At 41.5% G+C, this 61,426-nt stretch overlaps 2 protein-coding genes across 5 annotated transcripts in view; both read left to right on the plus strand.

Annotated features, from left to right (window-relative positions):
- The first annotated feature begins 2,519 nt into the window (after positions 1-2,519).
- ccdc15 (coiled-coil domain containing 15) lies at positions 2,520-42,590 on the plus strand. 3 transcript variants are annotated; one of them, XM_078531383.1, is made up of 11 exons: positions 2,520-2,744; positions 14,086-14,235; positions 16,203-16,400; positions 19,208-19,324; positions 22,030-22,185; positions 22,999-23,154; positions 25,196-25,315; positions 29,818-29,921; positions 30,718-30,888; positions 34,308-34,456; positions 41,436-42,590. In XM_078531383.1, the coding sequence occupies exons 1-11, from the start codon at positions 2,580-2,582 to the stop codon at positions 41,549-41,551; spliced, it is 1,602 nt and encodes a 533-aa protein (XP_078387509.1). In that variant the 5' UTR covers positions 2,520-2,579; the 3' UTR covers positions 41,552-42,590. The 3 variants fall into 3 exon arrangements, with proteins under 3 accessions (XP_078387509.1, XP_078387517.1, XP_078387526.1); XM_078531400.1 differs by lacking the exon at positions 2,520-2,744 and adding an exon at positions 10,086-10,199; XM_078531391.1 differs by lacking the exon at positions 30,718-30,888.
- A 4,265-nt stretch (positions 42,591-46,855) lies between these two features.
- Positions 46,856-61,426, plus strand: part of slc37a2 (solute carrier family 37 member 2) — a 55,049-nt gene continuing 40,478 nt past the window's right edge. The window contains exons 1-2 of one of the 2 annotated variants that reach the window (XM_078531412.1): positions 46,856-47,333; positions 61,303-61,384. In XM_078531412.1, coding sequence (XP_078387538.1) covers positions 47,272-47,333; positions 61,303-61,384 — 144 coding nt within the window. In that variant the 5' untranslated portion in view covers positions 46,856-47,271. The remainder of the gene's footprint in view (positions 47,334-61,302; positions 61,385-61,426) is intronic. The other variant, XM_078531423.1, reaches the window with a different exon arrangement.

Raw genomic sequence — 61,426 nt, forward strand, 5'->3', positions numbered from 1 at the left:
CCAAACTCACTCTGAAGAAAATTTCTTCACACAAATAATAATATTTTGATCCACCAAACATCTCAGGGCTCTATTAGTTATGTTCCAATTATGTTCAAACCCACATTGGCCTTTACACTAATTTCTGAGCATTTTACATTCATGTGTATACTAATGAGATAGACATAAAATGTTGAAGTAACATATCGAATGAATGAATGCAGGATTGGCCATAATTTGGGATGCAGCTCCAAAGTTATACCATTGCAAAAACTTTTGATTCTGATGTTAGATCAGAGAATTAAGGAGAGTGGTGTGCGAGAGCAGTGCAATAGCACTGGAACTTGGGCCGAACACAGCAAGCTCTCCAGTATGGAGAGTGCAGCAATAGAGTCATAGAGTTATACAGCACAGAAACAGGCCCTTCGGCCCTTCATGTCTGTGCCAACCAACAAGCATCTATCTATTCTAATCCAATTTTCCAGCACTTGGCCCGTAGCCCAGTATGCTATGGCGCTTCAAGTGCTCATCTAAATACTTCTTAAATGTTGTGAGGGTTCCTGCCTCTACCACCCCCTCAGGCAGTGTGTTCCAGATTCCAACCACCCTCTAGGTGAAAACAAATTTCTTCAAATCCCCTCTAAACCTCCTGTCCCTTACCTTAAATCTATGCCCCCTGGTTATTGACACCTCTGCTAAGGGGAAAAGTTTCTTCCTATCTACTCTATCTATGCCCCTCATAATTTTGTAAACCTCTATCAGGCCCCCCCTCAGCCTTCTCTGCTCTAAGGAAAACAACCCTAGCCTATCCAGTCTCTCTTCATAGCTGAAACGCTCCAGCCCAGGCAACATCCTAGTGAATCTCCTCTACACCCTCTCCACTGCAATCACATCCCTCCTACAGAGTGGCGACCAGAACTGCACACAGTACTCCAGCTGTGGCCTAACTAGCATTACTCATTCTACTTATTCATTTCAAATAAAAAATGACATACAGCTGAATCTAACAGCAGGGACAAAACAGTTTGCAAAAGAAAGTCTATAGGTACATGCAAACCTTACTTCCTATGACTTTTCTCACAACAGTGTCCAAAAGATTCATCTTCCATTTCAAGGTATAAGCAAATAATCTAGGTGGGTTGACAATCCTAGTTAGGTATTAGAGGTGAAAAATGTTAGGGAATGCTATCGCTTCAAGTACTTTCCCACTTTATAAATGGTCTTCCAGAATTTTCAATTTAAAAAACCTTCCATTTTCCTGCTCCCGTGTAGAAGCTTAAAGGGTGTCCCTTCTTGCTTCACTGCTCCAACTGTGCAAAAGTCTGGAGTAGCTCCACTGAAGGAAGAAGCAGAATAAATAACCTGAGATCTGGTAGATCCAAGGCATCCATTCTGCAGATTAGGAAGTGGAAGTAGGTGGGTTAAAAACAGAAAATGCTGGACATACTCAGCCGGTTAGGCAGCATCTGTGGGGAGAAACAGATTTAAAGTCTCAGGTCAATGATCATTCATTATGGCTGATTGGAATAGAAAGTGCTCCTTCCTGACCATTCAATAACCTGCAGAGACTCACTGCCTGGGCTCACACATAGAAACATAACATTTATGGCATAGAAGTAGGCCATTCAGCCAATCATGTCTGTTCCAGCTGAAAAAAGAGTAATACAGCCTTTGTCACTTTCTGACACTTGGTCAGTGGCCCTGTAGGTCAGGGTGACCAACTGTCCCAGTGATTGACCCTTATTTTGACTGTTTGTGCCGTCTGGGTGTTCAGCACTTGGGTCAAATGTTGTCAGGACACAATTTTCCCCATAATTTGGCCCTTTAAATTTCCCCATAATTTGGCCCTTTAAGTCTCCCCCAAGCGTGGTACCCGCTCTCCTCCTGTCTGCGCGTGCCAACAGCCTCAGCGATCCCACCAACTCCCTCAGCTCTCACCACTGGCAGCATACCCTCCCTGCTCTAACAGCTCCCATCCAGCCCACCATCCCCAGTCGCTCTGAAGAACCGCCATGGCAGAGTCTCCCTTAATTTTCCCTGTGAGAGTTGGTCACCCCGTGTCCAATATCTCAAAATGCCTTTTGTCCCTTATTTTTAGGGCAGCTTGTGGGATGCTGAGCCTGGGAGTCTTAGTTGAGAGATTCGATTGCAATCTGGGAATCTGCTAGCAGAAAGATGAAGGTAAGTTGTCGTTTTAGTGGCTTTAACCACCCACCCACACTCCCTCCTTCAATGGTCACCAGAAACCCATCCCCCGCCCCCCAATGCTCACCACGACAAACCCCATCTCACAGACGAATTGTCCCTTTTTTATTGTTGGTCACCCTACTGCAGATTGTAGCAGGGAATGAGGCTAGGCGAGAAGTTTATGCAGAGAGCCGGCACAAACTGAAGGGGCCGAGTGGCCTCCATTTTTATGAGCATTTGCTTTCCTTTACCAAGATGGCCGCCACAGCCATCGGAATGCTGTCTTCCTATTGGTCAGAGGGATTTAAGATGCTATCGCGAGAGTTGGGGGACAGCTCGCGATAGTTGAGTTAGTGGCGGTTGGTCTGAATTGGGGGGCGCGCGGGCGGCTGTTCTGTTTCCCCCTCAGCCTGATGCCCCTCAGAGCGGAGTGCAGCTGGCCGGACAGAGCCCCGGGTCCCGACTACTCGCGCTGCCGGACGGCCCGGGTGCTGGCCGAGAGGAACCAGGCCGTGGTGCCGGTGGGAGCCTGGGTGGAATGTGCCAGAGACTGGCCCAGAGAGCAGAACCCGGCCTTTGTAAGTACCGGGTGCGGGGGTGGGGGAAACCTGTGCTGGCTGGATGGCCATGGAGAGGGGCCCGGTGGGGTGGAGGAGGGGGAGATACACAGCAACCAGGGCAGGGGAAGGTGACTTTATTCCGGAGGTTTCCATGGAAACTGCTGTCAACAGTGAAATTTAAATTGACTGTTATCCTATCACCAACTGTAAATATTGGCCCAGATTCTCCGGATGGTTGTTCCCCGGAGTTACTCCCCCTCCCCCCCCCCCCGACAGAACCGCTGGAGGGAGGACCCCCCCCCAACCCCCCCTCGGAGGCACTGACTGTGTAGGAATTGCCCAGAAAGTGTCGATTTCCAATGGGCAATGACCCTGAGTCTGGAACCTCCTGAAGAGCCGGAGACGTTAAATGGTCCGGACTTAACAGAATGGTTACCCCCCCCACCCCGGCCAGGAAAAGTTAGGATTAAAACCACTTCTAACTCCTGGGATACTAACCCAGGATAATATTACCCGCCCCGCTCTGCTCACCCCCCCTCTGCCCCGCTCACCCCCTCCGCCCCGCTCACACCGCCCCACTCACACACCCCCCCCCCCCCTCCGCCCCGTTCACACTGCCCCACTCACACACCCCCCCCCGACCCGCTCACCCCTCCTCTGCCCCGCTCACCCCCTCCGCCCCGCTCACCGCCCCACTCACACACCCACCCCCCCCTCCGCCCCGTTCACACTGCCCCACTCACACACCCCCCCCGACCCGCTCACACCCCCTCCGCCCCGCTCACACCCCCTCCGCCCCGCTCACCCCCCCCTCCGACCCGCTCACACCGCCCCACTCACACCCCCCCCGACCCGCTCACACCCCCTCCGACCCGCTCAAAACCCCCCCCCCACCCCGACCCGCTCACACCCCCCCCCCCCCCCCACTTTTGTTCTAGACTGCCCCAGCCAGGGGAAACATCACCCCTGCATCCAGTCAGTCCAGCCCTGTCAGAATTTTATATGTTTCAATGAGATCCCCTCTCATTCTTCTAAACTCCAGTGAATACAGGCCTAGTCTGTCCAATCTCTCCCCCTGCGACAATGCTGCCATCCAAGGAATCGGTCCGGTAAACCTTCGCTGCACTCGCTCTGTGGCAAGTATATCCTTTCTTGGGTAAGGAGACCAAAGTTGCACATTATTCCAGGTGTGGTCTCACCAAGGCCCTGTACAGCTGCAGTAAGACATCCTTGCCCCAGTACTCAAATCCTCTTGCAATTAAGGCCAACATACCAGTTGCCTTCCTGAATCCTTGCTTTCAGTGATTGGTGTACAAGGACACCCAGGTCCCTTTGTACACCATCATTTCCCAATCTATCACCATTTAAATAATACTCTCCCATTCTGTTTTTCCTACCAAAGTGGATAACTTCACACTCATACACGTCATACTGCATCTGCCATGTATTTGCCCACTCACTCAACTTGTCTAAATCGCCTTGAAGCCCCTTTACACCCTCCTCATCACTCACAATACCACCAAGTTTTGTGTCTCAGCAAACTTGGAAATATTACATTTTGTTCCCTCATCCAAATCATTGGTATATATTGTGAATAGTTGGGGCCCAAGCACTGATCCCTACTGTGTCCCACTAGTCACCGCCTGCCATTCTGAAAAAGACCCATTTATTCCCTATTTTCTGTTTCCTGTCTGCTAACCAATTCTCATGCCAGTATATTATCCCCAATTCCAAGTGATTTAATTTTTTAATTTTAATTTTTTTGGTGGGTGGTGCTGCTTGATTAAGGATTGGAGTGCAGACTGATGAGTGCCGCCTCTCTCGTAATAATGCACAGCATGTTTGTGGGGAACCTGATGCTAAGTTATTTCCAACCATCTTGATTCTGGCTCGGGGTTTCATACATAGCAAGCACCTATCTTGTTGAGATCTATTGAAAGTTGTTGAAATGATTTGCTATTCTGCAGCATTGTATTAGTTATGTAGCAAAGATTTCAGTCATTCCATGAAATAGTCTGTGATTGTGCTTTGCTTTCCACTCACGATACATTTGGCCACAAGATTTAGAGAGGAGCTAAGTTCCATTGAGACTACGAACTTAGTTGGAATTCTTCTCTAACTGGGCGAAATTGTGTTCAAACTGATGTGCTTCTATCCGAGCTTCCAGAAGACCATTTTAATTGGCTAAAAAACAACAATGTTATTATATCAGATAATTATCCTTTAACATGAATATATACTAAGTCAGTCAGAAATGTTAGCAAAGGTGGCTAGTTGGCTGTTCTAGCTCATCCTTCCATTGAAGATTCACCACCACCTCCTTGGGGAACTAGGAGTGGGCAATAAATGCCAGCCTTCTCAGCAACGCCTATATCCCAGGAATGCATACAAAGATATTGCAGGAACGGTACCGTAGATGAATGGAAATCTGGCATCTCAGTCCTCCTTGGATTCCCATAGCTTCCCCACTTTGAAAAGCTGAGAGTTTGCGTTTTGCATTGGAAATTTTGTTTTAATGTTGTTTTGCGCTGGGTCTGATGTAGCATTGTGTGACCCGATTGATGTCGTTTTGGAGCAACTTCTCCCACTCCCTGACCCTCCTGGTTGCTGCTGAGCTTTCCTCTTGCTGACCCTCCCTCTCGCCACATTTCCAGCTTGCGGCTTACCTCTGCAACCCTGCAACTTGAAGCTACCCTTGCTGCCTCTCACCTCTCATCTCACGAGCCCTTTCTCACAGCAAGGGAGCGGGAGGGTCAGCGAGCCAGAGGGTCCGGGAGCAGCAGAGGCAGTAAGTAGAAAACAGTCACCATATTTCTTTTATATTTTTTAATTTATCCTTTAAGTTATTTCATTTGTAGGTATAAGAATTTAGCAATGTAAATAATTTCAACTTACAGGGTATAATGTTTTAATGGTTTTTCTGATGAGAAAAGTCTTGCAGAACCTAACTATGCCTTTTACATTGGTTGTAATGGGAAAATCTGGTTCGATTAACGTTGTTTCACTCAAAGTTGCACTTTTCAGCAATGCACTATTAAGCGAGGACTTACTGTATTGTATTTCTTGGTGGCTTTCTTATATTGATGGCCTCTAGTTATGCTCTTCCCCACAAGAGGAAACATTCTCTTTCTATCCGCTCTATCAAAATCGTTCGTTATTTTAAAGACTTCTATCAGGTCACCCTTCAGCTGCCTTTTTTCAAGAGAAAAGAGAACCAGTGTCATGAAAATGTAATAATTTTTATAATATTATTGTGATTTATTGTAAAAGTGGGTTAATAGTGGGGTTTGGATTAGTTTCTCTATGTGTGTGTGTGTGTGCGCGCCCGTGTGTGTAGGGGATTTAATTGAATTGAAGACAGCTAGCCTGGAGCTTTTGAGTTATCAAAAGGGAAGCTAGATTTGAAGTTTTAGAATGTGAGGTGTGAGGAACATTTGAGTTTTTAGATAAACTAGAGTAGTTTGTATTTCAAAGAAATGATGAGATGTTACACCTAGCCATTAGAGGCTAAGCCAAACAGTGTGTTTATTTTTCTCAAAGGTTACTGATAATGAGTACTATGAAAGATTTATATTATGAGAAAAGTAAAGTTGCAAAGACATATTGGAACAATGGAATTTACATTAAAAAGGGAGAAACGTGTATAAAGGAGCTGAGGTAATGTGTAAGGAGAAGGCACTCTAAGATCTAACACAAGTGTGAAAAGCCTCCAGCCTATGTGCGTCAAGTTGCTGTCTACAGGAACCGAAGCTAAGAGAACTCACTTTGAATATCACTGTCCAGGGTATTGTGTGCTTTGCCTGGGTCTTTTTACTTATATTTTGCTTTACTGTTGCCTTAACGGAGGTGTAACTGGGAGCCAGATTAATTAGGGGAGCTAGGAGTTATCATAGTAGTTATTTGTAGACCTATGTACGTATTTAAAATCTTTTCTTTTATTAATAAATGTTTAATTTAGTTTTGTAAAAAACCTCTAATACTGGGTGGGCTTATCACTATGGATTCAATACACACATCTCGAAATAAAATACAAATTGCAAAACAGTTGTGGCAACTATTTCAAGTTTCCCTCGGATTTGAGCAGCTCGGCATTTACCATCAGCTATGCCACAGCAAGTCTGTAAATCTATTCCTAATACGTACAGCCCCACATTTCTGGTATCATCCTTGTAAATCTTCTCTCCAGTATTTATATCCTTTCCATAGTATGGCAACCAGATTGCACGCAGTACAGTGAGGCCTAACCAATATTTGATACAGGTCTAGCATAACTTCCCTACTTTTCAATTCTATCCCTCTAGAAATAAAGCCAAGGGTTTGGTTTGCTTTTTATGGCCTTGCTAACCTGTGGCATAACTTTTAGTGGTCGGTGTATTTGTACTCCAAGATCTCTTTGCTCCTCTACCCCACCTAGATTCATACCTTCCTAATGACTTCTCTTCTTCCTACCAAAATGTACTATCTCGCATTTATCAATGTGGAACTTAATTTTGCCAATTATTTGCCCACTCTACAAGTTTATTAATGTCCTCCTCAATACTGATTATTCTTCACAATTTGGCGTCATCTGCAAATTTAGAAATTGTACTTTTGATTCCAAAGTCCAAATCATTAATGTAAATGGTGAGCAGCAGAGGTCCCAGCGCTGATCCTTGTGGAATACCACTTCCCACCTTCTGCCACTCTGAATAATTTTTTAAAATTCATTCATGGAATGTGGGTGTTGCTGGCTAGGCCAGCATTTATTGCCCATCCCTAATTGCCCTTGAGAAGGTGGTGATGAGCTGCCTTCTTGAACCGTTGCAGTCCATTTGGTGTAGGTACAACCACAGTGCTGTAAGGGAGGGAGTCCCAGGATATTTACCCAGTGACAGTGAATGAACGGTGATACATTTCCAAGACACGATGGTGTGTGGTTTGGAGGGGAACTTCCAGGTGGTGGCGTTCCTATGTGTCCGCTGCCTTTGGCCTTCTAGGTGGTAGTGGTTGTGGGTTTTGAAGGGTCGGTCCAAGGTGCCTTGGTGAGTTGCTACAGTGCATCATGTAGATGGTACACACTGCTGCCATCGTGCGTCAGTGGTGAAGGGAGTAAATGTGGATAGGGTGCCAATCAAGCAGGCTGCTTTGTCATGGTAGGTGTCCAGCTTCTTGAATGTTGTTGGAACTGCATTCATCCAGGCAAGTGGAGAGTATTCTATCACAATTGACTTGTGCCTTGTAGATTTTGGACAGGCTTTGGGAAGTCAGGAAATGAGTTACTCGCTGCAGAATCCCTAGCCTCTGACCTGCTTTTGTAGCCACAGTATTTAGTAGCAACAGTTCAGTTTCTAGTCAGTGGTAACCCCCAGAATGTTGTGGGGGGATTCAGCGATAGCAATGCCATTGAATGTCAAGGGATGATGGTTAGATTCTCTCTTGTTGGAGATGGTCATTGCCTGGCACTTGTGTGACGCAAATATTACTTGCCACTTGTCAGCCCAAGCCTGGATATTGTCCCGGTCTTGCTGCATTTCGACATAGGATGCTTCAATATCTGAGAGGTCGCAAATGCTGCTGAACATTGTGCAATCATCAGCGAACATCCCCATTTTTGACCTTAGGATGGAAGGAAGGTCATTGATGAAGCAGCTGAAGATGGCTGGGTCTAGGACACTATCCTGAGGAGCTTCTGCAGTGATGTCCTGGAATTGAAATGATTGACCTCCAACAGTCACAACCATCTTCCTTTGTGCTAGGTATGACTCCAACCAGTGGAGAGTTTTCCCCCGATTCCCATTTACCTACATGTTCTGCTTCCTGTCTTGAAGCCAGCTAGCAATCATTCTGCCACTTGATCCCTGACTCCACATTCTCTACTCTTAGTCATTAATCTATTATGGACCAGCTCCTTAAGACTTTTGAAAATCCAAATAAATTATATCCACTGCATTATCATTATCTACTCTATTACCTCCTCAAAACATGCAATTAGGTTGGTCAAGCAAGATTTTCCTTCCTGAAATCCATGCTGACTATTCATTATTATATTTTTCATTTCTGGATGTTCTTCTGTTCTCCCCTTTAGTAAGGGTTCCATTATTTTTCCTATCACCGATGTTAAGCTGACTGGTTTATAAATTCCTGGACATGTCCTGTCCCCTTTCTTAAATATAGGAATTACATTAGCTTGATAACTTGAGCTTTATGAATTATTTGCGTTTTGAATGAAGTGTTTTTCTTGCGGACTATTTTGAATCCGCTGGGTCACAGAGGTAACTTTCATGCTAAATTTCAGGTGACTTTCCAGCGAACACTACACATATGCAACACCTTGTCCACAAAGGTTTGGAATGTGAGTTTATTTTTTTTGCGCAGGGAGCACGAGATTGGCCATGGATTGAAAGTAGATTTGATTACCTTCCTTCCATCCTTGTAACTCGCCTGGAAATTGTGCAGTTCAAAGCAGTTCTCAGATGTTTCTCTGATGAGCTGATTGTGGGGTAATTTAATTTGTTAGTTTGTTAGTCAGTTTTCACTGAGCTAATCATAGGCGTTATGTTCTTTTAACCACTACAGTATAGCCACTCTTATTTGTATCTTTCTACTACAGAGTTGGCCTTCTGCATGTTTTTTTCTGAGCTAGGGCCTTAAAGAATATTGACCTTTAACTGTGCAGGTGAAAAGCCTGAACAAAAACACAAAATGCTGGAAAAACTCAGCAGGTCCGTCCGACAGCATCTGTAGAGAGAAAGACAGAGTTAACGTTTCGAGCCCGTATGACGCTTCTTCAGAGCTCTGAAGAAGAGTCACATGGACTCGAAAACGTTAACTCTGTCTTTCTTTCCACAGGTGCTGTCAGATCTGCTGAGTTTTTCCAGCATTTTTTGTGTTTTTGTTTCAGATTTCCAGCATCCAGCAGTATTTTGCCTTTATCCAGGTGATGTGCCTTCCCTGGTTCAACTTTCTTTAACAGTATTGTTACTGATGCGGACGGCTTCTCTTTCCTCTTGATCTTTCGCTCTCTGATACCAGAATTCCTTTGGATTATTGTAGGCACATAGAAAAAAATACCTAACATTCTCACTTTTTCTCCCAATCATAAAATTGAAATGATCTGCTATAGTTTCAATACATAATGATAAAATGGCTTCAGAAGTGTAGCTTTTTATTTTAAAGTTTGTCTCCGTTGGGTGTGATGGTTACAAGTTGGACTATTAACTGTGGAATTTAAAATTTACAGCTTGCAAATTTTTAATGGGACATGATATCCCTCCCCATTGTCATGTAGGTAAAAGTTATATCTTAAATCTCCACTTTAGCTTTCAGACAAATAGAAGGCACATGTCTCTAAGTGCGATTGACCAGGTATCATATGAGTGATGAAGACTTTGAGCTAATACCACATGGCTGACTGTGGTATTTTTACAATAATCCAAGACTTTTTTCCTTCTCCAGCCATCTCAGTTTCTTCACAACTTTCTTGAAAATGCTGAGGTAAGGTACAGCGGAATCAGCTTATCACGCCCGATATTTAAATGTCAAAACTGCATTCCATTATAACTGCGTTTTCATAGCTGCTTATAGTGCTTAGAACAGGGTAAGTTTGTTGCTCAAAATGCAATTAGTGAAGCTCAAGAAGTAAATTTTGTGCCGCATCAAATTTATTGGAGATTGAAGTGATCCTTGCAATCCAGCAGGGAATGTTCTATAGCAATAACTTGCATTTATAGAGCACCTTTAATGTAGTAAAACATCCCATGAAAGTTCAACCGAGACTGTTTCATTCATGCATTCACTGTCGTTCCTAAGAGCTCTGGCTACTGATGGCATCTACCTTCTCTCAGGTGCATATTTACCAAAGAGGACTTTGATTTCATTTAACACAGTCTAAACTTTAAGTAGTCTATGTTTTTAACCTAAGATAAAAGCAAAAAACTGCGGATGCTGGAAATCCAAAACAAAAATAAAAATACCTGGAAAAACTCATCTGCGGAGAGGAACACAGTTAACGTTTCGAGTCCGTATGACTCTTCAACAGAACTAAGGAAAAATAGAAGAGAGGTGAAATATAAGCTGGTTTAAGGGGGGGGTGGAACAAGTGGAGCTGGATAGAGGGCCAGTGATAGGTGGAAATAGCCAAAAGATGTCATAGACAAAAGGACAGAGAGGTGTTGATGGTGATATTATCTAAGAAATGTGCTAATAGGTGACATTAAGGGTAGAAAGCAGGACGAGCAAGGTACAGATAGCCCTAGTGGGGGTGGGGTGGGGGGAAGGGATCGAAATAGGCTAAAAGGCAGAGATAAAACAATGGATGGAAATACATTTAAAAATAATGGAAATAAGTGGGAAAAGAAAAATCTATATAAATTATTGGAAAAAAGGGGGATCGGAAAGGGGGTGGGGATGGAGGAGAGAGTTCATGATCTAAAGTTGTTGAACTCAATATTCAGTCCGGAAGGCTGTAAAGTGCCTAGTCGGAAGATGAGGTGCTGTTCCTTCAGTTTGCGTCGAGCTTCACTGGAACATTGCAGCAAGCCAAGGACGGACATGTGGGCATGAAAGTAGGGTGGAGTGTTGAAATGGCAAGCGACAGGGAGGTCTGGGTCATGCTTGCGGATATACCGAAGGTGTTCCGCAAAGCGGTCACCCAGTCTGCATTTGGTCTCTCCAATGTAGAGGAAACCGCATTGGGAGCAGCGAATGCAGTAGACTAAATTGCGGGAAGTGCAAGTGAAATGCTGCTTCCCTTGAAAGGAGTGTTTGGACCCTTGGACGGTGAGGAGAGGGGATGTAAAGGGACAGGTGTTGCACCTTCTGCGGTTGCATGGGAAGGTTAATTATTTTCTTACTCAAACCAGCTCTCTTTGGCATTTTCTTCTCCATGCTGCTATTATACTCTTTCAGCAACTCAAATAAGGGTGTCTACCTGCATGCCAGAGCTGACGGCAAGCTGTTCAACTTGGCAAGACTGTGTGCCACGACCAAAGGGTGTAAAGTCCTAGCCGCAAGTTGCTGTTTGATGATGCCGCATTGGGAAGTTCAGTACGGAAGTTCACTTGCAGCAGTTTGTAGATCAGCTCTCCTGGGCCTATAAGGAGTTTGGACTGACTATCGGCATCAAGAAGACCACAGTTATGGGCTAGGACCTTCCATCAACATTGACAACCTCATTCTGGAGGTCATTGATAGCTTCACATACCTTGGGTCAACAAACACCAGTAACCTGTCCCTGAAATCAATACCAGGATTGCCGAGGCCACAATTGTGAAGTCAAAAGTTGAGTCAAAAGTCAAAAGTTGTGAACCAACAGCAAACGAGCCAAAAAGACAAAGCTCCATGTGTACAAGGTTTGTGTTCTTTGCTCCCTTGGGCAACTTATGTAAGCCAAGAAAAGAGGGTGAACAGCTTCCATCTCCAGTGCCTTAGGTGAATATTGGGCATCTCCTGGTAGGGCAGAGTGCAAAATATAGAAGTACATCAGCATACAGGGATCCCTGGCATGTTTGCCTGCTTGAGTCAGTGGCAACTCCGTTGGCTGGGTCACGTGTGCCGAATAGATGATGGCCACATTCCCAAGGACATGCTCTATGGTGAGCTTGCTATCGGCACAAGACTAATAGGTTGCCCATGTCTACGATACAAAGATGTCTCAAGTGAGACCTCAAGTTGACTGGGATCGGAGTCGATGCATGATGCTGCTGACCAGAATGCCAGACAGTTAGGAAGGGCCTGGAAAAAGAGAACAGAAGAAACAACCAGACGGCAGAAAAGAGAGCCCAGTGGAGGAGAAAAAAAATCAGTCAACACCGGGCGGAAGGGACTGCCACACCCTGGATGCAATCCATCATCTCCTGAGATAGAGGGATGCCGACTATTAATCACATTCTTATTCAAATCACCCTTTGAGGCACGACCTTAGTTATAAAACACTATTATTTTGCTTATTTTGGCTGTTTGCCAAATCAAACCTAATCCAAATACCTTCTTGTGTAAATCTGCAGCCAGGAAACTATTCAACTGTGGGGCATTGCAGTCAGATCCTGTTTTTGTTTACTGTGTTTCTCGGCAGTCAGTCACTTGTAACAATGAGGAATTGGGTTCTAGATGATTTTCCCTCCTCTCAACTAGCCCAGTTTGAGCCCAATTGTAGCATATGTACTGTTCAGATCAGCTAATATTTCAGATTACAGATCTTACAGATAGAAGCCTGAGATTATGGAGGCAGTTTCACATTAGTGGGTGCACCTTACCAGTGAGCTACAGTAGAATCAAAGTTTTTAAATCATTCATGCCAGTGTTTGCTATGTTTTAGTGATCTAGTTGCAGCATTCCTATGATGAGAAGTGTAGAAGTTAACTGGTTTACCTGTCTTTTGCAGTAATTTATTTATTGTAAGAATAACCTGGGGACCATTTTTAATGCTGTACATTTGAAAGTAAAATTTTGTGCACTTGAAATTTTATTAACTTTGATAAATTGGAACTTGCATTTATACTCAGCTTATATCTTGGAAAAATACACCATGTACTTCCTTCAAAGGACAAAACGCCGACTGTGTAGAAATGTGATCACCTAGATCTCTGAATACATATAATTCTGAAGCTTCTGTGCTGTGTGGAGCTAGGGCAGTAATAGCCTTGGGGAACTGAATGGTTGTCCATGTGAATTCTTCACTTGCTGTGCTGTTCCTATTTGTTGGCTTAAAAGGCTCTGGACTGCTTAATGTACGATGTTTTTTAAAAAAAACTCAGTAATTCTGAAGATATAATTATATTTTACCTTACATGAACAACCTTGACTTGAGTCTTGAGGAACCTTGCTCAAAAGCCTACTCGTGTATGAGGGCTAGCCCTTCACAAGCGCCAGATAGGATTATATACAAGAAAAAAATCCTAACGTTATACTTCAACCTGTTCTTGAATCCCAGCCATCAGACATCTCCCATTTAATTTAATAGCTATACATTTGTATTTGCAGTTCTTTAGCGAAACAGAGCACTGAAATCATTGATTTTGTTCCTGCATTATTTAGAGAAATGACCCTCCCCGTAGAACTTTGGAATATTAGATTCAGTATAAAAAATGCAGTCCCAGTTTATTACCAATTTTCATCAGTTTTAAGAATTTTTCACCAAGATATTATAGCTGTGAGGTGACCACCTTCTGTGTGCCTATTTAAAGAGGTGCATTTTTATGTAAATTCCCACATCACTTGCTCTGCCATCACTTTAATCTCTCATTTTCTTTTAAATATTTAAAGTTTTACAACTATCCATTGAAAGGGCTTGACTTTATATTTGTAATACAGTTGCGAAAATGACTTCTTAACTGTTTTGAATCATGCAATGTTCTGTTTAAGGCGGTTTCTTTATCCTTAGATTTCAGCTCTCGAAGTGGATGAGCAACTAAAAGAAATCCATAGAGCAAAACTGGAGAATTTGAAGCGTTTTCAAGATGAGGTGAAGCACCGTGTGAGCAAGTATGCCCGAATGCGCAAAAAGCAGCAACAGCAGCGATCTTATGAAGCAGTAAGAAACTGTAAAAAAAAACTTATTATACAGATCCACAATCTTCCTCTCAATATCCACATATTGCTAGGAATATAAGAATATGCTTTTTAGTACTCTGTCTTTTAATATTTACTGAATTGAACACAATAGCTGCCTAAATTTGACACAATTTCCAAGTTAGATTTTTGTAATTTTTAAGCTTGTATTATTTCTCTCGTTAGTCATTGAAGATATAATTTGAACATAGCCATTATCTTGCATGTCTTTTCCTGCAGCTCTTAACAGGAAGTATTAATCCTGCTTAATTCAATAATGACTTCATATTGCTCACAACTTTTATGAGGCTGTTCCTGTACAGCATTAACAACTTTGCCAAATCCCTCCAGTGATAGAGGGATAAAGTCTGGCACGGAGCAGACTGCTGCTAAATTGTTTGAAATAAAAACAAAAAATGCAGGAGATACTCAGCGGGTCAGGCAGCATCTGTGGAGAGAGAAACAGAGTCCTTTCATCAGAACTCTCAGACCTGAAACATTAGCTCTGTTTCTCTCTCCACAGATGCTGCCTGACCTGAATGTTTACAGCATTTTCTGTTTTTATTTCAGATTTCCAGTATCTGCAGTTATTTTTCTTTTGGTAGTCTATTGACTTGGTTTAATGGTAAAAATATTGGCTTTATTTTGTCATCACACTGTTTACAATTGCAGTGCATGTAGACATGGTCTGTTCTTTTGGATTCAAAGAAGTAATCGTTGTAAAGGCTGATCTGCAATGTTATATTTTCAGCATGCTTTGTAAATGTGGTTAAGTATTGTATGAATATCTAGAGACAATATTGGTGTTCCGTTAACCTTTACTGTCTATCTTAAATTCTTTTGTAGGTCTAATTGTACCTTTAGTACCTTTTACTTGACAATTTAACAGGTAGAAACACAGAATGTTGCAACACAACAACATACCAAGCCTGGTGTTTTTATTCCTGTTTTTGAGCAAGTAGTACCCTTTTTGAAAGAATTTGTGGACTCCACACCAACAGAAGTGTGTGCAGAATTCTAGATTCTAAATTCTAGATTCTGACCAGTCTGTGTAAAGATTTTTTTTCCAATGTTTTCTTTAACTAGTTGTGATTATCTCAAATTGGTGCCATCTTATTATCATGTGGATCAAATGTTTTTCCAGTAAATTATTGCAACAACAAAATTTTAATACTGAAATTGCAGTTATATGAGTGAAGCATGAGTTCTGTACTGTCGCCTTTAGTGCCTACAAGCTGAATACGTACATGTGTTCTAAATATCTGCTAGAGAATGAGAGACCATGGTAACACATAGCAACATCACTGTGCTCTAGTGCCATTCATCTTACTTTCGCTACTTACATAAACCCTATATCAATGGACTCAGCAGTGTCCAGTATCCTGGAAGTGGTGCTGAGCTCATTGTATAACTTAAACATAAACCATCCTTTAAGGTTTTTTAAACCACAAATGTAGACAAAAATAATTCAGGAGCAAAATGCTGCAGAGAATTAATTTGACTGAGAACTGCTCCTGGTTACTATGTTCAATAGATCCAATTCTGCTTTTTTACTGATGCAGTTTATTGGCATGTTTCATGTTGCTGAACTACTCGAACATTGCTCTGAGTAAAAAAGTGATGGGTGTATTATATAAATACAGTATCTTAGTATAATCATATTGAGATATCCAGGTCGCACAATGCTTTTCAATAAATGTCCCATTAGTTGGGATTTCCTTAATATGTGGTGTAAGTCAAGATTGCCACAATGCTTCATGTATTGCACGTAAAGTACTGTGCTGTTCTATGAAGATGGGATTGTCAGTTTGATCAAAAGTCGAAGTAGCAAATGTAAGATTGTAAGCTGTTCCATACTCTACTTTTAAGCAGTAAACTGTAGAGGCATAAAAGTCTACTTGTATGTAATACATGTACCACTTTACCTACTTTATTTCTGGTTCTTTTTAGGTTGAAAGGGATGATCGTGTGATAAAGCAATCTTCTGCTTCAGCTGAACATCTCACTCCAAATAAAGACACTTGCATTTTTCGTGGTAGTAATGCAGAGTTTGCTATTTTTAGCCCAAGCTCAAGGTGGGTGCATGCTCACGGGCTAGGCAGTGACAAAGAGGAAGATGAAAATATATTCAGTGATCAAGCTCGGAAGGTGAGCACATCCTAGAGATACTTTCCTTGAGGCTGTTTCAACTTTGAATCAAAGCATTAATATGAGACTAGCACTTTCAGTGACGAGGGACAATTACATATCATGAAATCCTACTATGTTACAGTGGAATTAGAATTTCAAATAAGTGCAATGAATATACAGCCTTCCTTTCCCATCAATAAAATTCCATTATTTTTAGTATAAAATGCAAAAAACATTGAGTTCTGAGTCTTGCGCAATATTTTTGTTCAGTAATCCTGACTGGAAGCCTACTCAATGTAGATGCTCCACAGAAATAGTTGGTCATGTTTCTCCATGTATCTGTGCAATAATATCTAAGTATGACTAATTTATAAAAGATTTGGTCTCTTGGGCAAAGACTAGAGGGTGTTTTGTTCCAACATGAAAGATTTATTGAGAAATTGCAATATAAATAATAAAGATCATAAAGGGCAAGAGCACAATTGTATGATATTAAATAAGTGTTAGGAAATAGAGTTAGTTTAAGCATGTTATTTTTATATTTGTGGGTGTTAGGAATGAGTTTTAGCTTTAAAGTTTAAATTTGATTTGTATTTCTATATCTGTTTTAAGAAAGGTCAAATGGAGTTTTAGTTTCACTTTAAAAGGCTGCTTGTATTTCTAACGAGGAGCTTATGACTGCTATAAAGTAAAGATGAACACGAGTAGAAAAAGTGCTGTTGCCTAGCAACAGTGGGGGCCAGATAGGCAGGCTCCTCCCACAGATATACACACACAGCTAAAGAAACAGCGGTTTTAAGTTCAGTTGAAGCCAGGACCCAGAAAGACTGGACACTGGAAGAGGGAACTGCAGATTTCCCAAAAGAACAAAAAGGTCCTAAGCGAAGAAAACCCCCAAAAATCCAAGGGAGTGGAAGAGGGGAAAGTCCAAAGAAAACCTTGTAATCAAAGGACGGACAGGAACCTGGGAAAAGGTCCAGTTAAGTGAAGTTAAGAATGAAGGGCAGAGAGAAAGGCTCCAAGCTTCAGATTTAAATTGAGAACAGCTTGCAAGAAGGTTCAAAGTGACAACTGAAGCTCTTTGTTGTAGTCTGTAGTTCTTTGCTATGGGCATATGAAGCAGTGGTGTACTGTTAAGGCTGAGTTGGTGAGAGAGAGTGCATGGAAGACAGCTTTAGTGCATGTGGTGACCCAGGGAAGAGGAACATCAGAAGGACAGTTCGAAACCTCAGAGGTGATCCTTTGTGGAAGGTTTCTGAGAAAAGACGTCAGTTTGGGAGAAGATTCCAAGGTGAGGTCTTGCAGAGTGGAAATTGGAAACCCTCGTGTAAAGGATGGAATTTGGTGAGACTGGTTGGCTCACGGTGAGACAAGAATCTGGAGGGAGTTGAGAGATCTGTAGCATCCGTTTGATGTGGCACATGTCACTTGGTTTCAGGGTGTTGTGTGTCTGACCACAGGGTGCCATAGGTTTACATGGTATTTTACTGTGTACATTAAGTATAAGATAGCTTTTGTGACTTGTGTTATCCTTACAAATCTGTATATATCTGTAACGGTTTAGTTGTAGGTGAAGGAGCATTGTAATATGGTTCACCTTTTCTTGTTGAATAAATGTTTTATTCTTTTGTTAAAAGTTCATCAGTTGATTCCTGTGCCTCTGTCCAGTAGCTCCTCTCCACGTATTTAAACAAACAAATATAAGTTAGGATCTATCACGCTGGGATCAGGCTTGTCCAGGGTAACCTCAGCGGGGATTATAACATAAGTTGTTGAGATATAACCTGGTAAAGTTTAAGATTGACAAAGTGCCATGGCAATTGCCCTTGAAGGGTCTTGTAGTAGCACTTGAATCATCTACTCTTGCTTGAAGAACGTTCTAACATACAAGTCAAATCACCCATTTCTTCCTCCTTGAGCAACCACCACCTCCCCGCCACTCCCCCCAAACCTTTTGGACTTGTAGATCAATCATTTGTTCTGTGTCATTCAAAAATAAGGCAGAAGTAGACAACTAACTGTTTCTCATGTTAGAAGCCAAGACAAGGTCTCTTGTTACTTGCGCATATCAAGGAAGTTCTATTGTAACAAGATTTAAGTAATCAAATTGACTTATAACTGAAAATACATTTGAGGAAATGAGTCTGTCCTAGAAAATCTGTGACCGTTTGATCTATATTGTAATAAATGTCAGTGACAGGCTTATATTACTGTAGTGAAATGGAAGATTCTTGTTTGTTATATTAGAGTGTGCAATAATTTAGATCACACTCCACACACACTGGCAGATTTTTTTTAAACAAATATATATTATCAGTTTTCAAAAGTGTTTATTTTTACTCACCAAATGAAAACACATACAGGTGACTTTCTCCCAGGTATTGTCAGTTCATTTGTGATGAGTAATTGCATAAGATGGGGTTGGTTAATTTTTGTCTCTGTTTTTGGACAAACTATTGCCATGTGCATCTCAGTGGATCCCCTTAATGGATCAACTGACATTGGAAATGCCCTCTGCAGAGATTTGTAGGTGCAAACCTATAGCTTGCTCACCAGTTGCACTTTATCTTATCCTGTTATGTTTAGACTTAAAAATTGATCTGAGTGTTTGTTTGCTTCTAACTAAAGTTAAAGATAATTTTGCATAAACTGGATGCATTCAGAGCATTTGTAAAATAGCATTACATGGAAAGTGAAGATAGCTCTTACAACTGAAATGTTGTTTAATATGTTGATATATTTTCTATTACTTTTTACATTTGTACACACTTCAGTGCAGAAGCCATTCTTTTGAAACTAATACTAACGACCCTGATTTGTTTTAGCTCAGCAAAGTTACAAAACAGGCTCGGCATAGGCTTGCATCGTGTCAAACAGTACCAAAGGCGGACCCGTGCACAGCACTTCCAGGAGGAATCTGGAGGGTATCTCCGACAAGAGATGTGAGTTAATTTGCAATCAGTAATGGAACTGGTCTTAAAGCCTGAGGATCATAAATCTACTGTCTTTGGGCATGCAGATATCTTGGTTTTTGAACTGATTCATGAACTTGATAGCTATGATTCCTTTCCCTATCTTCCAATTTGAGCTTTTATGCTTCCCTGTATAAGAAAAATCCAGAAAGATTTCATTCAATTTTTTTCAATCTCAAACTGCTAATTTAATGATGAATTTGTTAGTTATTTATTGTGGCCTGTGTCCACAAGGAACATTGGACCAACTCCTGTTTGAGCACTCTTGGCCCATGGAGCTCCACCCTGCCCCCACTGCAATGGTCATTCCCACGGCAACACCTGCCACCCCTTGCCAGCGTCAGTTAAAGACCCCTAACTCCACTTACCTTGGTCTGAGGGTGGTGTCCATTTTATCTGAGCTCTGTGCAGTCCTAACAATGGCGGTCTTAAGTGAAATAAGATTAGAGAAATAGACATTCAGTTCCATCAATCTTAGTTGAAACAACCAGATTTCACAGTTGAAAGAACATGTTCTTACAGTAGCGTTTCAACCTCGAGCATTCCTTTTTGTGTTTAGAAAAACTAAACAAGTGGTCAAAATCTTCCCTATATAAGTTATAAATGACTGAAAGCTGTTTTGAAAAATGTGCTCATAGGGAAGCAGTTTGAATACATTTTCTGCATTATTGTGCGTTGGAATATTTATAGTGGACTTTAACTCAGGCTTTAACTTTCAACTTTAACTCAGAATTAGTTCATCTCCATTAGTTCTCGTAATTGAATGCCAGGTAGTTCCATTAAACCAAAGCTTTAGTTGTACCTTAATTAAAGCTACCTTTACATTTCCATGATATAGAAATATCAAATCAGATGCTGGTTGATGTTGGTCTTATATGCTTTAGATCACTAAAATGCTTGAAGCTCCATTATATACACTGCAATTCTGGTTACTTTCTGAGAAAAAAAACACAGTACTTGATCAAATTGGCAATGTATTTCAGGAATATGTTGTTGAATCAAAATATAAGAGAGAGTTTTACAAGACCTGAAAGAGTTGGATAGGAGGCAATGAGATGGGGTGGGTGGTGGGGGTGCTGAAAAATCAGGGGGTATAGTGGGGGCTGGAGTGTCTATTGCCTTCTCAACGCCATGGCATTTTTTCAGGGACCTGCTGCCCAGAGGAATTGATCCACATAAATAACAATTACAGGCTTCTTTCTGCTGTCCAATAGCAGGTGGGCCCTCTGCCACATGGAGAAGTGAGGAAGCCACCAGGTGTGGTTGGGGGGTGGGTGGGGGGGTGGGTTGTTGGGGGTGGGTGGCGGGGGTGCCTCCTGACCGGGCATTCTCGGCCTCCATTACAACACCTGCTACCCCTCACCAGGGCCTTAACTAGCCCTGGTGACCCCTGACGCCACTTACCCTGGTCTGAGGGTGGCATTAATTTTATCTGGGTTGTATGCAGTATTAACTATGGTCACCACTACCATTGATGCTGCAGGGACTGAGAGCCAACAGCTTTTGGAGGCGGGATCTCGTTCCTTAAAGGGACAGGAACCGCAACAGCAGCTCATTATCTGCCTGATGGACATAAGATCCTGTCAGGACGCCCCAGAATGGCCATGGCAGATTTGCCCCTGGCTTAGCGGCCATCATTGGGATCTACCACCATCCCGAAAAGATCTCAATCCTAGCGTGTGAAGATTTCCATCCTTAATCCCTGAAAGTAAAATGATGAAATAACAAGAGAACCCATTACAGTGACATTACAAGAAAACTTTTTGAAGTCAATGTTTTATAAAATTTAGTTAATTTACTTCGGAATCAAAATTTTAAGCCATTTAATTTTTAAATGTAATGTTATTTTAACCTTGAAATGGAAATAAAATCAGTATTTATTAGCATTACAGCAAAATCTATCAGTTACTTATGACTCATTACTACATCATCTGGTTGAACTAACAGACTTTTATGAGATTGCAGGGTTGTCTTACTTTTAAACAGGGTTTAATTGGAAGCCTGAAATCAGTGGTTGAAATTCTGTCTGCATTCAAATAGAAATGGTGTTTCGGGACCAGATTTTATTAATCAATTTTTTTTTCCCACCTCCCCTGACGGCATTGGTTCAAATCGTCCCAATAATATGTCCATGTGACTCCTCAAGTCTGAGTGAGTGCTAGTAGGCCATTTGAATGCTAACAATCGCATCGCAATTTAGCTTTGCTCTTCTACAATGTACACACTTGCACTTTGCAACAGGGATCAGTGCATATTGTGCTTAGGATAGCTTTTTCTCTTCTAGGGAAATCATAAAAGTGTTATATAAAAACGTGCTTTTGATTTATAATATAAATAGCACAATTACCCTTGAGTAAGAATCTTGGCTGTTTTCATCCTCATATGGCCTCACCCCGCGTCACCCCCCTACCCTGATTCCAGAGGCACTGAGATCTTTTACATGAATGCAGACATAAAATACTGCAGGTACTGAAAATCTGAAATAAAAATGGAAAATGCTGGAGATACTCAGCAGATCAGGCAGCAACTGTGGAGAGAGAAACAGTCTTTTGATGAAAAGTCAGCGATCTGAAAAGTTAACTCTTGTTGTGGTGTTAAGAAACTTTTGAGGAGGTTAAAAAGACAACAGGGTGGCCTTCTGGTCATATCATTCAGGGCACTTTCTCCTTTTCTAGAACCCAGTATCCCGAAGAGAGGCACAACTAAACATCACAGAAGATTTCACGTGTTTGGAAGGCCAGCATGAACTGCCTGCAGAGCTGCAGGAATGGCCACAGAAACTGATCGGTGGGAAACATGTTACATTCCAGCCTGAGCGACAAAATGAAAAGGTTAGCCTTAGGTTTCCAGGTTATTGTTCTAAATTTGTTGTAGCAAGCAGCAATGCTGAGTATTTCCAGCATTTTCTGTTCCTATTTCTTTTACATACATGTCTGATTGAGGGGAATTAAAGGCTATAATACTTATATTTCTAGAAATAATCAAGTTGTGAATGGAACACGTGGCCAAAGTCTAGGTGGAGGCATGGCAGCTTTATCTGAAAAGTAACTAATCAGAGTTGAATAAAATGAAATTTAGTATTGATGCCTTGGAGAAAAAAAATCAGTTTTGTGAATTCTTGCATTTAGCTATTCATCTTCTATGGTAAACTAAAAAGAAGTTAAATAGGTCTTTAACTGTACAGATTGTATATGGACTTTCAAGGAAAGGTATTGATATATTTTCTTGTGTTTTATTATTGGCGTCCACTTATGACTTAATTTTGCGAACTTCTGTGACGTTCTCTAATTCATTATAACACACTAAACTGTGACCTTCCTCATATCTTTCTATTCTACAAACTGTTCTCCAAAGCGGAGTCCAACATACAGTTTTCTCATATAATTATAAGCCACATTAAAATTCCACAGCCTAAGCAATAATTTAAGTAATTATGGCCAAAGATGTTTTCTTATCAGTTGGAAACTTAATATCTATTACACCACTGCAGATTGAGATGCTGGTTTACTATACTGATTCGATTGCAGCATCCAAGTTCCTTTGTTAATTATGTGGTGATCAGAATCTTGAGGGGGTGGTGTTGTGGGGTTAAAAAGATAACAGGGCGGCTTTCTAGTCATTCAGGGCACTTTCTCCTTTTCCAGAACCCAGTATCCCGAAGAGAGGCACAAATAAACATCGCAGAAGATTTCACATGTTTGGAAGGCCAGCATGACCTGCCTGCAGAGCTGCAGGAACAGTCACAGAAATTGATGGCTGGGAAATCTGCTACTCTCCAGCCTGAGCTACAACATGTAAGGGTTAGTCCTGGGTTTGCAGGTTAATGTTCTAAATTGTATTGTAGCAAGCAGCAATGCAGAATCTATCTAAATATGAGATTTCAAATCAATGTAACAGGTGTAAAATACTACTTATTTAAAACTATTTGCAGCTTTCACATTCATTCCTAGTATAAAACTGAATCTAAGGCTAATTTTTCATCTTTACTAGTTTATTTTTCTTCGCTGTTCTAATAAGAAACCTTACAGCATCCCAAACTTAATGCCTCAAATTTTGAGAGGGTATGTGATTCCCTGTGCCTTCTTCCAGTGTCACTTTAAGGGATGATGAAAATGTTGTAACCATGGTTCCCTGGCTTATATACCTCTGATGTAACCATCTGGCATGAAGTTAGTGCAACATATTCAGTTTTTGTTCTGTTTTTTTCCTTCCAGTATGTTCTTTGTGTCTTCGATTGTGAAAATAGACATAAAATATTTGCTTAAGGTCTCTGCCATTTCTGTTATTCCCTATTGTAATTGCTTATGTCTCTGTCTCTAAGGAATCCACATTTACTTTCAAAAATGTCTTTTTACATACTTGTAAGCGCTCTTACAACCTGTTTTATATATTTCTTGCTATTTACTCTCAAAATTGATCACTTTCTTGGTAATTCTTTGTTGATTTCTTTAAAACACTCACGATCCTTAGTCTTGCCGCTCCTTGACAACATTGTAAACTTCTTTAATCTAATACTATCCTTAACTTCTCTGGTTAGCCATGGCTGTAGCACTTTTTGTTTCTCAAGGGAAAATATATTAATTGAGAATTGTTTAAATGTTTGCCAGTGCATGTCTATCATCATATCTTTTAGCCTAATTTTGCAATCTACCTCAGTCAACTCATACCTCTGAAATTGACTTTGTTTAAGCTTAAGGCTCTAGTTTTGGACTTACCATCCATCACTCTCAAACTTAATTTGAAATTCTTCATATTATGATCCCCAGAGGATTCTTTCTGTCTCATTGCGCAATACAACATCTAAAATAGCCTATTCCCTAGTTGGTCCTTCAACGTAATATTCTAGGAAACATTCCCTGAAATTGTCCACCAAACTGCTTTGCCAATTTGGTTCACCCAGTCGATATGATGATTAAAGTTTCCCATGATTATTGCATTACTCTTGTTACATGATCCTCTGATTTCCTGATTTTAGACTGTGTCAATACTATGATCACTGTTAAAAGTTCTATGAACTACTCCCATAAGTGTTTTTCTGCCCATTGTTCTTTTGCAGCTACATTCTTGTAATTCTACATGCTGATTTTCTGGGCTATGATTCTTTCTCCCTATTTTTTTCATCCTATAGGGCTACTTCTACTCCTTTTCCATTTTGTCTATCATTTCTAAGTAATATAAAAATACTTTGGTGTGATCAAAATGAATAACTGAATCATCAAAAACTTCTTTTTAAGTATGATGTATGGATACTGTTTCTATTTTGATTATAGAAACAGCCTACTCAGGCCAAATCTAGCAGTACAACATATCAATCATTTCCTTTTTTTTCCCCTACGCCACAGAATTCTGAACTCAGGACAAGTTTTCTATAATTATGTATAGCTCAATTCTTTGCATGCTAACTATAATTTATTCACTGCCATGCTTGATCTGAAGCAGTTATGTTTTACAGTTTTGGTGTTTAAAAAGTGTTGATTTGTTTTAAATTAACAGACCATTTCATGAATTTAAAAAAAACTAATCCTGTCACAACTTGATTGAAGCCTAAAAGTCCTGGCTAAGTCCTGACAATAGGCCATCTATTGTACTAAAATACTTTAAATTAGCCAGTAATTTGAATTACGCAATTAAGCAAAATGGGAATTTGATTTTAAAAAAAGCAATTAAAATAATTGGAAAATAAACAGAATTAAATGTGTGTATCCCAGTAAAAATTTGAAAATTATATGTGAATAAATAAAATTTGCATGACTTTCTGACCCCTTGTGACTTATGTTATTGATTGAGTTCCTCACTGTGGACTCTGATCTAATTCTTTATGTATATAAATTGTTATTTTAGCCCTGTGGTCGACTTTATCGTGAGCCCTACCTTCCTGGTTCCTGTATAGGATTCAGTACTGACTATAAGGCAGCACTCATCCTGCGGCCTGGTGTGGACCAGGAAGAGAGTAAGAAACGGGTAAGCCCTCTACACTTTGAAATGAGTTGAACAAAATTTTGGGGTGATGACCCACAGATATTTTTGATCCATCTCATGCATAAATATGACCTCTATGAATGGAAAAAAGGCAGGTTACTTTTACCATTGGAAGGGTGGATGAAAGGGAAGCAAAAAAATCCCAATACCTCCATTGGGTCACTCGTAAGCTTCCTAATAGCTTGCACCGTGTTGAATTGATTGTGGCAGGTGTATGACCTGAACAAAATTGCAACTAACAGACCCAGTAAAACTGGAGAAAAATTTAGTGTTGGGTATTTAGATTGTTATTGTAATTGTGTAGGATGTAGTCTCTTGAAGTTTGCTTTTCTCATTTGGTATGATTGTATACATGGGTCCAAATCTGCCGAGAAGTGGCAATCACTGTCAGATTGCCATGCCGCTCCTACTTGCTTATCTTGCATTGGAGCTCCATGTTTTTCACCTGGACTTTTGAACTGGGCCTCCTCAGAAACATGGAGCACAGAGTCCTCCTTTTGTAGTGCAGGAGCGTTGGGGGAAGCCAAGCCAAGCCGAGCCCCCTTTTTATAGCACCAAATGCCTTATACCAGTAAGTTTAAAATGTTCAAAATCCATTTTGACAAGCTACAAAGAGAAGTTGTGTGTAAGGTAAATAGGTGAGGAAATAGGGTGGGTCAGTGAGGTGTTGGGGGTGGGGTCCAGAGAGAATATTCGGAGGCTTCGGGGTGTAGTCAGGTTGAGGAGGTGGTTATGGGGGTGGGGGGGGGGTAGTAGTTGGTTAGTCGGCGGGGGTATAGTCAGCAGGGATAGTCGGGAGGATGGGGGGGTGGTCTGGGGAGGGATAGTCGGGTGGTCTGGAGAGGGATAGTCGGGTGGTCTGGGGAGGGATAGTCGGGTGGCCTTGTGGGGGTGGCCATGTGGTTGGGGGGGATATCGGGGTGGCCATGTGGTTTTGGGGGGGGGGGATATCGGGGTGGCCATGTGGTGCGTGGGTGTAGTCGGGGTGGCCATGTGGTGCGGGGGGAGGTGGGCGGGGGGATATCGGGGTGGCCATGTGGTGCGGGGGCGTAGTTGGGGTGGCCAAGTGGTTGGGTTGGGGGTGGTAGTCGGGGTGGCCATGTGGTGGAGGGGTAGTCGGGGTGACCATGTGGTGGGGGGTTAGTCGGGCTGGCCATGTGGGAAGGGGGAATAGTCGGGGTTGTCATGTGGTGGGGGGGATAGTCGGGTGGTTGGGGCAGGGTGGGTGGAGCAGGGTTCAGTGGGGTATCAGGTGGTCAGCAGTGTAGTTACCCAGGAGTTAGAACTGGTTTTAATCCTTCTAACTTTCTAATTCTAATCTTTTTAACTATTCTGCTAAGTAAGTCAGAACCGCCCAAAGTCTCTGACTTTAACTCAGAGTTTCAGGAGGTTCCAAATGTAGGTTATTTCCCATCTGAAGTCCAAACTTCCCCAGGCAATTTCCACGTAGTCAGTGTGTGGGGACTTCCAGCGGGTCCCCCAGTGCATTTTGGGGGATACCTCCAGGGTACGACCACCCAGATATCGGAAGCTCTGGAAAAACGTGTAAGTGCTCAATTGGCAGCTGAGAGACTAACCAATAAGTAGCTAAGCAGAAATGGTCCCTGTTTCAGTTTGTGCTGAGTTAGTTCACCTGAGATTAGATGGTGGTACTAAACTAAATTTGGTCACAGCAATCCTGGGATCAGAGAAAGGTCAAGAGTTCCAGTTCCTAATTGTATCCAGTGTCTCTAGCTGAGAATGCATGTGTAGAGAACCAGCTTTTTTTAATCATTCATGGGATGTAGCATCCCTGGAAAGGCCATCTCTCATTCAGAAGATGGCAGTAAACTGCTGCAGTCCATGTCACAGGGAGGTGGTGGCATTGTCACTGGACTAGTATTCCAGAGATCCCGGATAATCCTCTGGGGACCCGGGTTTGAATCCCACCACAGCAGATGGTGAAATCTGGAATTAAAAGTCTGATGATGACCACAAAATCATTGCCAAACAATTGGGCAATAAATGTTGGCCTAGCCAGCAATGCCCACATCCCATGAATGAATTTTTAAAAAAGAGGGAGGGGGTTTCAGGATTTTGACCCAGCAACAGTGAAGGGACTGTGATTTAATTCCAGGTCAAGATGGAGTGGGACTTGGAAGTGATTGTGTTCCATGCATCTCCCATCTTTGCCCTTCTAGGTGGCAGAGATTGTGGGTTTGGAAGGTGCTGGAGGAGGCTTGGTGAGTTGCTCTGGTGTATCTTGTAGATTGGGCTGGCCAAACTGCATGCGGCTCTTCAACGCATAGAGTGCAGCCCTTCCTTTGTGCTGCGAAACTGGTTCATCGCGCTTTGGGGGGAGACAGGATTGAATCAGGGAGCAGGCAACAGCACTGGGAGGAGGGAAGGAAGAGCCAGAGAAAATGGCCACTGAGGTAACATGAGATAATCATTAACTACAATAAACTATGTAGCAAAATAGTTATTTCAGTATTGCTCTAGCTGAATTGAGATTTTTCTGTTTTTATTGCCCTGACAATATCAGAGGGAGACACTCCATTTTTATTGTAACTTTTCAGAGGACCATTTTGAATCAAACACTTGTGTGTGCTTTCACTGCTGCTTGTTTCAGATTTAATATCAATCAAAAAATTCCCGATTCAGTCAAAGAAATGGCTCATTGCAAGATGGTTTTTCAAAAAGTGCGTGGCAAAGAGAAGTTACCCATGTATCTTTTAAAAGTTTTTTCAAAAGATATATTTTGAGGTTCTCTTGAGTTTGCAGGGCTCACTTCATGAGCCGTGAAACATTTGGGGATTGTGTAGCGAGTCCAAACAGAAACGACCAAAACAACATCCTTTGTTGGTAAATATGTCTCTACAAGTTTTTCCAGTAAATGAAACCCACCATCCTGGTCAGATCAATCTGGCAGTAGAATCTCCCATTCCATACGATCATGAATTAAAATATGAATTGTTATAATGACATTGAATTCTATTCGACAGTACACAGGTGCAGTCACTGAAGTTAAACATATGTAAAGTGCTGCTGCGTGACTCATGCGGCCCTACATTGGACCAGCGAGAAACTACAAAAGAAATCTTGCGGCAGTGCTGGAATGAATCATTGATCTTCTTAACTCCCCGTCTATTTACCGATTCATTCCAGAACTGTCGCGAGATTTCTTCTGTAGTTTCCCCACGTAGGGCCGCATGGCCATGTTCTTCTGCTCCCTAACCCACTCACTCGCTGCTGACTCTCCAACTTGCGGCTTCTGTCTGGAAAGGGAGGAAGTAGTTTAATACAGAACAAGAATCTACTTTATTGGGATACAGGTACTCTGATTCAAATTTGTGGTTCAGTAGGTGGTTACATCATTTGTAAGTAAAATGAATGTTTTTTAAACCTCTTGATTGATTTTCCACATTGGAAGATCAAGACTGCAGAAATCAGTTAAACAGTAAGTGCTAGCTCTGATGTGTGTCAGTGGAGCAGAGTTATTTTTGCCACAATCTACATAGTGTGTGAAGGAAGCCTGAAAGTTAGGAGGAGAAAGTTGTGCCAAGGAAACCTGGAAGGTTAGAGAGGAAAAAATTGAATATTTAAATATTAACCCTGTACAGCCCTGACAACATATTAGCTGGATTTTCAAAGACTCAGCCAGGATGGAGACCCACAAAGCCTCTATGGGCAGTAATTAGCCTGTGTAAAGTTTGTTCATGTCTTGTGGCTCTTGAACAACTGAAGATTATCATATGCAGCTCTTAGGTTCAGTAAATTTGATTACCCCTGTTGTAGATGGTACACACTGCTGCCACCTTACGCTAGTGGTGGAAGGAATGAATATTTAAGGTGGTGGATAGAATGCCAATCAAGCAGGCTGCTTTGTCCTGGATGGTGTAGAGTTTCTTGAGTATTGTTGGAGCTGCACTGATCCAGGAAAGTGAGAGAGTATTCCATCATAATCCTGATTTGTGCCTTATAGATGGTGAAAGCCTTTGGGGGGTCAGGAGGTGAGTTACTCTTCACAGAATTCCCAGCCTCGGACCTCCTCTTGTAGCCACAGTAATTTTTATGGCTGGTCCAGTTCTGTTTCTGGTCAAAGTTAGCCCCTAGGATGTTGATGTGAGGACTCAGCTCTGCTGAAAATAGGCTTGGCTGTAATATCTTCATGTGGTCAAATAATCTGTTGGATTGCCAAATGAAACAACTCCCAGGAAAGGAAACCAGGTTACAAGCTGACTATACTGTCCTGTATTAGCATCTGAGATACCAACATATGTTTAAATAAAAATGCAAGCCACCTCAGTGCAGTAGATGCTTTCTATTAATGAAAATGGTTCAAGAATCTGTTTAATATGGTGCCACATTATGCTTTCAAAGGACAATAATTTTCATCAGGTCTGGTTGTCTCTCAACCAAGCTTCTTTTACTTTGCAGATAATTAGACTGCTGGAAAATACTAAAATAATGCAGATATATTTCTGGATTGATCTCTTTCCCAGCGTGGTAACCAGTATTTGATGTACCGTCGCCTCTTCATGGACATTGAACGAGAGCAGGTGAAAGAACATCGACGCCAGCAGGAGCATGAGAAGAGGATAGCAAAGTGAGTGATACATTTAGTTGAGGCAGTGCTGAAGCTCAAACTCAAACTGCTCGTCATTGTGGCAATCATCAGTAGAATTTGCTTCAGAACATTTAGCTCATAAAATTATTTAATATCACTTGTCCACAAATGAGCAAAACCTTTGACATTTAAACTCTAGTAGAAGACTATTTATGTTATTGAATTTGTCATAATCCCATAAATCATAGAATGATACAGCACTGAAAGGGGCCATTGAGCTGGTAACAATTTTTTAGGAAAACAGTCCAATTAGTCCCATTCCCCTGTTCTCTGGCTGCAATTTGTTTTTACTTCAAATATTCATCCAGTTACCCTTTGAAGCTACTATTGAATCTGTATCCACCACCCTATCAGGCAGTGCAAATCACCTTGAATCTGTGCCCTCTGATTCTTTATTGTTCAGCCACTGGAAACAGTTTTTCTTTGTTTACTATATCAATGCTTCATGATTGTAAATACCTCTATCAAGTCTCCTCTTAGCCTGCTCTGCTCTAAGGAGAACAGCCCCTTGAACTAGTTGCAAACATTTTTGGCAATCATACAATGAGTCAAAAGACTTGCATTTATAAAGCATTTTATTACATCGTTGATGTCTCACCAAGTTCTTCACTCAGTGAACAACTTTGGAAAACCAAAAAATGACAATGGTTTGTGCTGTGCTTGTAAATAACATGAATTTCACATTGGCTCAGGCTTATTCATATGCCCACACCAACCTTTAGCCTTTATCTCAATTCAGTATCCATGTTTCTTTAAAAATGAATATGTTGCTCAGAATTAAGGAGGAGAAGGAGAAACTAAGAGAAGCAGAAGAGAAAAAGATGCTTGAGATAACTCATCAGAGAGAGCTAGTGGCTGAAAGTGGAAGGATTGCTCAGTTGAAGGAGGAGGAGAAACAGAAGAGAGCAGAAAAAGTCAAAGCCCAACAAAACAGAGAGAGTACCAGGTATGCTGAGAATTCTGGCTTTCACAGGACATAGGGTGTTTTATAGTTATGCAGAAAAGTGAAGGAAATAAACCATGTGATCAAATTAATCTTTGTTTCTTTGTGGAAGTGCAAGATATATGTACATAGTTTGAAGTAAATATTTCTGGTAATACCTTGCAGAGTCATCTTACTGGAGAACTGATTTTGGAGGTATCAGTTTAATAACAAAGTCACAATACAACAGGAGGATTAATCAGATTTTCCTGAAGTCTGTGAATGCACTGTTATTGATTTCTCTTTATACATTTTGGGGGAGACCGGCAGAGTGGTAATGTAACTGGTCTAGTAATCCAGAAGCCCAGGCAAATGCTCTGGGGACATGGGTTCAAACCCCATCATGGCAGCTGGTAGAACTTAAATTCAGTTAATAAATCTGGAATATAAAGCTACTCTCAGTAATGGTGACCATGAAACTATTGACATTAAAAAAACCCATCTGGTTCACTAATAACCTTTAGGGAAGGAAATCTCTCGTCCTTACCTGGTCTGGCCTACATGTGACTCCAGACCCAGAACAAGGTGGTAACTGCCCTCTGAAACCACTAAGTTCAAGGCCAATTAGGGATGGACAACAAATGCTGGCCTTGCCAGTGACACCTACATCCCACGAATGAATAAAAATACTGTAGTAATGGTTCTCTTAGCTTTTTGCTATTAAGTGAGGAAGTGCATGTCAATTTGGATGCCATGACCACTGAACTGTTGAATTTAGACTGACCATAATGCAATGGCTAGTTTACAATAAAAGTAATTGTAATAAATTCCAGTGACTATTACTGATAAATTTAATTGATAAGCTGTATGGAAAGAAATCTGGGACTACATATTGCTATTTTAGAAGTGGGAAGTTGATATGGAATAGTACATAATTAGAATTAGAATTTTTACTTGGTAGAAGAACAAGAATGAAATTATTGATAAGATAAAGTATGGAAATTGTACCATCTATGGAAAAATAATTTTAAGTGACGAGAGTAGAAGCTCATTAAATTTCATCTAATAATATGGAGTTGTATTAGGTAAGGCAGAAACGAGTGGATTGTCTTGTAGAAGGGGGGTAACAAAAGGTTATGTGAGTGTTGGAACAGAAATTTGGGATTCAAAAGCCTGTAGCCTGCATGTCAAGCTCAGAACTATAGCACTTGAATCCTCCAACACAACACGCTAGCTTTAATGTTATAGCTGGGTACTTAGAAAACTCAAGGTTATTGAGAAGAGTCAATATGATTTTGTGAAATAGAAATAAAGTTTAATCAATTTATTGGAGTTCCCTGAAGGAGTAACATGTGCTGTGGATAAAGGGGAGCCTGTAGATGTACTATACTTGGATTCCAGAAAGCATTTGAGAAGGTACCACATCAAAGGTTATTGCAGAAAATAAAAGCATATGGTATAGGGAGTAACATTAGCATGGATAGAGGATTGGCTGGCTGACAGAAAACAGAGTTTGCATAAATGGGTCTTTTTCTGATTGGCAGGATGTGACGAATGGAGTCCCACAGGTTCTGTGCATTTGTGCATTTTTACAATTTATATCAATGGCTTAGATGAGGGGAGCGAAGGCATGGTAGCTAAATTTACAGATGACACAAAGATAAGAAAGTGGGTTGAGAAGAGAACATAAGGAGGTTGCAGATAGATAGGTTGAATGAGTGGGAAGAAATTTGGCAAATGGAGTATAATGTACGAAAATGTTAAATTGCTCACTTTGGCAGGAAGAATGAAAAAGCAGAGTATTGCTTCAATGGAGAATGACTGCAGAATTGCAAGGTGCAGAGGGATCTAAGTGTTCTTGTGCATGAGTCACAAAAAGTATGTAGGTACAACAAGTAATTAAGAAGGCTAATGGAATGCTTTATTACGAGAGGAATTGAACGTAAAAGTAAGGGCGTTGTGCTTCAGTTATACAGGGCATTGACAAGACCACACCTCGAATACTGTGTGCAGTTTTGGTCTCCTTATTTAAGGATGTAAATGCATTTGAGGCAGTTCAGAGAAGGTTTACTAGATTGATACCTGGAATGAGTGCGTTGTCTTATGAGGAGAGGTTGGACAGACTGTGCTTGTTTCCACTGGAGTTTAGAAGAGTGCCGGGTGACTTGACTGAAGTATATAAGATTCTGAATAGTCTTGACAAGGTGGATGTGGAAATAATGTTTCCTATTGTGCCTGAGTCCACAATTTAGGGGCACTATTTTAAAATTAGAGGTCACCCTTTTAGGACAGAGATGAGAAATTTTTCCTGAGGGTCTTGCAACTTTGGAACACTGTCTCAAAGTGGTGAAGGCGGAGTCATTGAATATTTTTAAGGCAGAGGTAGATCGATTCTTGTTAGGCAAGGGAATCAAAGGTTATCGGGGGTAGATGGGAATGTGGAATTCAATACACAAACAGATCAGCCGTGATATAATTGAATGGTAGAGCAGGCTCGAGGGGCCAAATGACTACTTCTCCTGTTTCATATGACCGTATCATTTTCGTGTAAGTACTGCTGTTAACTCTATGTTTAATTTCTGTATAATTAAATCTGTTACATCTAACATTAAATGTTGTGATTTGTGGAATCAGTTATAAGTAAGAAAATATATATTTGTCCCTCCTCTCACTGTGTTTTCAACAGGTTCTTGAAAGTTGGGCTAATGGGCTTTACCTTAGGTAATTTTAGACCTGTTGAATTAAAATTGATCTTGTGTAACAGTTGGTGAGAATTAGCCTGATATTTTATTTGTTTATCAGGAATTCACTGAACTAGTGGCAAAATGTTCTACTATGCACTTTTAATTGTGATGTTTCATGCTATTAATTTATGTTTCCTGCAGTTTTTAAGATTATGAAATGCTACCGCCCCAATGCATAATGTAGTTGGGTGGGATGGGATGGTCTGTATGAGAGGCTTCAGCTAATGGGAGTTGGTTAAAATTCTATTCAAGTAAAAAATTAATCCCAACAATTTATTTGGTATCTTCTCATTTTATATGGCTGGAAAAAAAATGGAAAAGACAAGCTCAGCAACAGTCCTGTCAACATCTGAAAATAGAAGGAATCAGGACTGACCCTTCAGAATATTCACCCAAGCATTTACTAAGTATTTTATCAGTTTAAATGCTGGTGGGTCTGGAATATAATTCAAGTGTTTTCCGTGTTATACACAGCTTTCTCTTTCTCTTTTGCATCAACAAGGAGAGGCTGAGCAAGTGATCAGATTGAAAACTCCAGATTCCAGCCAAAACTGATCAATACAATTATAAATAGATTAATTTTAGGCGAGTTGAAATTGAGCGATGTATCTTTATGATCACTGACAACAGATTATACTTTTGGCTGAGTTTATCAAGCTGCTTCTACTCAGCTTCCTTGTCATCTTCAATGTATTGCAGATATATAGAAGCCTTAAGAGCACAGATGATGGAGAAGATTAAATTGCAAAACACAGATCTACCTCCAATCTGTTGTTGTGGAACCGATTTCTGGGACTCCCATCCAGACAAGTGTGCAAACAACTGTGTCTTCTATAAAAACCCGAAAGGTACACAAACTGGATAATAATGCCTATTAGAACAATTTTTGTTTCTTCTAAATACTTACTGTAGAACAGCGGATACTTGTGAGGGATCTTAAAAGTTATCTGACCAAAGGTTGAGTGACAGATGGATGTTGAACCCTGCACAAAATGTAAAAAAATTGGAATTTACCTACATAGGAATTAGGAGCAGGTGTAGGCCATTCAGTCCCTTGAGTCTGCTCTGCCATTTGATAAGATCATGGCTAATAGTATCAGATGAATTTCCCACTCGCTTTTTCTTAACAGTTGCCAAGTTAATTTGGAGTCTACCTTTTCAAGGTTTAATAAGGAGCCTAAGTTGCATCTTTGGACCTTTCCATATACACTAACCCATATTATATCGATAATTAACCTAGCCAACTCAATCACAAGACAATATTATGCACTGAGTGAACTGTAAGTTAACTCTTTACCAGAGTCACAAAAGACAAAATTGCATACAGCTGCATTTTACTAGCACTACTTGAATTAACATCAGTTATGATGAAATACCAGCAAAAAACCAAGCATTAATGATCATAGGAAAATATTTGAATATTTAAAGTCAACTACAAGAAATTCAGTTGCTGTTGACACAGTGTACACTTCATTACAGCAATAACTGAGTTTTGCTTAACACTATTGTATCATTCAATGGTCAAGATTATAGTATGGTTTAGCAAGATTAGTTTTAGTCTTTTTTTAAACATATTTGTCAGGTTCCAGCCTTGAGGCAATTCAGTTTATGACCTGAGAGGAAGGTACGCAACTTCTACAGTAGTAAGTTGATTGCTGTCACGTTCCAGGCTCGTGTCTAGAGACTTAACAGTTGACTATTATTATCATCCTTTGTCTTCTCTTCCTGGGTTTAGCAATTAGTTTTCTACTACCAAACGGCACTGGTCTACTTTCAGAAGCTTAAGCTATTAATATAGAGTTGCAATAAACTACGCCATTTGAAAAGATAATCCTTTCTGAAGCTTCTAATTTTCACTATTAAACTGTCCCTTAGCTTTTGGAGAGCTTAAAATTGTGGTAATTTCTGAATTTTTTGTGCATATTATGAGGTATGAGTGCTAACTTGGAAATTTGGTGCAGGTGGCAATCTCTCTGGTAAGTTATTCTAAGGCTATAATTTAGATTGGCAGTCCGACTTCAACTTAGAACTTTAAAACTGCAAACTAGTTAAGGAGCCTAAGTAACAGAAACTGTCTAGCTGTGACAGTAATCCGTCAATCAACTGAAAGTGAATAGGTGTTAATCACTAGCAAGAAGCTGACTTAACAGTTGTAACTTGGTTGTAACTCATTATTTCTATAAAAGTAGACAGGTTTTGCTATCACACAGAATATGGCGAGGCCTGTGTGAGACGAAGTGAGAGTGCTAACTTTCGATAAAAGCAAAATACAGCGGATACTGGAAATATGAAATAAAATCAGAAAATGCTAACTTGGGAATTTAGTGCATTTGGGGTATGGAGGTGCTGTTTTCAGCTTCCAGAAGCTGGTGAGTGTTAAAGGCATTAATTAGATGAACAGGTAGATGATTGCTTGATGAGTTTTTAGGATTTTGTCCCTCTAAACGCTGACGGTACTGGGAAATATAAACCTGAAACCCAATTAGTTAAACTAAATAAAATAAAGATGGCAGAGCAGGTTACGTGTTGCAGCTATAGCATGTTGGCACTGGTGGACACCAGCGTGATCTGCAGTAATTGTCTACAGCTTGAGGAATTTTGGTTCAGAGTTGATGAGCTTGAGTCTGAACTTTGGACACTACGATGCATCAGGGAGAGGGAAAGTTTGTTCCAGGAGGCAGTCAAGCCCCTTAAGCTAGGTACTTCTAATTTGATCTGTAGTGAGTGACAGAAAGGAGTGACTATGAGTGAAGCAGTTATGGGGATCCAGAAGGTAGCAATGGAGGAGCCTCAGTCCCTACAATTGTCCGACTTGTTCGAGGCTCTTGCAACTTTTGTGGATGAGAGCAGGGACTGAAGATGAGCATACTGACCACTTGAGAGCAGGGAGCCATTCAAATGGGAGGAGTAAAAAGGAATGTCATTATAGTAGGGGACAGTATAGGTACATGGATAGATACTGTTCTCTGCAGCCAAGTGCATGAGTCTAGAAGACTGTCTTGCCTGCCCAGTGCCAGGGTATGGGACATCTCCTCAGGATTGGAGAGTAACTTGGAGTGGGAGGGGAAGGATCCAGTTGTCATGGTCCACACTGGTACCAAAGACATAGGTAGGACCAAGAAAGAGGTTCTGCTGAGGGCGAATGAGCATAGGGACTAAACTAAAAAGTAACTCCACAAACGTAATAATCTTTGGATTACTACCTGAGCCATGAGCAAATTGGCATAGGTTAAAGGAGATCAGAGAGTTGAATGCGTGGCTCAAAGATTGGTGTCGGAGAAATAGGTTTCAATTCATGCGGCACTGGCAGCAGTACAAGGGAAAGAGGGAGCTATACTGTTGGGATGGCCTGCATATGAACCATGCTGAGACCAATATCCTGGTGAATTGTATATCATAGGCTGTAGAGAAGGTTTTAAACTAAATTGTGGAGGGTTCAAGAGAAAGGACAAGGCAGTAGTGCAGTGTAATGGTAACCAGAGTGAGACAGGAAGGGACAGAGTGTACAAATATAAGAGTGCACCAGTAAAAAAGATGGTAAAAATACAGGATTAAAGGTTCTTTATCTGAAAGCATGCAACATTTATAACAGATGAATTAATGGAACAAATAGAAATAAATGAGTATGGTATGGTAGCCATTACAGAGTCATGGTTGCAAAGTGACCACAGTTGTGACATGAATATTCAAGAGTTTTTGATGTTTTGGAAAGACAGGAAGAAAGAAAAAGGTAGTAGGGTGGCCCTGTTAATAAACGATGAGATCAGTACATTGGTAAAAAATGATCTTGGCAGTTTGGAGGATCAAAACATAGAATTGTTTTGGGTGGAGATGAGAAATGTCAAAGAAAAGAAGACCCTGGTAGGAGTGGTTTATAGGCCCCTGACAATAGTGACACTGCAGGACAGAGTATACATTGAGAAATAAGGGGGCTTGTAATAAAGGTACTGCAATAACCGTGGGAGATTTTAATCTTCATACAAATTGGATAAATCATATTGGCAAAAGTAGCCTGGAGGATTAGTTCATGGAATGTATTCAGGGCATTTTCTTAGAATATGTTGGAACTAACCTGGTTATGTGTAATGGGACATGATTAATTATTGACCTCATAGTAAAGAATCATCTAAGAAAGAGTGATCATAACATGATGACATTTTACATTCAGTTTGAGGGTGAGAAATTTGGGTCTAAAATTAGGGTCTTAAACTTACATAAAGGCAATTGCAAGGGTATGAAGACAGAGTTGGCTAAAGTGGAATGGGAAAATAGGTTAAAAGATAAGATGGTAGAGAAGCAGTGGCAGATATTTAAGGAGGTATTTTGTAACATTCAATAAAGATAAATTCCATTGAGAAAGAAAGATCTTACCAGAAGTATACACCACCCGTGGCTAACTAAGGAAGTTCCCCCATGGGGGGAAAATTCTCCCCAATGAAGTTGAGGATGGTATCAAATTAAAAGAGAAAATATACAATGCTGTGAAGGTTAGTGGTATCCGGAAGATTAGAAATTTTATAAATTAGCAAAGAATGGTTTAAGAGGGAGAAATTGGAGTATGAGAGTAAAATGACAGTATATAAAAACATACAGTAAAAGCTTCTACAATTATATAAAAGGAGAAAGTAACTAAAATGTTCTTCCCTAAGAAGGTGGGTCTGGGGAAACAAGAAAATGGCAGAGACTTTGAACAAGTATTTTTTTTTCACAGATACAGAAAGCATCCCAAGAATAGTAGAAAACCAAGAAGCAAAAGGGAGGGAGGAACTTAAAAGAATCATTGGGGAGAATTTTCCCCCCATGGGCAGGAGGAGTGGGGGTGGGCATAAACCCAATCGGCGCTGCCATTTTACATGGGCGGACCAATTAAGACCCACCCAGTGTGACACGCGCCCAGAAGCGCTGAGTGCTCCCTGTGCAGGCGGGGGGGAGGGGGATGTGATTCCCTGAGTCAAGGCCTGCGCTCTTTCACGCATGCGCGCGAAAGAGCGCAGAAATCTCCCTGAGGTACAGAGGTGTTTAAAAAGCTAAGTAAAGAAAAGAAAAAATTTAAAGATATGTCCCCTCGTGACAGTGTCACATGAGCTGGGACATGTCAATGAATTTTTATAAAAATTTTTATTCAACTTATAAACACTTCATGAAACCTCATCCCATGGATGAGATTCCATGAAAAATGCAAAGGCTGCCTGGGCTCTTCGCCTGCCCGCCAACCTTAAGGTTGGACAGGCAGCTCAGTTTATTGCTTTAATTAGTTTTTAAATGGTCTTAATGGGCCTTTGCCATTTCGGCGGGGCACCCACCAAACGGAAAATCTGAATGACACGCGGTGACGTGGGGAAGCACGCCCAACGTCACCCTGTGTCATTTTATGCATCGGCGAGTGGGCCCCGCCCCCGTTCACAGCCGAAAATTCTGGCCATTATCACTAGAGAAAAAGTACTAAGAAAGCTAATGGGATAAAGTTTGACAAGTCCCCTGGATATGATCGCATACATTCTAGAGTCTTAAAGGAACTGACTGCAGAGATGGTAGATGCATTGTTTGTAATCTTCCAACATTCTCCAGATTGTGGAAAGGTCCCAGCGGATTGGAAAACCACAAATGTAACACCTACTATTCAAGAAAAGAAGCAGATAGTAAGTAGGAAACTATATGCCAGTTAGTCTAACATCTGTCTTGGTAAAATGCTAGAACTCATTATCAAGGAAGTAGTAGCAGTACATTTAGAATAGCTATACAATTAGGCAGAGTCAACATGGTCTTATAAAAGGGGAATCGCATTTCTAAATTTGAGTGTTTTTTGAGGATTTAGCAAGCAGCGTGGATAAAGAGGAACCAATTTATTGGATTTTTGAACCAGTGTATTTGGATTTCAAACAGGCATTCGGTGCCACAAAAAAGGTTACTGCACAAGATTAAGAGCTCATGGTGTTGGGGGTGATATATTAGCATGATGGAAGATTGGCTAACCAACAGGAAACAGGGAGTCAGGATAAAAAGGATATATTCAGGTTCACAAACTATAATTAGTGGAGTGCTGCATGGCTCAGTGCTGAGACGTCAACTATTTATGAACTATATTAATTACTTGTACCATACAGACTGTATGGAAGCTAGATTTGTTGTTGATACAAAGATAGGTAGGAAAAGTTGTGAAGAGGGTACAAAGGACCTGAAAGAGGCTAAAGATAGGTTGTGAGTGGGCAAAAATTTGGCAGATGGAGTATAATGTGGGAAAGTGAGGTTGTCCACTTTGGCAGGAAAAATAGAAAAGCAGAATATTATTTAAATGGAGAGTATCTGCTTAATGCTTCAGTACAAAATGATCTGGGTGTCCAAAATGACATGAATCACAAAAAGTTAGCATGCAGATACAGCAAGTAATTAGGAAGGAAAATGGAATATTGTCCTTTATTGCAAGGTGGATGTAGTATAAAAGTAGAGAAATCTTGCTACAGCTGTACAGGGCATAGGTGAGACCGCACCTAGGGTCTCCTTACATAAAGAGGGATATACTTGCATTGAAAGCAGCTCAGAGAAGGTTAATTAGGGCTGATTCCTGGGATGAAGGTTGTGTCTTTAGAGGAAAGGATGAACCTACTCCTGCTCCTAAGTACTATGTTCTTATATGTCGATTTTTGATAGACAAGGGAGTCCAAGGTTATGGGGAGGGTGCAGACAGGAAAGTGAAATTGAGACCACAGTCATGATCTTATCGAATGGGGGAGCAGATTTAAGGGTTGAATGGCCTATTCCTACTCTTAAGTGCTATGTTCCTATATTTTGCGCCTATACTCATCAGAGTTTAGAAAAATGAGAGGTGATCAGAAACATATAAGGTTCTGAGGGTGTTTGATAGAGTAGATGCTGAGAGGCTGTTTCATGTCAGGGAATTTTGATCTAGGGTCAGAGTTTTTCAAAATAAAGGATCTCCCATTTAAAATGGCAATGAGGTGGAATTTCTTCTCTCAGAGGGTCGTAAGCCTTTGAAATTCTCTTCCACAAAGCAGTGGAGGCTGGGTCATTGTTAGAGCTTTGATCGACAAGGGAATTAAGGGTTATGGGGACAGTCAGGAAAGTGGAGTTCAGGTCACAATCAGGTCAGCCATGATCTTACCAAATGGCTGAAAAACCTACTCCTCCTATTTCTTATGATCTTATTCCTGAAATTCGAGGATTGATTCTTCTCTTTCTCAGAATGCTTCCAGTGTGTCTGGAGGCCCAGTATTCCTACAGGGTCTATGAGACACTTTTTTAAAATTGTGGTGACAGATATTTTCTTTTATTCATTTTATTCATTCATTCATGGGATGTAGGCCATGGGATGGTTAGGCCAGCATTTATTACCCATCCTTAATTGCCTTGAGAAGGTTGGGGTGAGCTGCCTCATTGAACTGCTGCAGTCCATGTGGTGTTGATTCACCCACAGTGCTATTAGATAGGGTGTTCCAGGATTTTGTCCCAGCGACAGTGAAGGAACCCTTCACTGATTACGGCTTTTAAAAATGCTCATAAAATATGCCATCTAGATGATCCATGATGGTGCTGGAAAAGACTGCTTATAGAGAAACTGATTATCAAAATGATCTCTTCCCTCAATGCATGATTAACAAGGTTGGCCATTATTCAGATTTGTGGAGCAATGATATTTAGTTGGTTACTGGATATATATTCTGCACAGTTTAAGCCCAGTTTCAGATATCTGAAACCAGCAAGTTTTTACAAAAGGATAGCTATATAATAAAACCAATCTCGAGGACATGTTTCACTGTATACTTGTGCCATACTTTGTCTCTCTCCACTCCCCCATCACCCCACTCACAGTGTATGTCAGAGCACTACAGTCTGTATTATCTTCATGCGATGCTTGGGACGGACAGTGTAGAAATAACTCAATGAAGAAGATCGCATCAGTGCATTTGTGTTCGGCCTGGAAATAATTCAGCTGCTCTGGGAAGCTAGATTCACTCCAGCGATTAATCATCACCAAAAAGACTTTGATCTGTGGAGATATGGTCAGAAAATGTATGCGTGTCTTTTTAATAACAAGTGGTTGATAAATTATTGGTTTTTTTTATTTAATTGTGTGAGAAATTGATTTCTTAAAAATATTTAATCATTTTTCTGAATTTTGCAATTGAAGACAAAAGGTTTGGTAAAATTGAAAATATTTCCAAAGACAATTTTAAAGAAAAACAATGGTGATTTCTAAGTTGGTTAGTTCTAGTTTTAGTAAAGGACAGCTAATTTCCAAACGCACGAATCATTATTTAACATCTTACAATTGCCTATCTCTTCGATTCACTTTTTTTTTGCTTTTATTTTCCATTCTTACTCAGTTTTATAAAAAGGGCCCCTCATGGGGAGATGTCTCGATTTGGGAATGTATCGAACTGCTAAAACCAGTTATCTCCAGATAAATTTCATCTCACAGGCCATCCCAGAGATAACACCAGCCTAATTATTTTGCCAGGGTAGGACGCAAGTAAGGGTGTTGTACTACTTTTCATATACGAAGCAGTCGTCGACATGCAGCTTGCCCTTCTCCAGGTTTATACAGACTCTTAGACTGACAGCTACGTTATAAACTTGTAAAAGAACCCTGTTCCATTGTCAGGAACAGCTAAGCTATCAATGAAGCATCCCAACTAAAATCTTCTGAGTAACCAAATCTAACATAACAAAGGGCAGATTATGCTGTCCACTGCTTTCAGTTTTTTTGTGGTGCTGTTGTTTGTTTCATTTTCTTTTGTTTTATTTATGTTGAAGTTGTTTTAATGGTAAGTCTACCAGTTATGTTACTAAAATGCCCTTTTCTTGGCGTTTAATAGTCTGACCAATACGTGGAATAATTTGAGTAAAGCGTATTTAGATTTGTGCTGCTGGTTTCATTTTATGTGCAATAACTTGTCTAAAGTGTGAATTTGTGGTTTACATATTGATGCAATTTATTGACCAATAAAATATTTTAAAAACGCCTCACCTGTATGGAGAATTATTTTCAATAAGATCGGAGCTAATGAAGTTAAGCTGTTGCATGGTCAGAAGATTGCTGCATCGATCCTGTATTTATATAGATTTTCTGTGTTTAAAAAAAGTCTTCCTGCTTTAATAGAGACATTTGCAGTGAAACAAATATGCAGAATCAGGAGACAATTTCAAAAATCAGTAGAATGAGAACAAGGACATGCAAAGTGGACAAAGCGATCATAGCACCATGGTGCAGGAGTCCATTCAAGTGAGGGGAGTGAAAAGGAATGCGGTAATGATAGCGATAAAGGACAGTACAGACAGTGGAATAGATACTGTTCTCTGCAGCTAAGATCAGGAGTTCTGAAAGTTGCTTGATTAGTGCCAGAGTTTGGGAAATCTCCTCAGGACTGGAGCCAGTTGTCGTGGTAATGTCGGAACCAACACCTTAGGTAAAATGAATAAGGTTCTTCACAGGCAGTTGGAGGAACAGGGTTCTAAATTCATAAACAGAGCTTCAAGGATAATAATCTCTGGAATTCTACCTAAGCCATCTGCAAATTGGCATAGGGTCAAGCATGGCTCTCGGACTGGTGTGGGAAGAAAGACTTTCAGTTTATATAGGGTACTGGCACCAAGACTGAAGCAGTTCCACTGGGATGGGATTCACTTAAACCAGGCAGAAATCAACATCTAACTAGAGCTGTGGATGGTGGGGCTTTAAACCAAAAGATGGGGGAGTGATGGGGAAGGTGGTCAGTTGCAGGGAGATTTCGAAAGCTAAAGTGAAAAGTCACTGACACAGCAATGTAGTGATTTGGGTAAAGACAAGCAGAGTGGGACAAGGCTCAGAGAATTTAATGCTAATAGTGTAATAGTGCATAATAGAATAAGATCCATGCAAACAATACAGGTAGTAGTTTAAATAAATAACATTTAAAGGCTGTTCACCTACACTTGATCTATCTTATTACGAACGCTTTCTGCAGAAAGCGTCCATAATAAGGTAGATCAACAAGTGTCACAAAAAGATCTAATCTAGTTTCGATCTAATCATTACCAATTTTGAGAAATAATATTCCAATATACATAACATTTCAAAATGACAGAGTGGAAAATATGGTGGGGTACTTTGACAGTGAAGGATTAACCAGCCTTTTTTTTAATGGGATGTGACCATTTCTGGCAAAGCCAGCATTTGCTGACCATCCCTAATTGTCCTTGACTGAGTGACTTGCCACATCATTGCAGAGGGCAGTTAAGAGTCAACCACATTTCTGTGGGTCTGGAGTCACATGTAGGCCAGACCAGGTAAGGACAGCAGATTTCCTTCCCTCAAGGGCACTAGTGAACCAGATGGATTTTTACAATAATGGCTCTCAATTCCAGATTAATACTTTAATTCAAATTCCACCAGATGCCACTATTACGTGACATTTCAAATTTTCATTCTCCATTCCTTCATCCATTTCTGCAGTCTCCAGCGTAATGTCCTCACTGACTTCTGTGGCCCTCTGCAGTCCCTGCCTCCATCATTATTGATGGAAAAGCTTTCCGCTGCCTAAGTCTTACTCTCTGGAAAGTCCTCCTTTAATATTTCTGCCCCTCTATCCATAAAACCTCAGAGCCCATATATTTGACCAAGTTTTAAGTCGCTTCAACACATCCTTTCTAGGCTTATATCCAGGCCTTTGTCTATTAGTGAATAAATTGTAATTACTGTTCACACCATATTGAAAATGTAATGATGCTAAAAGCAACAAAATAACTAGACACTTGGAGTCCTGTTAGATTGTACAACACTCAATTAACCCTGTTCCTAACCCATTTACATTAGGCATTTCCCCCATGGATGGAGCCAATTATGTGTAGCTCTTTTGAAGCCAACCAAATTAACAAAATGAGGGATAAAATAATCACAGCCCTTAGGTTAGCTATAAAACTAAAGACAAAGTTTAAAGAAAACTTACAAACATCAAATCAAAATGTGATTAAGGGGGTCGATAAAGCACCCCAACCCCTGCGGTGCCCACCGGGCACGGAAGGCCTCGACGGTGCCAGCAGACACCGCGTGATCCCTCTCCAGGGACACCCGGCCATAAACGTAGCAGTGGAAGAGGGGCAAGCAGTTGGGTGGGACGACCACCTCGATCGCCCGCTGCCTGGACCTGTTAATAGCTAACTTGGCCGAGCCCAGGAGCAGGTTCATGAGGAGGTCCTCCTCCTTCCCGGCCCCCCTCTGCACCGGGTGTCCATAGATCAGGAGCGTGGGACTGAAATGCAAACAAAACAGTAATAAAAGGTTTTTTAAATAAATGAAAAGGGAGTGCAGCCTACAACAATTAACATAGACATGGACTGCAAAAAGGGCAGGTGTCTTGGGAGTCCATGAACCGACACATCCTCCGATTAAAAGGGACTGTTGCATACAACATCCTCCACCCCAGGTCCCTGATGGAAAGCGGCAGGACACCTCCCTAGAGGGCTCCCCAAAGGGGACCTCCGCCGCCGGAAGGCAACAAGGCATGCCAGGGCGTGTCTGGGCGGCGAGCAAGGGCAAGGAAGTGAAGGGTGTGCAGCAGCAGTCCGTACAGGAAACTCCTCTGTGCCATGCTAAAGGACACAGAGGGCATTTCCGTGAGGCGGCTCATACTGCGGGGCACCAGCTCCCGAGGGAGGGTTCGGGGCTTGGGTTCAATGTGGAATCCGTCCAAACAGGGGAACGCTCAGACGGAAGACCACCGCACACCTGGGCCACCTCGAGACCCAGTATAACATCAGGGCCGAGCACGACCGTCCTAAGGTCTTGAATGGCATCAGCTGCAAGCCGGACGCCCACAGATGCACGACGCGTCAATTCCTGTGGAAGCATCCAACCCACTCCTCCGCCATGCAGCACATCCCCGATCCTGGTCACCCCGGCAGCCACAGCTCTCCTCTCTGCCAGCCACTGAAAGGGACGGAGGGGCGGATTCCTGAGCAGCGGTTCTGACGATAGCCACTACTCCTGATGGGGGAGAGCTGCGTCGCGCGGCGACCATGTTCCAGACTTTGATCAGGTCCTGGTAAAAGATGAGCAACACCTGCAAAGAGCCAAGAAGGCCCCTCAGGTCTATAAACAGGAGCTACATGTCATTATGTGTAGAAGCAAGAGCAGATATTGGGGGGAAATCGAAACAGTGCTCTTAAAAAGCATGTGGAATCCTTAACTTTGTTGAGTACAGGGGAAAGGAAATTTTGCTAAATCTTTATAAATCAATCGTCAGGCCTCAGCAGGAGAACTGCTTTTTCATTCTGGGTGCACCACACTTTAGGAAGAATATCAATGCCTGGGGTGGAGGATGAGGTAGAGAAAATTTACTGTAACGGTTCAGTGATGAGAAGCTCCAGTTATATTGAATTTTGTAGTAATTATGGTTTTGTTTAGTGTTGTTTAAGAATAATACTGGTTAGGGGAGATCACATGATGTGTCATAACCAATAGGAGAGTAGCGCAGGCTACCTCAGTGGTCAGTGTAGAGATAGATTTGGAGTTGAAAGCACACATGTAAACTTAATGTTTCCAGCCAAGAAGTGTCTGCAGATCAACTCCATCTTTAATAGTAGCAACCGGGCCACCCTTACAACAAATTTACAGCTCAGTCTCTCCATGTAAGACTGGAAAAGTTGGGATTGTGCCCTGTGGAGTAGAGAGATAATTGAATTGTTCAAAATTATGATATGTAAATAGGAAGAAACTGTTACACTAGCAAATGGGTCAATGAGCAGACGACACAGATTTAAGGCAACTGGCAGAAAGAACCAGAGGGGAGATGAGATTTTTCTTTACACAAGTTATGATCTGGAATGTCGGTCTGATTCAATAATAATTTCCAAAAGGGAATTAGGTCTGTACTGGCGGGCGGGGTGGGGGGTGGCTGCAGGACTTTGGGGAAAGAGCAGGGAAATGGGACGAATTAGACAGCTTATTTACATGAACGGTGGACCGAGCGGCATGCTGCATGATTCTCAAATATGTTTCATTTATTGAATATGGAGTTCAGTTACTACCTTGGAACTAAGGGAATTTTCCTCGGCTAAATGATTCAGGTGAGGTCATCAACTTTCACCGTCTCGCAGTGATAAAAACAAAATCAAGCGACCAACCACAGCTTTAAGTCTAGAGTGATTTCGATGTGAGATTTTTTTTCTCTGCTTGCAACTGAACTCCACCCTGTCTACATATTGCACGCGTCAGTTTCATTGGCTTTTATTTCCTGTCGTCAGCTTCAACCGGGTCACATGCTGCTGTGGGAGAGAAATCTCCAACCATGGCTGGGCTGCTTATGACTCGTCTTATCCATGGGTCACTAATGGTAGTATTTATGTGATTGAATTCTAGCTCAGTCTTCAGCTGATCAGCCCCGGAAGTTTTTGCTCTGTAACGTTTGTAACCTTGCCCTGTGGTTGGCTACATTATGCATTGTTTCCATGTAATTTGTTACATCACCGGGGCTAGATGGATACCACAGCAGTTTTAAACCAGACCTCCCATTCCCGTCTTCAATGACAGAGCCTTCAAGACCATTCTTCTGACGCTGGGGCAATTGCTGAATCCGAAAAGGCGAAAGGCTAGGAATCGCTGCGGAGTCTGCCGGCTCGGTACTGCTACCTCGTTTATTTCCGTTTTAAACTCAACACAGAGTGAATCATGGCTCGGTCTACGATACCTCCAGGGATCCGCTGTATCCAGGCATTTTCCAGAGACAATTGGTAAGGAGCGTGTGGGTGATTGTACATTACAGGTGTCCTGGAAGTATGGGTCTGGGTTGCGCAGTAACCGAGCCGATACAAGCCCTTGATTAAAGGCAAGTCCGCCTCCGCCACCTTTTTGTTAAGATATAAAGTGTCTTTGTGGGGAAGGACAAAGACAGTCATAGTCTTGCGGGTCTTATTTCTGCTGTGTGTCTGTCTCATTGCCTAGAGCTCCCTCTTTGTCTGGGATACCATTTCCTGCTTTTCTGCTGGGAGAATCCTTCAGTTACAGTCGGTTCACACTCTGCAACTTAATGTTGGTCCTTTTTACTGCTCACCTTGCTTTTCGTTGTTTGTTGTTGTGCTCCTTATCTTCTCTTTCCTCCACCCACCCATACATTTTTCTGGTTCTCCCTTCCCATTGTTGCTGTGTAATAACTTTCCCAATGGTTTTTTTTTCTTTCTGTCCCAATTTCCTTGCTATTGGGTTCCAGGTCATTCACCTGCCACATCATGCATTCTGCCTTAATTGCTTGTTTCTTCCTGAACTCCTAAGGTAATCAAACAAAACTAAACAATATCTGTTGACACATGCACCTTATTTTTTTTATTCGTTCATGGGGTGTGGGTGTTGTTAGCAAGGCCAGCATTTGTTGCCCATCCCTAATTGCTTTGACTGACTGGCAGGCTAGGCCAATTCCCAGGACAGTTAAGGTACCACAGCGCTGTGGGTCAGGAGTCACATGTAGGCCAGACCAGGTAAGGACGACAGGTTTCTTTCCCTAAAGGACATTAGTGAACCAGATGGGTTTTTACAGCAATTGAGTTTCATGGTCACCGTTACTGAGACTAGCTTTCAATTCCAGATTTATTAATTGAATTTAAATTCCCCCAGCTGCTGTGTTGGAATTCAAGCCCATGTCCCCAGAAGCATTAGCCTGGAACTCTGGGTTACTAGTCCAGTGACTATTATTCAGGCCTGATGGGCTGTCTTCCTGATTCAAACAGCACAGAAGGAGGCTGTCTGATCATCCAAATAACACAGGACTCCAGGGAGAGTTTGAGCACCCTCTGGACTAACTTTTCAGTTCAGTCCCATACTTGGCCATGTGTTTGTTCAGCTGCCCCCGCCAAGATTTGATTTTTGTAATCCATTGTTGAGATATGGGTATCACTGCAGGCACTAAGGACTGAAGTTGCGACCTTCCTGATCTGTATCATTGTTCAACCGTTTAACTAACCTGGTGCTGCCAGGTAGCCAGCATTATGGAGCCAAAGATGCTTGTAGCACAGGAGATGAGCATTTAGCCCATTGCGAGCCAGCTCTTTGCCAGAGGAATCCACTACAAAACCCATTACCTTCATGTGTGCCACCACCTTCAAATATTTCACCATTTTCCCTTGATGCAATGGTCTCTGTCAACCATTCTCTTTTGATAAGTAATTTCACGCTCCAACAACACTCTGGAGAAATATATTCTGACCTCATTCTCTCTCTTGGTGGTAATTTAAAATATATTAGGGAGTTTGACTAGAGAGTTAACCAGGAGAAATAATTACATATTCAACCCATTTCAAAACTCCACTTCAAAACCCATATATTTTTAAAAACTTATTAAACCTCATCTTAACCTTCTTTACTCTGGCAGAAATAGTTTCTGTTTGCCATCCTTTGTTTATTGGTTTACCTGACCAAAAAATCCAATGATGTGATAATGCAGCTGGACTATGGTAGGTATTTAAGAATTTAGTGGCATTGCTTGATTTCAGTGCTTGTTAGTTCATGTATTAATGGTGTAGGTATGACAAAGGTTCTCAGTAGAAAGTTAGTGGTATATGATGTGCAGCTGTGTCTAGTGTTCGTAAGGGCACACTGGCTTTGCTTTGCTGTTCAAGAGTACATTTACACTAGAGGTTTCATGTCATGGGGAAGCTATTTTAGCTTTCATCAGCACAGTTTGTGTATTTTCAGACTGTTGTCAAAAGCTAAAACTAACTCTGCAGAGTACAACTCCCTCTAATGGGGCATCTCATTCTGTTTTACTGGTTTGGACTATAAAGCCAAAGCTTAAGCTGCATTTAAAATCACAACTGCAGTATTGGTGTCAGTGGGAAGCAATGCTATTTGACACCAGTACTGCAGTTGTGATTTTAAATGCAGCTTAAGATGTGCCCTGTTAATTGTTGCAAGTTGAAATATGTATCAGCTAAAATGCATAGCCAATATGCAAAAGAAGGAACTGCTGACATTACATGTTGCTATTCCACCCTGCCCGCACCCCCCAAAAAATTCCCCTTTTCAGTCAGCCGCAGTGAGTGAAATTAGTTCGACATCAGTCAGACATAATAATGAAAAATCTGCAACACAATAAAAATACAGACTTGTCACGGACAGTAGTCAGCCATTAACTCTCATCTTGTGGAATGAAAGATGAGGTTTGTACAGGAATAATAACCTGAATCTCTTACTGAGTCTCACTTACTGAAGTTGCACCAAGTGGCCAGTTAAGTATCGACTGACCATATGACCCAGAGAGGGTTAGATGTTGGTGTAAAAGCTGGAAGAGTGAGCTACTCTTGCTCCCCCTGAACCAACAGATTCTGATCTGCATTATGCTGCTTCACTGCAGGAATAAATGCTAATCATTTTTCTATGTTAACAAACTTCTTCCCAAATTTTAGCTGGTGACTTTTTCCAGGTGTTGACCTCTTGCCTGGTTTTGTGCCCTTGTGTGTTTTTTTAAACATGTGACCAGGAAACTTCAAAATATTTCCATAGAAACTAGAGTGAGCAGGGTTTGTGAGGATGGGGGCTGTGGAGGAATTGGAGGTTTGAAAATGGGGATTCAATGATGCATTCACTTTGCAAAGTTCCAATATGAGGACTGGCCTTTACTTGGTGTTCGGGGCGTAAGAGTTTGCTGCTGCCTTAAGAACAAGATGTGGCTCAGTGGTAGGACACATGGCTCCTGAGTCAGAGGGTTGTAGGTTCAAGTCCAATTCCAGAGACTTAAGCATGCCAATCTAGGCTAATATGCAGTCTTGAGGGAGTGCTGCATGGTCAGAGTTGCACAAGTTGGGAGTATCACTGAAGTGGGATGGAGTGACGATCTGTGATACCACTAATCAGCAATTCTAGGGAAAAGGTATGAGGGCTGTTCAATGAGTAGCAGTTAATTAGGGAGAAAAATCTCGACTTCCATGCAGTAGGGAAGATCTGGTATGGATGCACTGGGGAGAGGGTAGAGGATGTACCGTTGGAAGGTGGGGCAGATGGGACAGTGGAGAAGGGGAAAGACTGGAGGCTGTAAATCTTTGGCAATTCCTCCTCTTCCTCCATCTAGCGCCCACCCCCCCCCCCCCCCCCCCCCCCCCTCCCCCAATAACCCTACCAAAGTTTTAGAACTGTGTTTTTCCAGGACTAAGCGTGAAAGCTTGATATAAGTGCATAATGTGTCAGTCCCCAAAGGTGAAACTATTGAGATTAAAAGTGCAGCATGTTCATGCTAATGTTGACTTTCAGATATGCCCACAACTATTTGAAACTTCTTGGGCTCTCTTATCCAGGCCACGTGATGTACCGCTGTTCATACCTTCTGACAAACTCAATTTGCAGGCTTACCCTGCAGTAAATGTTCCCCTGCTGTACTTTTAATATTGAACCCTTGGAACTGCTTCAAAGGTTACCCTTGGATTTTAGTTTTAATAATAAAAGGGCAATTTGTTATCCTTCTATTTTTGGTTTTTATTCTGTCATATAGCAAAATGTGTCTGCTTTTCTTAAGTGGCCCTGCCCTTTAAATCATACTCTTGCTTTCTTATTTTTTTTGTTCTGAAGGTAAGGGTATCACTGTGGAGTGATGGGCAGGTGAGATGGAGTATAAAGCTCAGTTTAAAATTTCTTAAAAATTAAATACTCTTGAAATGCTGTTGCTTTACAATAGGAAAAATGTGATAGCCAATTTGTGCACATCAAACTCTCTTGAGCAGCACCACCAGATAGTCTATTTGCAACATTGACTGAGGGATAAATGTTGGTTGATCAAGTTGATTGAAGGCTAAATGTTGGCCAGGACACTGTGGGGAGTGCCCAGCACTTCACAAAAATGCCATGGCTCTTTTATATCCGTTTGAGATGGCAGATTGGGGTTTCAGTTTAGCACCTCATCCGAAAGACTGCACCAGGCTCAGGTCTGTTGAGGGGGACTTGAACTGATCACGCTCAGCCTCTGACCTGCATAAGATTGCTGCCACTGAGGCAAGACTGATTTTCCCAGTGCTGTCTGTATCTCGGCCGCACAAGAAATCTCTCCTTCCAATCATGTTGTTCCAGTTTGAATTTTTCCATTCACAGCTCCCCTACTTTCTGCAGCTTCTGTGCAGTCATCCTGGAGTTCTTTCATTTCGACATCTCTACCTTAGGGTTGTTGCAGATCCTATTTCATTGAATCAGGGTGGAGCTGAGCTGTATCCTGCTGCAAATTGGAAAATCCTGTGGTTTTTAGACAATGGCTACAGGATAAATTAGTTTTGAACAATTTACTTTTTTGGTAAAGAGTTTTGTGTGTTGGACCAGTTACTACATATGAAGCTGTCCTGGCTATATCTATACTCTCCGTTTGGAGGGGGGGGAAATTGGGTACATGATGAAATTTTGATATACAAATCAGTGACAAGGCAGTAGTTTTTGTATTTGAATTACTAAATACTTTGACCGTGGATATTTTACTTATGAACACATGTGAGGAATAGTTTCTTGGCCTGTGACAAGCGAACGATCCATCAAATGGCAGGCGAATTGCTCAAGTGTCAGAAATTTAATTGCCTAACTTTTGGGAAGTAAGTAGTTTCAATTTTATTGTCAATTGTGACTCTTTCAACAAAGATTCTCACCCTTGTGTTCAAATGCCTCCACCGCCTCATCCAGCCCTATTACAAATATTATGTAATATTAAGAGGCCATATTGGTTATAACCCAAATGTTGGGTCTTTGGGTTTGTTGGTTTTAGGACTGACTTGACGTCCATTTACAAAACAGCGATGCAGTATGGCCTCTGACGTGTGGTCTGGCTAGCAGTGCTTGTGGCCAAAACAAACACAATACTGGCAGAAGCTCCCTGTTGACTTGGCATCTTGTTATAATATAACAACCGGCTAGATTCAGTCCAGAATTAATAATTTCAGAGCACATCTGATCATGCCAAGTGTGACATCATTTGAAATATAGAGCAGTGTTTGTGGAGAAAGGAACAAAATTTATTTTGGAAAGAATGGGTGGAACAGCCAATTGTCCATGGGGTGTGTTTGGTTGTGGGGGGTGTGGTGGTGGAAACTAATGAAACCCCCAAATTCATGGCATTGAAAGCAGTTTGTTGAGATATGAACTTGGCCATAAGTGGGCAAGGTATACTCTTACATGAAAACTTTACATTGCTGATTAGGAGCTACAGGATTTACTAACTTAATTGCTTACAGAAATATGATTAGAATTTTAAGCCATTCAGCCCATTGTGCCTATGAAAGAGCTATCAAGTTAGCCCATCTCCCCTACTCTTTTCCCATAGCCCTACAAATGTTTCCTTTTTAAGTACTTATCCAATTCCCTTGGAAGTTGCAATCGAATCTGCTTCTATGACCCTTTCGAGCAGTGCATTTCAGACCTCGTTACTTAAGGAAGCTCCCATTCTTCTCCACTCTGGTTCTTTTTACTGTTTTATCGTTAAATGTGTGTCCTTTACCATTTGCCCAGCTCGACTATGATGCCCGACAATTGCCTGTCCGACACTTGTGATCCAGGCTAAAATGATTTCTGATTTGGAAGCCTTGCAATGAAGCTGCTCCAGTGACTGTTTCTGTAACAGTGTGAGCGGCTAACCTTATCGGGTGTTTATCAACTTCTGTGTTGGAAGTTTTTAAAAACTAGAGTTGCATCACTGACCTTTTAGCATGTGGTGTTTGTTACATTGCACACTAGTGATTTACGTTTGCCTCCTCGCAGTTTTGCTTTGCTGAAAAAGCACTGACCCGGTGGTTGTGCGAAAAGTGTTAATATTTTGTGATATTTTCTTTTTAAACTTTGTTAGCATGTAACTAAATGCCAGCATGGCACTAATTAGCCTAATGGAAGACTGAGAATCAACCGTACTCTCCTTATCCTGCCTTCATCCCAAGTAGTGGATAATAAATGGAATATAATCCCAGCCAAAGCAGCGAGCGCTATATCAATTCAGCTGCTCTTGTTAAAATAAACTAAAGGCAGATAATAGATGATTGTGACTGACGGTCATTGGGCTGAGTATAGACAGGTGATTAACCACGGGCATCATCGGGGCAAAGTATCACCTGCACCATTCCCCACCCCTTCTCTATTGACTCTCTAAAGTAGTCAGTACATGAGCCAGCTTGCACCTGAACATGACTCCTTGCTATGAAGACTTTGTAAAGTGAATGTCTTAAGGTTGACAGAGGTGGGTATAGTGAGAATTTGCATAACCTTTTATTTAGTGTTTGCAAGGGGATTTTTTAGAACTTCACTATGTTGTCTTTACAAATCAAAAGAATTTGGAAGTGAGTTGCACGATATTGCCATCACTTCAAATTGTAATTTTGTGATCCATAGATAAAAATATGGCAGTCATACCCCAGATTGTGCTCCCAGATCTAAAGGAACCAGCAGAACAGACAAAACAGTGCTTCAACCTGACACAATTCCCAAACAATGGGTTGTAACCCCCACTGTTAGCTTCCCCCACCTCTGTGACTGTACCCCATGCTGAGGCCCAGGAGGCAACAGCTGGCCCTGCCCATGCCCTACTCCTCTATCAGTCTGTCTGTGAGGTGTGGCAGAGGGGAGTGGACCTGGTGGCTGGGCAGGGGAGGCTGAATAAGAAGCTACTGGTCCCACCTTTGCATCGAATTCGGACAACAGCTGTAGAGCTGCTTCAGGTGACAGGCCAAGATCAGTGGCCGTCATTTTTACAGGGACTACGTGTAGCAGGGTGAATGTACAGCAATCGCGGGTCCAGGAATTGGGGGTGTGGGGGTGGAGGTGGGGAGGGGAGGGAGGGAGGGCTTTTACTGGGTCTTCCATCACCAGGGAATATGGTGAGCTTGACTGAATCCTACATAAGTACATGAAACAAAATTTTTACAGAATGCTTTACAACACATTTTCATATTTATATGATATAAAGAGCCAACCAGGGAGCTGTTCTAGGCCTGGTAATGTGCAAAGTGGAACTGAGACCAGAAACAGATCAGCCATGATCTGATTGAATAACAGAACTGCCTCAAAGGACTGAATGGCCGACTCCTATATCCCCATATGTTGATCAATAAGATGCAAACTTTAATAATTATGTATTGAATATTGCTGAAAAAAGATATGCTGTCAAAGCTTTTCATCTTGCACTCATCAGGACAGTTTTGAAGAATATCGATGGTAAAGGGAACAACAATTTATACTGCATGAGAAGAAAGTATGGATTGGTTAGCAAGTGGACTCTTTGCTGCTTTGCTGTTTTGGTTTATTTTGGCATCTAGGGTCGTATTAATTTTCAAGTGTTAAAATGGGATCACATTAGAAAATGCTTTTGGAAGCACTGCCCTAACATCTCAGACAGCAATTTTGTCACCATTGAACTCAAATGTAACATTGGGCTTTTCTGCAAAAGATTAAATTGTGTGGTTTAGTCATGTGCACATGATAGCGTCTTGTGTTTTAACAGGTTACAGCAGTGTCAGTTGACAGGAAGGGGTGATTGTAACATTATAGACTGACGAGGAGCCAGCTTATTGGCAAGTAATGCATATGATTGTCTCTTGTCAGGCAGTGTGATTTCCCCAAAATAGCCTAGTGTCTGTTAAAGCTAGCACAATATAATCTCCATTTCAAAAATAAAACCCATTGTAAAGATTACTAAACGGAAGTGAATGCTCAGTAAAACTCAGCCTGTGCTTTGCTGCTGGCCAGGCACATTTGTACGTTGATTTGTAGGGGGTGGGGGGTGTAGTGGAAAATGGAGCCACATCTAAGACCGGAAAACCATGATCCCGATCATGGAGATTCCCAAAGGATGCTGGAAATAATTGGGTGTGCAGCTTAACATTCATGAATTTGCTTCCCTTTTATCAGAAAGGAAATGTTCTTCAGCTTCTGAATAAAGGGGACATTTTCATATTCATTCACTATGGAATGTTTTCTTGGAGTTTGGAAAATATTTAGATGGGCAAAGAAACCATCTCATTTGGGAGAATTTGTAGGACAATCTCATTAGTTTTATCCTTTTGTGTTCTTTCTACTCTCGTGCTACTGGGAAAGTTCAATCAGTCTTTAATGTGAATGCTTATCACTTTGTCTCTGATTTTCTTGTTTTAAAGTATTGCACTTTTGTATATCTAAAAGCCATGTTTTAAAAGAATTTGGTAGATACTATAATTTAGTAAAATGTGAACTTATCAACGTTGGCAAGTAGAATAGAAAAGCAGTATTATTTGAATGGAGAGAGATGTGTGGTAGAGGGATTTGGGTGTCTTGGTACGTGAATCACAATTAGTATGTAGGTTGGACCTATACCAACTGAAGTTTAGAAGAGTGAGAGGTGATCTTATTGAAACAGAAGGCCCTGAGGGAACTTGACAGGGTGGATGCTGAGCTGTTTTTCCACCTGTGGGTGTGTTCAGAACCAGGGGACACAGTTTTAAAAATTAGGGGTCTCACATTTGAGATGGAGATGAGAAAGTTTTTTCTCTCTAGAGGGTCATTAACTTTTCTTCCCCAGAGTGCAGTGAAGGCTGGGTCATTGAATGTATTGAAGGATGATTTTTGATTGGCAAGAGAGTCGAGAGTAACGGGGGCAGACAGGACAGTTGAATTGAGGCCACAATCAGATCAGCCATAATCTTGAATGGTGGAACAGGCTCGAGGGGCTGAATGGTCGTCGACTCTAATTCTTGCCATCTTGTTTGTTCTTCTGTTCTTGACTGGTATATGTAGCAGGGGATAAGAGGAGGAGGGTGGTGTAAAAATGCTAAACCTTCATGGCTGCAGAGCTAGTACAACATGTAGAAATACAAGACTGAATAAGATCAGCATGTTATGAGGCTTTGTATTAAGTGAAGTCCATCACCCTTATGTTTAACAGGACTGTAAGACAAAGCCAGTTTTGCTTGTGGCAGAGGTCTCAGTAAAGTTAATAAACAGCACAACCGCACCCCTACCGTCCCACAGACTAATCCTACCCTTCACACCCCACAAACCCTTTCCCATTGCATTCATTTTTCCAACAGATTGCCTAATTCCTTTTTTAAAACCGACTTTATAGATGCTGCTTCAATGGTTTGTAGCCAAGAATTCCATATCCTTGATGCAAACACTATATATAAAGTATTTATTTTTGCTGAGCTGCCCTTTAATTCTTTAATGCCGCTATCTTTGCCTACATTAAATTTTGGCCCTCTTTATCATCTCCGGATTAATGGAAGCCCATCTTACTATTTACCCATCAGTCTAAACATAAGTTCAGCTTGAGTTCTAAAGAAAAATAGTCTAAGTTTTTTTATTGTCTGGGGTCAGGGAGCAGATTTATTGACGTTCAAAAGTTGGAAGCCAGATAGGACACTGGCTTCTCGGAATCTAAAACCTAATTTAAACTTTACACTCAAGGCTGTCAGTGACGGGTGGGGGAAGAAAGCATGGTCTCATTTCCCATGGCTTCAGTCCATAGACTAAACAAGCCTTAGCCTATCACAGCATTGTAGATTCACTAAAATATAATTCTGCTATCGGAATAAGGGAGGGATTGATGTAATATAAACACGGGGTGGGGCTTGTGTATAGATGTCAGTGAACAACAGCTTGTATTTACGTAGGGCCTTTAATGTAATCAACATGTATCTTCAATCTTGTACTGTTTGATGTAGGATATGGGTACATAAGGGGCAAGAGTGAAATTGCAAGAAAGGCATGGACCTGAGAACTCTTTAAGCATGATACCTTCAAGCTTCTTTGCATGTTCGATACCAAAACTTTGAGACAGACATAGTTTGGTTTGAAAATCATGGAATAGCTTAAATTCCTGCTTCAGTGGGAACCCTGGTCAGTATTTGAGTCTGCCATCTTTAAATGCTGATCTTTTGACCAAAGGTTTTCTTGTGATATATACTAGCCTGGGTTTTTTTTTGTTGCTAGTTACAGATTCCTATTCGCATGTATCTGAATTCCTGCAAGTACCATGCCATTCAGTGTTTTTTTTAACATTACCGACAAGTATCTGCGTCACATGAATTTATTCCTTCAGTGAGAGAAGCGTCTGGTCCCAAACAGGCTCTGTTTATCCTTGTCAGTGACGTGTTTGGCTATTCAAGGTGGGGTGCGCTTCTGTGCCAACTAAAATAGTCAGTGATGCTTGTGGGTCCTTGTGATACTTGGGCAAGCAGAGTTATTCTGATGCAACTTTTAAACTTTAAGTTGCTGTTTGGGTTTGATTTGTGCTGAATTAACAGTTTTAAAATGAAGCAATACAATTTGTTAATCTGTCACCCTCCTATAGTTGAAAGAAATGTTTGTGATTGCACAGTGCCCAAAGTGCTTCACAGGTACTGAAGTACTTTCTGAAGTATAGTCCCTCTTGTAGCATAGGAAACATAACAACCAATTGATGCACAGCAAGCTTCCACAAACAGCAGTGAAATACCAACCCGATAGTCTGAATAAGGGTGTGGAATTCACTTCAGGCAGAAACTGTCAACATTCAAGATTAGAAATAAGTGGATGAGGGGTTCTGGGGATAGAAGCGATTTGAACCACCTGATCGAGCATAGAGTAAACACAAATACGTTAGTTCGAATAGTCTCTTTCCACTTATAATTTTTATGTTTTGACTGAAGGATAATTGTTGGAGAGGTTAATGGAAAGCGCTCATGCATCTTGTGTCCTACTGAGAGAAGGCAGAGGGAACCTCTTGTTTAATACCCCATCCAAAAGATGGCTTCTCAGACAGTGCAGCACTCCCTCAGTGCAGCATTAGTATTGTTTTCATATTGTAGCCTGGATTATCATATCTCTGGAGTGAGCCTCAAATCCACAATATTCTGGCTGGACTGAGGTGAGAGTGCTACCACTGAACCAAGGTGGACGGTGAGGATAAATTGCCTCCATCGTATTTTTTCCCTATTCCTTTTCTTGTGGGGGTGTGGCACTTGGCCTGGAAGTAGAATTCCCCATCATTGATGTCTCTAGTCTTTTGTCCCTCTTGTGGGTACTGATAATTGGTTTCCTCCCAGCTGCCATTCATGTGAAATCAGGGTGTTTTTGCACTAACGGTGCAGACACAAAGTAACTAAATTAAATCCGGAGTCGAGCGCAGATCCTATATTTCGGTGAGCGTCCTGTGCTCACCCTATTCAATTATTTTTTTATTTATGGGGGAGATGGTGGTGGTGGTGGGCTGTGTATGAGTTGTGATGTGGTTAATGTTACCACAACTTGGATTTGATTAGCCACTGAACTCCAGATACAATCAGAATTATTTCCTATTTAGCCAGCAAGGCACTACTATCTAGTTCCCCTTCTCTCTCGCGCTTTCTCTCTCTTGTCCAATACAATCTTGCTCAACTTCAGGGAGAAGGTTATTGACTTGAATTCAAACTGTTTTTAATTCAACTTTTTCTTTAATTTATTCATGGGATGTGGGTGTTGCTGGCTAGGCCAGCATTTATTGCCCATCCCTAATTGCCCTTGAGAAGGTGGTGGTGAGCTGCCTTCTTGAACTGCTGAAGTCTGTGTGGTGTAGGTACAACCACTGTGCTGTTAGAGAGGGAATTCCAGGATTTTGAACCAGTGATAGTGAAGGAATGGTGATATATTTCCAAATCTGGATGGTGAGTGGCTTGGAGGGGAACTTCCAGGTGGCGGTGTTCCCATGTGTTGCTACCCTTGTCCTTCTCGATGGTAATAGTTGTGGTTTGGAAGGTGCTGTCTAAGGAGCCTTGGTGAGTTGCTGCAGTGCATCTTGTAGATGGTACACACTGCTGCCACTGTGCGTCAGTGGTGGAGGGAGGGAATGTTTGTGGATGGGATGTTAATCAAGCGGGCTGCTTTGACCTGGACAGTGAGCTTCTTGAGTATTGTTGCAGCTGCACTCATCCAGTCAAGTGGAGAGTGTTCCATCACACTCCTGACCTTGTGCATTTTTACATTGTGAACAGGCTTTGGGGAATCAGGAGGTGGGTTACTCGCTGCAGGATTCCTAGCCTCTAACCTGCTCTTGTAGCCACAATATTTATATTGCTAGTCTAGTTCAGTTTCTGGTCAATGGTAAACCCCAGGATGTTGATAGTGGGGGATTCAGTGATGGTGATGACACTGAGCATCAAGGGGCAATGGTTAGATTCTCACTTGTTGGAGATGGTAATGGCCTGGCAATGTATGGTACAAATGTTACTTGCCACTCATCAGCCTAAGCCTGGATATTGTCCGGGTCTTGCTGCAGATGGGCATGGAATCAGGTTTTTAAAAAAACACATGGTGTATGTTCAGAGTCTCCCAGGATTGGGGTAAGGGGTGGGTCTAAGGGGCTGCAGGGGCTGTGCCCCCCTGCCCCATCCCATTAATTTCCTTGTAATACTTAACCTAAGAAGCATTTATAAATTTCTATAATTGGTGGACTGTTATCCAACAGCTTTGAGGGACATAATCCAAGATAATCTCTTTATTGAGAGCAAGGTGCAAGAGGTTGGCACCTGCCAAGCCATTTCCCACATGAGCTCCTGATGCCAATCCTGATGCCATCACAGGAAGACTGAAGGGAATGGGTAGCATCATTCTATAAAACAGGTCATATGTTTGTAAACTGTATATGGCCTCTGGAACCACATTGTGACTGAGGGTATAAATTAAAGATATTTTGGTCTCTGCTCACCATTTCAGGCCCTGGTAATGAACCTTTTTTATTTGGGCACTATGTAACCTGGACTGATGCTCTTTAAATAAACTCTAGTATTACATATGACGAATCACATTTTGTCTCTTATTTTGATTAATTGTTCTCAGTTTTTAAGACCTGAGTTTATAAGGAGCAAGAATAATGCTAGGTCTTTGGCAAAGCTGGTCCCTAGGGAATTGTATTCTAATCAACTTGCATCCAGTTAAATTTTAGCCTTTTTCCTGTGGCCTGGCTTTTTTTGGTGTTTGGGAAACTTCTCCAGCGTTATCATGACACAACCGCAGGGAGGTGGACGGTAACAGTTCTGCAGTTGGTCCAATTCAGGTTCCTGAAGGGCTTATGGTGGGGCAGGGGGGAAAGGAATCCTTACTGCCCCTGCCCCACCAGATATCCTAGCTTTCAATATGCTATGTCATGGCTGTTGGCACTGTCTATTGCCGGTCAATGAAATGTTTCACCAAGTATGTTTCAAATGTATGTTTGTAAATTTGGGGCAGTGGTTGAAGTATTCTTTAGAGCTTTATAGGACAAAGATTCCTGTTTGCTTTTTCACGAAGGGGTGTATGTGTGGGGGAGGGGAGAGGTGCGTGATTGTTTAAGTAAGCTACAAAAACGATACAGAAGGATGGTTTTTTGGTTTGAAATCTTCTGTTCTGATTGTGTAGGAGTTGAGTTTTGCTGGACCATGGGGCCACAGGGGTCAGACAGCCTTCAGTACCTCAGCCCAATTGGCCTTTCTCCATGTATTAATGTTAGCCAATGTCTGGTGACTTTGTAGTGAGATGTTCACCCAGGTGGGCTTTATAACCAATGCCCAGTCCTGTCAGCTCCCAAAACCATTGTGCATATTCCAGCAGAATTCAGTAGATAGCAATCACAAGCAACCAGCTTTATTTCTTCCTTTCTGAACTTGGTCACTGAGAGCCATTGTAGCCCCTTGGATGAAGTCAGTAGATGGGCATCATCAATACAAAGCTTAATTTGAAAACAACCAATGTTGTCTTTCTGGAATATAATCTGGAACGTTTTTTTTTCCTTTGCAGGTATCGTGGGTTTACTCTAGTGATGACCTTCCTGTTTTACACCAGTTATCACCTGTCTCGCAAACCTATCAGCATTGTCAAGGTACATGAGCAGTTAATCTGGAGAAGAGAGGAGCAGTTTCTT

Source organism: Cetorhinus maximus, chromosome 2 (assembly GCF_964194155.1).
Source record: "Cetorhinus maximus chromosome 2, sCetMax3.hap1.1, whole genome shotgun sequence".
NCBI classification, from domain to species: Eukaryota; Metazoa; Chordata; class Chondrichthyes; order Lamniformes; family Cetorhinidae; genus Cetorhinus; species Cetorhinus maximus.

Excerpts from the sequence above, each read along its gene's own strand:
- ccdc15 (XM_078531383.1), top strand. The coding sequence starts at position 2,580 with ATGCCCCTCAGAGCGGAGTGCAGCTGGCCGGACAGAGCCCCGGGTCCC. Across the intron at positions 22,186-22,998 it reads CTGAGCGACAAAATGAAAAG|AACCCAGTATCCCGAAGAGA; the intron begins GTTAGCCTTAGG and ends CTCCTTTTCCAG. Across the intron at positions 23,155-25,195 it reads CTGAGCTACAACATGTAAGG|CCCTGTGGTCGACTTTATCG; the intron begins GTTAGTCCTGGG and ends TTGTTATTTTAG.